Source organism: Entelurus aequoreus, linkage group LG01 (genome assembly GCF_033978785.1).
Source record: "Entelurus aequoreus isolate RoL-2023_Sb linkage group LG01, RoL_Eaeq_v1.1, whole genome shotgun sequence".
NCBI lineage: Eukaryota > Metazoa > Chordata > Actinopteri > Syngnathiformes > Syngnathidae > Entelurus > Entelurus aequoreus.
Window position 1 is genome coordinate 59,215,969 of NC_084731.1, and position 72,089 is coordinate 59,288,057.

At 37.7% G+C, this 72,089-nt stretch overlaps 3 protein-coding genes across 4 annotated transcripts in view; 2 read left to right on the top strand and 1 right to left on the bottom strand.

The window, feature by feature from the left end:
* Positions 1–2,759: 2,759 nt before the first annotated feature.
* Positions 2,760–4,154, top strand: LOC133646406 (ammonium transporter Rh type B-like). The gene has a single exon (XM_062041767.1). The coding sequence runs from the start codon at positions 2,760–2,762 to the stop codon at positions 4,152–4,154; it is 1,395 nt and encodes a 464-aa protein (XP_061897751.1).
* An 18,484-nt stretch (positions 4,155–22,638) lies between these two features.
* On the bottom strand, positions 22,639–38,274 carry LOC133633684 (uncharacterized). 2 transcript variants are annotated; one of them, XM_062026410.1, is made up of 3 exons: positions 38,218–38,274; positions 33,030–33,121; positions 22,639–23,154 (listed from the first exon to the last, which is right to left on the bottom strand). In XM_062026410.1, the coding sequence occupies exons 1-3, from the start codon at positions 38,261–38,263 to the stop codon at positions 22,933–22,935; spliced, it is 360 nt and encodes a 119-aa protein (XP_061882394.1). In that variant the 5' UTR covers positions 38,264–38,274; the 3' UTR covers positions 22,639–22,932. The 2 variants fall into 2 exon arrangements, with proteins under 2 accessions (XP_061882394.1, XP_061882334.1); XM_062026350.1 differs by lacking the exon at positions 38,218–38,274 and adding an exon at positions 36,442–37,135.
* A 29,963-nt stretch (positions 38,275–68,237) lies between these two features.
* LOC133633795 (translocon-associated protein subunit alpha-like) overlaps positions 68,238–72,089 on the top strand; it is a 19,558-nt gene continuing 15,706 nt past the window's right edge. Inside the window, exon 1 of the mRNA XM_062026537.1 lies at positions 68,238–68,394. Within this exon, the coding sequence (XP_061882521.1) occupies positions 68,325–68,394 (70 nt within the window). The 5' untranslated portion in view covers positions 68,238–68,324. The remainder of the gene's footprint in view (positions 68,395–72,089) is intronic.

Below are 72,089 nucleotides of genomic sequence, written 5' to 3' on the forward strand. Positions count from 1 at the left end.
AGCCGCTGTTGCTTAGCAGGTGAAGTGTGTCTCTCTTTACTAGCTTCGTCGAAGCATGTTGCTTTTGTAGCTGTTTCAGCAGATTTGAATTGCTAGGATAGGATCTTTGATCCAAGACACAACTTACATTCAACTAAAATGTTCTTTTCTTTGTGGTCGACAAAAGCAAAGTATTGAGAATACCTCCACCTTAAGAAACTCGGCTTCGGGCTTCGCCATGATGTTAGTAAACACAGACACGCCCCCTCCCACACACACACACACACACACACAGACAGCACACGGCGCGCCTCTTTCTTGTCGCGGCGTCGCCTCTTCCGCAGCGCTGCAATAAAACACACTCAGATCTTCTCAGTTTCTAGCCGATACTACATAAAAAATGACGTAAAATAACGCAGTAACGCATCATGTAGTAACGGTAACTGAGTTATATAAAAATAACGCGTTAGATTACTATTTACCGCCGAAAGTAACGCGTTACTGTAACGCCGCAAGACATTACCTTATCTGAAGGCTGAGTTTCAATTATGTCATTTAAGTTTATGATAGGCTTTGTCTCGATGACTGTTATTGTTTTTGTTTATTAATGGCTGATGGTGGTGGAAATGATAAATCATGATAATAATAATGATACATGTTATTTCTGTATTGTAATTGATTGTTGTTAAACGGCTTTAATCACTATTATTGATTAACATTACTCCGGTTTTAGCCTCACTTCACTGGCTGCCTGTGTCTTTTAGAGTTCATTTTAAAATGATTTTATTTGTTTTTAAATCCTTACCCATTTTTACTCACTGGCTTTTAACCCAGCATGAGACTTTGAACTGTTTAAACCACATGTGTCCAAACTCAAGGCTGTGGCCCGTCACGTCATTTTATTTGGCCCTCAAAACCCTGGAAATAACATGTATCAATAAAGTACTGTCACTTTTCTTACTAAATGTATTCTTTCTTTCTATTTTGGGAGAAAAAAAATATACAAACTCCATGTAATCGCAAATGATGTTAACTTAAATATTGTCTAATTATGCAAAAACATTCAAACCATTAAAAAAAAAATACAAATAAATACTAATAATAATGATTTAAAAGCAAATTATCCATCAAATTGTGCAATGTAAAAGTAGCAATAGATTTCATGGTCAAATGGTGAAATTTACTGTGGTTTTTACAGCATTTTTCTCTAAATGAAAGAAACAGTACTTTTTTTTACTGTAATAAACTGTGGTGCCGTTTTGGCATTTACAGTCATACACCGAAAAATCTACAGTTGTTGATTTGCGGTAAAAAAAAAAAAAAAACTGGCAGCAAATGCGCCAAAATTTTATATTTTTTTTATTTACGGTAAAAAAAAACTAATGTAAATTTTACAGTAACATTCTGGCAACTGAGCTGCCTTTTTTAAACCACAAAAACAGCAATACTGTTTTTCCATTTACAGTAATATACACTACATTTTGAGGTGAAATTATTGCAACTTACCATATTTTTTTTACATTTTAGTTTCCAAAAAAATCTACTAATATAATGCATGAAAAAAATTGTGTAATAATAGTATTCACCGTTAGAAGCGGCCCTCTGGGGCCAAACATAACTGCGAAGTGGCCCTCAGTGAAAACGACTTGGACACCTCTGGTTTAAACTGTTTTTAACTTTTTAACTGCCTTTTATCTAACAAATTGCTCCTAAGATAATTTGTATCTGCTCTTTTTATGTGCATATTTTACCTCTGTTTTAAATTATATATTTGAGTCTGTCCTTTGCCTGTAGTTCTTTTTTGTGTGTTTACTTGTTTGTGGTGTACAGCCCTCTGTTTTTCAACTGTGGTTGTTTTTAAAAGGCTTTATAAATAAGGTTGGTATCCTATTTATAATTTCATTATTACTATTTTTAATTAATCATTTATTTACAGTCTAATAAAAGAAAAAAGACACCAGTTTCACAATACTTAGCTGCCCTTTGGGGCCAAACATAACTGCGATGTTTTCCCTCAGTGAAAACGACTTTGACTGGTTTAAACTGTTTTTAACTTTTTAACTGCCTTTTATCCAACAAATTTCTCTTAAGATAATTTGTATGTGCTCTTTTTATGTGCATATATATGTATTTTACCTCTGTTTTAAACGATATATTTGAGTCTCTCCTTTGCCTGTAGTTCTTTTTTGTGTGTTTACTTGTTTGTGGTGTACAGCCCTTTGTTTTTCAACTGTGGTTGTTTTTAAAGGGCCTTATAAATACATTTGGTATGTTATTATTGTTATTAATAATGTTGATATAATTTTTTCCCCCATTTTTTTGTTTTGTATTGTGCTTTGTACATTTCTATCCTAAGTATTGTGAAACTGGGATTGCGTTGGTGTCTATTTTCTTTTATTAGACTGTAAACAAAATAAATGATTTATTAAAAATAGTAATAATGCAATTATAAATAGGATTTGAGCCATTTAATTTGAAGCCTAATTACACCCAAATAAGCCAACTTCACTTCGACAAATGCTGTATGATATATATATATATATATATATATATATATATCAATTTATTTATCTTCTACTGTTTTATCTGTTCAAACTGTGAGCCTGTGAAGTGTAGGACAGAAGTGTCCTTGAGGACTAAAGTGCAGCCGTCAGGGTTGATGCCTTGTTAAATAATCTGTCACCTGCGTGCTCTTTAATCATTATTAGCCGCTCTTATCAGATAAAAGGGGAATATAAATGCGGGGATCAGTGCAACTGTTGGAGAACCAGCTCGCGACCATGAACGCTGCGACAAGTTTACGAGTGCGTCTGCCGGCGTTGGTGCTGGTGCTGCAGGCAATCATCCTGGCTCTTTACGCCGTCTTTGTCACCTACGATGACAGCACCGACGCCCGGCTGCAAAACAACCAGACCGACCCCATGGACAACGCCCTGTACCGCGACTATCCCTACTTTGCCGACGTCCAGGTGATGATCTTCGTGGGGTTCGGCTGCCTGCTGGCCTTCTGCCGATTCTACGGCTTCAGCGGGATGGTCTTCAACTTTCTCACGGCCACCTTCGCCATCCAGTGGGCCATCGTCATACAAGGGTTCTTCCAGTTCTACCACCACGGACAGATTCACCTGGGCGTCCTCAACCTGCTGTACGCGGAATTTGCCTGCGCCGTGGTGCTCATCTCCTTCGGGGCCGTGCTGGGGAAGACCAGTCCGGTGCAGCTCCTGGTGATGGCCTTGCTGGAGATCCCTGTGTTTTCGGCGGTGGAGTGGGCCGTGTTGAAGTACATCCGGATCAACGACGCAGGCGGCAGCATTCTGATTCACCTGTTTGCCTGCTACTTCGGTCTGGGGGTGACGTTCGTGCTGTACCGGCCGGCCTTGAGGGACGGACACGCCAAAGAAGTCACCAGTTACCATTCCGACATCCTCTCAGTGTTGGGGACCTTGTTCCTGTGGGTGTTCTGGCCCTCGTTCAACTCCGCCCTCACCCTTAAAGGCGACGACCAACACAGAGCCATCCTGCACACCTTTATCGGTCTGAGTTCGTCCACTTTGACTGCTTTCGCTCTCTCCGCCGTCTTTAATAAGCGAGGCAAGCTCACAATGGCCGACATCCAGAACGTGACGCTGGCAGGTGGCGTGACAGTCGGGGCGTCAGTGGACATGATGATTTCTCCGTCGGCCGCCTACGCTTTGGGGATTATGGGCTGCACGGCTTGTTTCTTGGGATACAAGTACCTCAGCCCCTTTCTGGCACGCCACATGAAGATCCAGGACCAATGCGGCATTCACAATCTGCACGGACTCACCGGCCTCATTTCCTCCACGGCGGGGATCTGCGCCATCCTGATGGCCACGGAGGAGAGGTACGGTCCCAGCATGTACCAGATCTTCTCCCACCGGGCTCCACCGGATGGAGATCCAAAGCTCCTGGAGCTGCAGCAGCTGATTCCTGGACTGAAGCCCGGCTTGGGGCGCACGGCGCAGGAGCAGGCTCTGTACCAGGTGGCGGCCATCTTCAGCACCATTGCAGCTTCTACTGTCGGTGGGCTGCTGACCGGTCTGGTCTTGAAGCTGCCATGCTTGGCTTCTCCAGCGGACGAGGACTGTTTCGATGATGAAGTCTTCTTTGATTTGCCTTCAGACGTTAGTCAGGTTAAAATGATAAAGCCATGAAGAACCTGTGATTACGAGAGAGCATGAGTCGCGATCCTCCATGCCTAAAATGGGGGGGGGGTTTACATATTGTAAATGTGAATCATTCCACTTGTAAATGTTGACAATTCTCATATCTGTACATTACATTGTTGTATTTAATAAACTTGGTTTGGAAAAAATATACAGCCAGTCTCTTTTTTTTTTAACATAAATGAACATAGTAGGGTTGTCCCGATACCAATATTTTGGTACCGGTACCAAAATGTATTTCGAATGTATTTTCTAAATAAAGGGGACCACAAAAAATTTCATTATTGGCTTTATTTTAACAAAACCTCTTAGGGTACATTAAACATATGTATATTATTGCAATTTAGTCCTCAAATAAAATAGTGAACATACTAGACAACTTGTCTTTTAGTAGTAAGTAAACAAACAAAGGCCCCTAATTAGTCTGCTGACGTATGCAGTAACATATTGTGTCATTTATATTATATTATTTTGTCATCATTATGAGGGACGAACTGTAAAAAAATATTATTAATCCACTTGTTGATTTACTGTTAATATCTGCTTAGTTTCTCTTTTAACATGTTCTATCTACACTTCTGTTAAAATGTAATAATCACTTATTCTTCTGTTGTTTGATACTTTATATTAGTTTTGGATGATACCACACATTTAGGTATCGATCCGATACCAAGTAGTTACAGGATCATACATTGGTCATATTCAAAGTCATCATGTGTCCAGGGACTTATTTCATGATTTTATAGACATAAGATGAATTTTTTTTAAAAAGAAAAAAGATTTTGTGACGATAAAAAAATATCGATGTAACCATAGTAGTATCGACTAGGTATGCTCTTGTACTTGGTATCATTACAGTGGATTTCAGGTGTAGATCCACCCCATAGCATTTGTTTATATTTGTGAGCTACCGTGTGTAGTGAAGCATGTTTAGCTAATTCCTCGTCCTGCAGTGATAATAATACTTGGAGGCCAGGATTAGTGATTTAGAAGTAGCTGAAACACTGCCGACAGCGGTTGGACATTAGCTGCTCGCTAGCTAGCCATGTCTTAAAGCACCTCTTCCTGAGGGTGTTTCAGTGTTATAACTTCACCTTTATTGTAAGTTTTTAAGCCAAAATGTGTCCGTTCTCCCTTTTCTGTCTACACACTGTGTCTGCTTGTAAGTACTCCGTGACTGTGCGCTGCCGAACATGCTCCTCTGCTCGTAAAACCAGCAATGTCATGATGTGACGACACGCCGTCATGCCAGTTAAAAAAATCTAAATTAAAAAAAAAAAAGGAAAAAAATGGGGAACCGTTACTTTTCAAACAGAGTATAGTACCGCTTTTGATTCATTAGTACCACGATACTATACTAGTGCCGGTATACAGTAGAACCTAATCCATAGTTTGCAATTTTGCACGTGTCTAATATTACAAACAGTCTATTTTTCGTCTTAAAGGGCACCTATTATTACAGTAGGAAGGAGATGCATATGGCCCCATTCCTCACAGTTTACCTGACGTGACAAACTGGGGGAATCTACTTGAGCCGCCGAGTGTTGAATGTCTTCAAATGTGTTTTGGGGTGATTCCAACTTTTACCACAGCGTCATAAAAACATGTGTTTCTCAACGGTGGTCCGTAGTATGGGCCGCAGCAGTGCTCAGTTGTAATACACTTTTCCACCACGTGTGGCAGTAGTGACAACATCTAATAAACAGAAGAAGTCTGGAGCTAAAGTCACAGAGAAGTTTCTTAAGCGCAAAAATTATGAATTAAGTGGCGAAGCTGTATTTTCATTTGGACTTAAATTTTTTCATCATAGGTGCCCTTCCAATTGGTCGTCTATTCTGAGTTTGCGCATTTAGAAATGTAAATGGGGGTTGAATAATTTCGAGTAGAACTGAACTTCATCACATTATGCTACAGTATATGCAGCTGCTCAGCTTGCGTAATGAAATATATGCGTAATTAAACTACGCAGTGTATGATATATATATATATATATATATATATATATATATATATATATATATATATATATATATATATATATATATATATATATATATATATATATATATATATATATATATATATATATATATATATATATATATATATATATATATATATATATATATATATATATATATATATATATATATATATGTACACAAGCAGTGTTCGTAATAATGGCGTTATATAATAACTTTACTAGTAACAAGTAATCAAAATAATTACTTTTAGGTCCGATACAATGCCGTTAGCGATAGCGTGATGTAACGTGGCACGCTACTTCTGATGAGGTTTCATGTCAACAACAAGACAGCGTCATAAGTGCAGCAAGTTCAAAGCAGGAAGTATATTTTTACTGGTGAAAGCAACAAGCAGTATCGTACTAAAATTAACTTGATATCAAACAGGAAGAAGCAACATCGCACTGTGACACAGCAGACAACAACACACGCACACGTACACGATGGGAGTAATGAACAACAAATCAATGATTGGAGTGACAAACTTGCCATCCAAACAATAATGGCAAGTGGCCCTGGAAAGTGTCACGGTTGCGGCGACGTCCGGTGAGCTCTCGCTGGCCCTTGAAAATCCGGGGGAGAAGGTGTAAATCTCGCGCCAGGCCGTACCCATATCCGCAGCAGGTCTCCAAGGTGAACAGCCTCTGGCTGTTCACCTTGGAGACCAACCTTGGAGACCAACTTTTCTTCCATGGTATGACAGCCATGGAAGCACAATCGATCTTTTTATTAAGCAGAGGTAACACAATCCTGTGAAAAGAATATTGAACAACGAATCAATGGTTAAACTGACAAACTTGCCATCCAAACAATACCCCGTTTGTTGACAAGAAGATACGACAGCCATTGAAGCACATTAAATCTCTTTATTAAGCAGAGGTAACACAATCCAGTGTAAAGATTCAAAAGAGCTGGCGTCATAGTGCGCTGCTAACTGCTAAAGCTAACAAACACAGCTCCGTTGAAACCCTTGATGATGTCACACGTCACATGGCAACAGGCCCCGCCTTTTAAAACCACTTTGTTCTCTTATATTAAACATCTCTCAAATGCATATGACAGGTATTTAAAGGTTGTTGTTTTTTAAAGTAAGATATGTATTACTTTCCCTATTAATTAATTACATTTATTAAAAAGTAATTCCGTTAGTAATTCAATAACTTTCTGGTGAAGTACAGAGTAATTACAATTTATGACTTTTTAAAAGTAATCTTCAGAAGATTGCATACAAGTTATCTAAATAGCAGTTTTTACTTCAGTGGCTTGTTTCTTTTTTTTCTTTTCTAAAAAAGTAAAAAGTGGCTGCTTATCATCTGCTCCTGGAAGTGGCTATAACTGTGTGAGAGTATGAGATATAGGCCTCATGACTCCAACCTAGTCATTACGGTTATCTAATCTAATGTAAATAATCAAATGTATATACTTTTTCTTATGCTTTCTGAACTCACTATGTACACTGCTCGCTGTACATATCCTACCAAGTCAGACCTACACTGTTTCAATGTCCATTTCTCAGATAATGCAATTGTTGATGACTGAAGGCGCTGATATCAACCAAACCTAACCCCCGCCTCCACATCCCACCCCCCGGATTGTAAATAATTCAATGTATATACTCTGATGATTAACATGTGTGATGACTGTATTATGCTGATAGTATATATTTGTACCATGAATTGATTAACGTGGACCCCGACTTAAACAAGTTGAAAAACTTATTCGGGTGTTACCATTTAGTGGTCAATTGTACGGAATATGTACTGTACTGTGCAATCTACTAATAAAAGTTTCAATCAATCAATCTCAGCTATGGAAACAGAACCCAAAAACCGCAATCCAAAAGTTTAAAAGTTACAAGACGTACTGCAGCAAGTTTTTAAAATTGAACTACAAATACCAAAAGCAGTGAAGTTGGCACGTTGTGTAAATGGTAAATAAAAGCAGAATACAATGATTTGCAAATCCTTTTCAACTTGTATTCAATTGAATAGACTGCAAAGACAAGATACTTAACTTTCGAACTGGAAAACTGTGTTATTTTTTTTCAAATATTAGCTCATTTGGAATTTGATGCCTGCAACATGTTTCAAAAAAGCTGGCACAAGTGGCAAAAAAGACTGAGAAAGTTGAGGAATGCTCATCAAACACTTATTTGGAACATCCCACAGGTGAACAGGCTAATGGGAACAGGTGGGTGCCATGATTGGGCATAAAAGCAGCTTCCATGAAAGGCTCAGTCATTCACAAATAAGGACGGGGCGAGGGTCACCATTTTGTGAACAAATGCGTGAGCAAATTTTCCAACAGTTTAAGAACAACATTTCTCAATGAGCTATTGCAAGGAACTTAGAAATGTCACTATCTACGGTCCGTAATATCATCAAAAGTTTCAGAGAATCTGGAGAAATCACTGCACGTAACTTTGAATGCCTGTGACCTTGGATCCCTCAGGCGACTTTAGTGTGCAAAGGATATCACCACATGGGCTCAGGAACACTTCAGAAAACCACTGTCAGTAACTACAGTTGGTCGCTACATCTGTAAGTGCAAGTTAAAACTCTACTATGCAAAGCAAAAGCCATTTATCAACAACACCCAGAAACGCCGCCTGCTTCGTTGGGCCAGAGCTCATCTAAGATGGACTGATGCAATGTGTAAAAGTGCTCTGTGGTCTAACGAGTCCACATTTCAAATTGTTTTTGGAAACTGTGGACGTCTTGTCCTCCGGAACAAAGAGGAAAAGAACCATCCGGATTGTTGTAGGCTCAAAGTTGAAAAGCCAGCATCTGTGATGGTATGTTGGTGTGTTATAGCCCAAGGAATGGGTAACTTACACATCTGTGAAGGCACCATTAATGCTGAAAGGTACATACAGGTTTTGGAGCAACATATGTGGCCATCCAAGCAACTTTATCATGGACACCCCTGCTTATTTCAGCAAGACAATGCCAAGCCATATTCTGCATGTGTTACAACAGCGTGGCTTCATAGTAAAAGAGTGCGGGTACTAGACTGGCCTGCTTGTAATCCAGACCTGTCTCCCATTGAAAATGTGTGGCAAATTATGAAGCCTAAAATACCACAACGGAGACCCCGGACTGTTGAACAACTTAAGCTGTACATCAAGCAAGAATGGGAAATAATTCCACCTGAAAAGCTTCAAAAATTGGTCTCCTCAGTTCCCAAACATTTACTGAGTGTTGTTAAAAGGAAAGGCCATGTAACACAGTGGTAAACATGCCCCTGTGACAACTTTTTTGCAATGTGTTGCTGCCATTAAATTCTAAGTTAATGATTATTTGCAAAAAAAAATGGGTTTCTCAGTGTGAACATTAAATATCTTGTCTTTGCAGTCTATTCAATTGACTATAAGTTGAAAATAATTTACAAATCATTGTATTATGTTTTTATTTACCATTTAAACAATGTGCCAACTTCACTGGTTTTGGGTTTTGTAATAATAATAATAATAATATGACTGGTCAAGCACCTTCCATATTATCTTAATAAATGCCTACTTTTCAAAAAGCCGTATGTATTTATCATAAATCCATAATAATATTGACATGTTTTCATTTCAACATTTGAATGAACACATCTAAGCTCTTTTATTGTTCTTGGGAGAGTTCATTGTCATACTTTTGTTCACTTTTAAAACCTCTAACACATAAAGGCTTTTACCTTAGAAACTGCGATTAGTTACAAAGGTTAAAAAGTTTTTTTCCCCCTCTGTATTTGTTTGTGTCTTTATCTAATCATTAGGATGTGTTAGGCTGTTATGATGTGACCCTTAACAAGACAAGCGGTAGAAAATGTGTGCAGTATATCATGCCATGTGGTAGCAGGCTGTGAGTGCACTTAAGGCACCTCTTAAAGGGGAACTGCCCTTTTTGGGGAATGTTGCCTATCATTCACAATCCCTATGTGAGACAAGAACACAAATGTATTTCTCTTTTTTATGCATTCGAAATGGCTCGCACACAATTCCGCCTAAAATTCCCTCTAAAAAACCTCCAGAAACCTCTAACGTTACACATGCTGTAAGTACCGTATTTTTTAAACTATGAGCCTCTACTTCTTTCCTACGTTTTGAACCCTGCGGCTTAAAAAACGGTGCGTCTAATTTATGGATTTTTATTTGGTAATGGCCTTAAAGGTGCCGTGTGTATGACAATCATTGGTACTTTAACTTTAACTTTAATATGTAATAATGTGGCCAGAAATGGTACAGCAATCACGGTCAAAATTCTGTAGTCCCCTCCCCCACTCCCTGACTGAGGTTGCCAGATACGCAGCCGAATCCAGCTGGATGGACTGGGCTACTCCAAGGAACTTCAAACTTCCACTGCCTCTTACTAGGGGTTGAGGTGCTGGGACCATAATAGCTGAATAAACACGCGTTTTGTCAATAACAAATCTCTAACCAACACATTTTACACAGCAATGAGGCTATTTTCAGGAAGAAGTAGGTCATGCCTGCGTACAATATCACAACAAATGGCAATCATATGGTTATTGTCAGAAAACAAAGACTAAAACCAACTACAACCAACGTTAGCAATGGTTATGCTGGTGAAAATAAATAGAGCATGCTTAGCAGCCTACTGTATGCCCAAAGTAAAGAGGAGACGTTTTACCAAGGTATGCCTATAGGCTACTGTTTCAAACCTTTCAGATTGCCATATAACTTGGTGCATGTAGTCCACAATATGCAAACACCAATGAGGAATTCTTTCATCATGTGATTTGGCTGTCTCCTGGCTTTTTAATTGGTCAAACGGTGGAGGGCAGGACATCGAAATGAAAACAATAACAAGATTTTGGGGCTGTAAATCTAATTTTGAAATGAGCATATCCCGGCTGAACTACTGTTATCAGTTATAGAGGTATTGGAAGAGAACATGATTTATTAATGCCTTTTGACATATCAGAGTCATTTAATGATGACTTGACATGAAATCACATATGGCTCCTTTAATGTTTTGTATTCAACAAAAAAGGTTCAAAACCCGACAGAAACACTGAAAAATATGTTTTATTGTTTGCGCTATGGCGCCATCTTTTAGACGAGTTGCAGTTTGAAATTGTACTTCCTGTTTTGTGCCTGGAAACCGGAAGTATATCCCGTTCCGTCTTTTAATCGTCCATAGCGTTTCTTCTCGTATGGATTCTTCATTCATCACTCCAAGCAACGTTTGTAAGTTTTACAATATAACTAAAACAATTCTTACTTACTAAACCGTCCCATGTGTGATGTCTGTTGGAGTGTTTTCATCCTTATTTGTATGTGCAATCATAATGTAATCAAGCTAGCGTCGTTAGGAGTAGCTAATAGCTGTATCACATTTACGAGTGTCTGTGTTAGTATTATTAACTTGATTAATGTGATTTCAGGACCCCCAAAAGAATCATTGTTGGCATACCTGACGCGCCTGCGAAATGTGGTGAGTTATCATACACGTTAAGGGCCTCAAAAAGGCTTCAAAACCCACGCAATAATAATTATTATTATTATAATGATAATACAAAACACAACAATTTCAATAAGGCCATAATAAGGAGGATATTTACAAACAAACAGAGCCTTCTAGACAAGAATAGGACAAATGGTTTTCAGTTTTAATAAAAACAATGTTTTAAAAGAAATAAGCAGTTTTGAAAACATTAAGTTTACCTGAAATTAATGTTGTTGTTGTTGTTGTTATCCTCATAATGACACCCTGCATTGACATTGTTAGAGCAGAGGTTCTTAACCTTTTCCACTACAGAGGGGCCCAGGGCCCACTCAAATATTAACACCAAATTAGTAATCTTACTCTTGATTTTAATCGTATTCAATAATTATATTTTAACAGGATAAACCTTGTAAAATGATATGAAAGCGTGTTAATCACAAAGATTATTTATTGAACACGTAAATGTTAGGCTTAGGTCAGGCTGATTGGAAAAATAAGTAATCATCAAAAATACTTCAGAAGAAGGGACTCATAAATAACTGATAAAAAAATGTTTTGCATCCAATTATGTAGTGCTAAAATAAATAAACTAAATTAATAATAATATAGTATGTTTTTAAACAAAACTGTCAATAAAATTAAAGTGCAAATGAAAACCACTTTGGTCACAATTTTTGCGCTGAAGAAACTGTTCGCTATGACTTTATGTCCAGACTTCTTCTGTTTGTTTGAGATTGTCATTACTGCCACAAGTGGTGTAAAAGTGTGTTGCAACCCATTACTGCTGCGACACATACGAACCACAGCTGAGAAACAGATATTTTTTGGCAGACCTCCAGGGGGAGCTTGTGGCCCCAAAATGGGCCCTGGCCCTATGGTTAAGAAACACTCGGAGCACATGAGTTAAAGTTGAAAAAACTGTCAGTGGCCCACAAAGTATGGACCTCACTGCACATCACTGATATGACAGTGAGCTAAGCTGTACACAAGAACTTATTTGAATTTAAAATTAAACTTTGCATGGCAAAAGAATACAACAATAAGATCCATGAATGTAAAAATTAATACAAATTCATGCAATTGTGAGAGTCTTTGCTCATAATTCCTTCCCGTTCTAAGTTGAAAATGTGTCAGTTTTATGGAAAATACAAAGTACAGAAGAATATAGGCTATGTAGGTGTTTACAACATGTGTTATCTATGGACAAGGTTAAACGTAATCATATAGTGTGAGTACATAATACTACACACAAAGGAAGATGATGACACTCACATTTGTCACACAAAGATTTTTGCTTGCACTCTCTGCACACTTATCCGTGTTGGGTGTATTTTAGCTGCCTGATATTTCTGATTGATTACAAAACTTTAAGGAGGTCGTCATTGAGTAAATAAGGTAGGAGTTAAACTTTAACATATTATACTATTATACTACTATGATTACATAAATATTTTTTGTCGTCACAAAATATTTTTTCCTTTTTTTAAAATTCATATTATGTTTATAAACCCAGGAAATACGTCCCTGGACACATGAGGACTTTGAATATGACCAATGTATGATCTTGTAACTACTTGGTATCGAATCGATACCAAAATGTGTGGTATCATCCAAAACTAATGTAAAGTATTAAACAACAGAAGAATAAGTGATTATTACATTTTAACAGAAGTATAGATGTAGATAGAATATGTTAAAACAGAAAATAAGCAGATATTAACAGTAAATGAATGGACAAGTGGATTGATAATACATTTTTACAGTTTGTCCCTCATAATGTTGACAAAATAATAGAATATAAATGAAACAATATGTTACTGCATACACCAGCAGACTAATTAGGAGCCTTTGTTTGTTTACTTACTACGAAAAGACAAGCTGTCTGGTATGTTCACTACTTTATAAAAGGACTAAATTAAGTTAAAAAAAAAAAAGTTAGAGATGCTACCTCAGTAGAAGCATTTAAGTCTCATCTTAAAACTCATTTGTATACTCTAGCCTTTAAATAGACTCCCTTTTTAGACCAGTTGATCTGCCGTTTCTTTTCTTTTCTTTTCTACTCTGCTCCGGGGTGGACCGCTAGCCTGTTCATCGGATGGGGACATCTCTACGCTGCTGACCCGTCTCCGCTCGGGATGGTTCCTGCTGGCCCCACCATGGACTGGACTCTCGCTGATGTGTTGGACTTTCACAATATTATGTCAGACCCACTCGACATCCATTGCTTTCGGTCTCCCCTAGAGGGGGGGGGGGGGTTACCCACATATGCGGTCCTCTCCAAGGTTTCTCATAGTCATTCACATTGACGTCCCACTGGGGTGAGTTTTCCTTGCCCGTATGTGGGCTCTGTACCGAGGATGTCGTTGTGGCTTGTACAGCCCTTTGAGACACTTGTGATTTAGGGCTATATAAATAAACATTGATTGATTGATTGATTGATAAATTGTTCTTCGATTGCAATAAGAAACATTTGTTTAAAGGCCTACGGAAACCCACTACTACCGACCATGCAGTCTGACAGTTTATATATCAATGATGAAATCTTAAAGGCCTACTGAAATGAATTTTTTTTATTTAAACAGGGATAGCAGATCCATTCTATGTGTCATACTTGATCATTTCGCGATATTGCCATATTTTTGCTGAAAGGATTTAGTAGAGAACATCGACGATAAAGTTCGCAACTTTTGGTCGCTGATAAAAAAAGCCTTGCCTGTACCGGAAGTAGCATGACGTCGCAGGTTGAAGGGCTCCTCACATTTCCCCATTGTTTACACCAGCAGCTAGAGCGATTCGGACCGAGAAAGCGATGATTACCCCATTAATTTGAGCCAGGATGAAAGATTCGTGGATGAGGAACGTGAGAGTGAAGGACTAGAGTGCAGTGCAGGACGTATCTTTTTTCGCTCCGACCGTAACTTAGGTAAAAGGGCTCATTGGATTCCACACTTTCTCCTTTTTCTATTGTGGATCACGGATTTGTATTTTAAACCACCTCGGATACTATATCCTCTTGAAAATGAGAGTCGAGAACGCGAAATGGACATTCACAGTGACTTTTATCTCCACGACAATACATCGGTGAAGCTCTTTAGCTACGGAGCTAACGTGATAGCATCGTGCTTAAATGCAGATAGAAACAAAAGAAATAAGCCCCTGACTGGAAGGATAGACAGAAGATCAACAATACTACTATCAGGAGACACCGAACCAAACACTGGACCTGTAACTACACGGTTAATGCTGTGCCGCCTGTCGAAGCCTAGCAATGCTGTTGCTAACGACGCCATTGAAGCTAACTTAGCTACGGGACCTCGTCAGAGCTATGATAAAAACATTAGCGCTCCACCTACGCCAGCCCTCATCTGCTCATCAACACCCGTGCTCACCTGCGTTCCAGCGATCGACGGCGCGACGAAGGACTTCACCCGATCATCGATGCGGTCGGCGGCTAGCGTTGGATAGCGCATCTGCTATCCAACTAAGTCCTCCTGGTTGTGTTGCTGCAGCCAGCCGCTAATACACCGATCCCAACTACAGCTTTCTTCTTTGCAGTCTCCATTGTTCATTAAACAAATTGCAAAGGATTCACCAACACAGATGTCCAGAATACTGTGGAATTTTGCGATGAAAACAGAGCTGTTTGTATTGTGATACAATGTGTCCGAATACTTCCGTTTCAACCATTGACGTCACGCGCAAACGTCATCATACATAGACATTTTCAACCGGAAGTTCCCCGGGAAATTTAAAATTGCACTTTATAAGTTAACCCGACCATATTGGCATGTGTTGCAATGTTAAGATTTCATCATTGATATATAAACTATCAGACTGCGTGGTCAATAGTAGTGGGTTTCAGTAGGCCTTTAACATTGCAACACATGCCAATACGGCCGGGTTAACTTATAAAGTGCAATTTTAAATTTCCCGGGAAACTGCCGGCTGAAAACTTCTCGGTATGATGACGTTTGCGCGTGACGTCACGGGTTGAAGCAGACATTTTGGAATAGCACGGTGGCCAGCTTAAGTCGTCTGTTTTCACCACATAATTCCACAGTATTCTGGACATCTGTGTTGGTGAATCTTTTGCAATTTGTTCAATTAACAATGGAGACTACAAAGAAGAAAGCTGTAGGTGGGAGCGGTGTATTAGCGGCTGGCTGCAGCAACACAACCAGGAGGACTTTGAGTTGGATAGCAGACGCGCTACCGTGAGTACAGCTTTGGCTTCCAAACATTTGATCGCTTGCCCGTACGTGCGTGGCGCTATGTGCATGTCACGTACGTAACTTTGGGGAAATATATGTTTCTTGCCGACTCTGATGGCGGCCGGGGTGTCGTCGAAAGCTACAACGCCGTCCGCTGCCGCGCCGCTGTCCTCACCTGTCTGGGTTGACTTCCTCCGTCTCCGGGCCGCCGACCGCACCGATCATCGTGGTGAAGTCCTTCGTCGCGCCGTCGATCGCTGGAACGCAGGTGAGCACGGGTGTTGATGAGCAGATGAGGGCTGGCGTAGGTGGAGAGCTAATGTTTTTAGCATAGCTCTGTCGAGGTCCCGTAGCTAAGTTAGCTTCAATGGCGTCGTTAGCAACAGCATTGCTAGGCTTCGCCAGGCGGCACAGCATTAACCGTGTGGCTACAGGTCCAGGGTTTGGTAGTATTGTTGATCTTCTGTCTATCCTTCCAGTCAGGGGCTTATTTCTTCTGTTTCTATCTGCAGTTAAGCCCGATGCTATCACGTTAGTTCCGTAGCTAAAGTGCTTCGCCGATGTATTGTCGTGGAGATAAAAGTCACTGTGAATGTCCATTTCGCGTTCTCGACTCTCATTTTCAAGAGGATATAGTATCCGAGGGGGTTTAAAATACAAATCCGTGATCCACAATAGAAAAAGGAGAAAGTGTGGAATCCAATGAGCCCTTGTACCTAAGTTACGGTCAGAGCGAAAAAAGATACGTCCTGCACTGCACTCTAATCCTTCACTCTCACGTCCCTCATCCACGAATCTTTCATCCTCGCTCAAATTCATGGGGTAATCGTCGCTTTCTCGGTCCGAATCGCTCTCGCTGCTGGTGTAAACAATGTGCAAATGTGAGGAGACCTTCAACCTGTGACGTCACGCTACTTCCGGTACAGGCAAGGCTTTTTTATCAGCGACCAAAAGTTGCAAACTTTATCGTTGATGTTCTCTACTAAATCCTTTCAGCAAAAATATGGCAATATCGCGAAATGATCATCCATCCATTTTCTACCGCTTATTCCCTTCGGAGTCGCGGGGGGCGCTGGAGCCTATCTCAGCTACAATCGGGCGGAAGGCGGGGTACACCCTGAACAAGTCGCCACCTCATCGCAGGGCCAACACAGATAGACAGACAACATTCACACTCACATTCACACACTAGGGCCAATTTAGTGTTGCCAATCAACCTATCCCCAGGTGCATGTCTTTGGAGGTGGGAGGAAGCCGGAGTACCCGGAGGGAACCCACGCAGTCACGGGGAGAACATGCAAACTCCACACAGAAAGATCCCAAGCCCGGGATTGAACCCAAGACTACTCAGGACCTTCGTATTGTGAGGCAGATGCACTAACCCCTCTCTCACCGTGCTGCCCTTTCTACTGATCAAGTATGACAAATATAATGGATCTGCTATACCCGTTTAAATAAGAAAATTTCATTTCAGTACGCCTTTAATATACCGTAAGATTTTTTTTGTGGTCGCCTTTATTTAGAAAAGTATTGAAAAATATCGCAATACATTTTGGTACCGGTACCAGGACCAAAATATTGATTACGAGACAACCCTAATACATATACATACAAAAATATTGTTACTTTACATGCAGTCGGCTTTCAGCCCCGGGCCGAAATTTTTTAGCCCAACGCGGCCCCCAAGTCAAAAAGTTCGGACACCCCTGTTCTAGATTATGTTAATGCAATCTTTAAAAAGTCAAACAAGTTTTTACATGTGTTTTAAAGACCGGGTTCCAACCAAAACCATGCAATTATATGTTTTTAGTGCACGTAGCAATACCAAGAGTGTGTGTATTGTGGTTGGGTTTAGGGTGGGATGTGGGGACCTTTAGGAGTGTTGTGCATGGGGGGCCCAGGAATGTGGTGCTACAGCCCCCAAAATTCAAGAGTCCATTAGGTTGTTTTTTTTTTTAACTTACACACTTTCCCTACAGTGGTGAAGTGGTTTTCACTTTTAAGCAACTGTTTGAAGAAAACATATAATGTGTCATATATTAAGTGCAAGCATGTTGGAAATAAACCATAAAGTGTGGTGAATACAAAAGAAGCAATGCAGAGAGGCATGTGTTGGTCAATTAAATGAGGTGTTAGTAATGACATCATCAGATACGAGAAGATAAAAGGTCTATAAAAGGGTCTATAAAGATTCTTCCTTGTTAGTTTCGGGAAGAGAAAAAATGTGTTGATCCCTGCCTTAATGGCATTTGTAAGCAAGATCAACTCATTTCTTGTTATATTGCTGATTACTTAACTCCATTAATAATTTGCTTAGATGCAACAAACATCTGATGATGATTTGATATCTGACTGACTCAAAGGCAAGTGGGACCAATAAAGAGAAATTGTTGAGCTGTGCGATCGATGAGGCCGGAGTCGAAGATAAAGTGCATCAATAATTTATGTAATAAAGACACAAATTAACCTCCATACTTTACACTTTGACATTTACAACATCTTTGTTGTCAAACTCTAACCCAAGGCCTGAAACCCTTCTCTGTGAATATCTCTTTATAAACAGACTTCTTATTATTTCAGCAATCATTGTATGACCACAAGTCCAAGACTATAAGCTGTTACTTCTTTCTAACGCTTTGAACCCTGCGGCTTACAAAATGGTGCAGTTAATTTATGGATTTTGTAAATAGTTTTCATTTAACACAAGTAGAAACATTGAAATGGTGTTATTGTTTGTGTTATGGCGACAAAGTAGCGTATAGTTCAAACTTATATCCATCCGTAGGCTCGCTATAGAAGTGCTAAAAACTGCAACATGGCTGATGGGGAGAAGACGCTGTCAAACTGGGGGCAGGTAAATAAGAGCGCCCGCAAAACAGCGCATCCCGAAGAGACGAGTCAGAATCATCTGACATCATCTATGCAACATTTTGACCAAAGAATCACCATTACATGTTGTGTAGACCAGAAGGAAGTGTTTGAAATTGAGAAAAAATTGGTTGATGGGTTGATTAAAAGTAATTCAACTGATGCGTTTTAGTAGTTTTTTTTTAATGCTGTTAGTTTTTTCACATAGAATATATATTTAAAAAATGTATATATAAAAAAACCTTGTTGAAGTATGATTTTCTTTCGTCTTGAGCACGTATGTGCAGCCTCTCTCTAGTGCACCTACAGCGGTTAAAAAAAAAAAAAACAGGGGTTTCGATGTAGATGCACTGGACCAGCAACCTTTTTGTATCTGCGGACCGGTCAACGCTTGAAAATGTGTCCCACGGACCGGGGGAGGAGGGGTGTTTGATTTTGATTTTTTTTTGTCATAAAAAAATAAGATCATGTGTGCTTACGTACTGTATCCCTGCAGACTGCATTGATCTATATTGATATATAATGTAGGAACCAGAAATATTAATAACAGAAAGAAACAACCCTTTTGTGCGAATGAGTGTGAATGAGTATAAATGGGGGAGGGAGGTTTTTTAGGTTTGTGCACTAATTGTAAGTGTATCTTGTGTTTTTTATGTTGATTTAACAAAAATAAGAAATACAAATATATATATATATATTTTTAAATTTCTTGTGCGGCCCGGTACCAATCGATCCACGGACCGGTACCCGGCCGCGGCCCGGTGGTTGGGGACCACTGCACTAGACCACTGCTTCGAATGCCCATAAAAAGTGGTACATATGTCTGCTGCATGTTTGAAAACATAGCAAAACGCCACAGGTAGGAGCATAAAGGGGTCTATAAAAATTATTCCTAGTTAGTTTTGGTAAGAGAAAAAAACAGAAAGAAGTCTTTTAAATTTAGAAAAAAAAGTCATGACATGACCCCTTTAATGGGTTGAATAGAACAATTTCAACTGATGCGTTTTAGTAGTTTTTTTAAATGGCATTCGTTTTTTCACATAGTATATATATTATTAACATTTTATATATATGAACAAAACCTTGTTGAAGTATGAATTTTTTGCATCTTGACCACGTATGTGCAGCCTCTCTCCAGTGCACCTACAGCGGTAAAAAAGAAAAAGAAAAGTGGTTTTGATGTAGATGCACTACACCATTGCTTCGAATGCCCATAAAAAGTGGTACATATATCTGCTGCATGTTTGAAAACATAGCAAAACGTTGGAGCATGATAACATGAATGTGTAGTAAATGTTTAGGGGACGTACTTATCAAGCATCTTAGAATTACTCCTAAGAAGTCTGCTAAGAGTTGACTTAAGAGTAAATAAATTCTTCGCTGAAAGCTGCACTTAAAAGTTAGTTATCAAGCGTCTTACTCACACTTTCAGCGAAGTGTAGGACTGAATCTTAAGTGTCACACTCAGAGCTGAATTACGACATTACTATGTGCCGTAAACGGAATTTTAGGTGACGTCATTTCTGTGTCCATAGAAATGACCAATCACGGAAGGGAATCCGTTGTCCAAGAATAAAGAAATATCTTGGAAATATTTAAGTGGACAATGGGAGTGTATATTTTGACAATAAACTACAAAATAATACAAAACAAACTAGTCCCCGCCGGCACTCACGCTACCGCTCCCTCTCTTCTATCGCCCACACACTCACTGACGTCACTCACCTCACGGCCACACACATACGCTACTGTCATAACATTTTCTTTCCAATTCATTAATTAGGCAACTAATTTGAAACTGGTGTGGGTGGCTCTATATATACTAGCCCACTGCAGCCACATGCAGAAATCAACAAAGAATCGAAAAGTATTAAATCTGTGACAAAAATAATATCCGCTCTGTCAAAACGATACCGTTTGATCAGCTGCTCGTCATAAAAAAAAAACAAAAACATTGTTCCGTTCCCTGAACGTTCGCGCACGTCTCTCTCGCCTCAGTGCCATCCCCTGCTGGCAACTCCTAACCACTTAAGACACTGTAGTGGATTGTCCGAAGCTTAAACAGGCAACAAAAGTAGTTTAGTACAACAAATTTATTTACCCATTATCAGAAGTGCAGGTTGAATTGAGTTGGCCGTGCAGACAGACCACATGATACTCCGGAGCAAACAAGACACACACAAGCCAAAATCACTGTCGAGTTCCGGTCTTCTGCCATTTTTTATATGTCTTTTGTGCGTCATCGTTCCTTATCGACTGCGTCAATGTCTTTTATCTTTTCCCTATCTGTTCCATAACAACTCGAATCCTTTAGACAGTCAACACATTCTGTAGACAGGTTGGCACGACTTAACATTCACTTTTGTCCCACTGGCACAGAATAGGAAAGAAATCAAATGAGCGTACATTCCCATTAGACATGCAATGTAGGTCAAAGGTCAGAAATTCTACTACAACACCTCTGAAGGTTAAATATCGTGGAGAGTAGGAGTGATTCTTAGACTTAAGAACGTTGATAAAAAGCTTTTATTCTTAAGTTTGAGAGTAGGACTAAATTTCGCAAATTCTCAGGACTTAAGTGTAAAATGGCACTCTAAGAAGCTTGATAAGTACGGCCCCAGGTGTCTTCGTGGTGAAAGCCACATAGTACACACAAATTACTAATTTAATTAAATAAGGCGGGTCTGCACCACTTTTTAATTGTACACGCAGTCTTAGTAGATCACACACACACCTTTAAATGTCAACATTGTTTACGTGCTGAAAGATTAATTTTTGATTGTTTATCAAAATATAACTCTAGATGTCAACATTGTGTACGTGCTGAAATATTCATTTATGATTGTTTATCAAAATATAACTATAAATGTCAACATTGTGAATGTGCTGAAAGATTAATTTATCATTGTTTATCAAAATATAACTAGAGATGTCAACATTGTGTACATGCTGAAAAATTCATTTATGATTGTTTATCAAAATATAACTATAGATGTCAACATTGTGTACGTGCTGAAAGATTAATTTATCATTGTTTATCAAAATATAACTATAGATGTCAACATTGTGTATGTGCTGAAAAATTCATTTATGATTGTTTATCAAAATATAACTATAGATGTCAACATTATGTATGTGCCGAAAGATTCATTTATGATTGTTTATCAAAATATAACTATAGATGTCAACATTGTGTACATGCTAAAAAATGTATTTATGATTGTTTATCAAAATATAACTATACATGTCAACATTGTGTATGTGCTGAAATATTATTTTTGAGAGCGGGTTATAACGCTTAAACTACATCGGAAAGTATGGTGGTGGCATAGAAATGTTTGTCAACATTGTTATGCTCCAGGCAAAATAAATGTTGTTTTATGAAAGTGAAACCTACATTTTATAATTGGCTCAATAATTTAAAATGATCAATTAAATCTTGGAAAATGATTAAAAATACCAAAGCCCTTAAATTGATTTCATTATTGCAGAAATTATTTAAATTTGCCTGTTTGAATTTTGTATCTTATCCTATTTTTTTTGTTATTATTTATTGTTATTATTTTTATATTCTATTTGTATTTGCTTTAGTTTTATTTCCTTTACATGTTTTGAGAAAGACAGTGTTTGTTCAACATGATGGATGTTTGAAATTGTTGAGATTTGTTGACAGTGCCTTGGTTTTTATGTATAGAATAGAATAGAATAGAATAGAATAGAAAGTACTTTATTGATCCCTGGCGGAAATTCAGCACCACAGTTTGCTCACAATAGGTACATTGAGAATATTTAGTATCTTGTCGATATAAAAGCGCTATATAAATCTAATCCATTATTATTATTAATATTATGTACATTGTTAAAAAAAAAAAAAAAAATTTATAAAAAAAAAACATTGGAAAGTTATCGTCCTCTCGGCATCTATGTAAATGTTACCTAGCAACGACAGAGATGCTAAATATCATCAACAGTTATTCTGAAGCTGTTATTATTGCTCTTGATATTACATTGGAATTGTAGGGATAGAGATCACTTAAATGTAAACATGTGATTGAATATGATCCAATCAAGAACTGTACATATTTAGGACCACAAAGCCGTGTCAGATCTTAATTAAACAACTGCAACAAAATGCCGATCAACAGTGTCATCTAGTGGTCTGGGCCATCAGTGGGACAGCACAACATCAGGCGGCAGGGCTCCTTCTTCAAATGTGGTTGGCGTATTCATCGCCGCCGCGTTTGGTTGGCACACAAGCGTAGACGTCTGACACTGCATCCGCTTTGTCCTCCTTCCTCAACTCCTCCGGCCGAAACACCAGCGAGTATTCCACCAGCGAGTATTCCACCTGAGAGGCGCCGCGAGCAGACGTTCCTGTCTTTGGGGTCTTGAGGTTGAGGTTGGCGTAACAGTCTGATGAAGGTTTGCACTGAGAAGACAAGAGAAATGTTAGTTAGTGAGGGCCAGGGGTCGGCAACCCAAAACGTTGAAAGAGCCATATTGGACCAATAATACAAAAAAACTCATCTGTCTGGAGCTGCAAAAAATGAAAAGCCGTATATAAGTGTTATAATGAAGGCAACACATGATGTAAGTGTCTATATACTGTATCTATATTAGCCTACTATCAAAATTACTTTAAAAGTCTTATATAAGTGTTATAATGAAGGCAACACATGATGTAAGTGTCTATATATATATATTAGCCTACTATCAAAATGACTTTAAAAATCTTATATAAGTGTTATAATGAAGGAAACACATGATGTAAGTTTCTATATTAGTTATAATAGCCTACTATCAAAATGACTATGTGTCGCAGGCTGAAGCAAATCTTCATTGACAGAAATGTTGAAGTGTAACAATTCTACACATTTTTACAACATTGGAAAATACGGTAACACTTTAGTATGGGGAACATATTCACCGTTAATTAGTTGCTTGTTAATATGCAAATTAGTAACATATTGGCTCTTAATAAGTCATTATTAAGTACTTAATGCCTTATTCTGCATGGCTGTATTATATAACGAGTAAGCCATTAACTAAGAGTCTTCCCTCAATAACCTCAGAATTATTCCTTATTAGTAACCCTAACCCTAACTAACCCGTATATGTTCCCCTAGTGTCCAAATAACTCTAAATTAAGTCTTTGTTACTTAGAATATGTTCCCCATACTAAAGTGTTACCGAAACCATTAGTAAATCAGAGGCTACTCGGAAGGTGAGATAACTCCTGAAAATGACTGGCTTTTAATGGCCAAAGGTATAGATTTGTGTGTCCAAGTTAAAGGAAACGTCAGGCTGTCTTCTTCTAATGGATTTATTATAATCTTTGGCAAGCTAGGTAATGTTTGCTGTGGTCTGGAACAACATGGCACACAAACAACTATTAGAAATGCAGCCAATATTACATACAGATAATGTGTCATGAGACATGCAAATATAAATTATATACAAAGATGATAAAAGTAAAGGATATTAAATGAGCTCAAATATACCTACATGTGAGGCATAATGATGCAATATGTACATACAGCTAGCCTAAATAGCATGTTGCAGTCATGCACTGACCAAATATGCCTGATTAGCACTCCAACAAGTCAATAACAGCAACAAAGCTCACGTTTGTGCATTTACACACAGCATAAAATGTTTGGTTGACAAAATGAGACAAAGGAGTGGAAGATTTTACATGTAAACAAACTGTTGCGTCACAGTCCACACTATAGTGAGTTCAAGAACCGCCGAAATTAGTAGGACAAAACAATGTTCACCAAATACTCTCATCAGTGAAGCATACACACAAACATATTCAACAGTAGTAGTTCTAACAATTGGGAAGGTTTGTGTCATATTTGTCCTCAAACACCTTTTTTAAAAATTCTCCAGGGAGCCACTACGGCGGCACTAAAGAGCCGCGGGTTGCTGACCCCCGGTGAGGGCGGAATAATATATCCTATCATCTTTATGCAGATGACATGCAAATCTATGGCCCTCTAAAAAGGAAACATGTTTTAATTCACTTTTAAATCGTCTTGAGGACATCAAAGCATGGTTGGCGGTAAACTTCTTAAATTTCAATGAGAACAAGATGGAAGTAATTGTGTTTGACTCCAAAGTAAAACCCCCAAAATATCTTGGTTTTAGGTTCGACTATGATTTTAAATTGGAACAGCATGCAGATTAACTCTGTTGTTCGATCCAGTTTTTATCATCTAAGACAGACCTGGGCAAATTAAGGCCCGGGGGCCACATGCGGCCCGTTAAGCTTTTCAATCTGGCCCGCCAGACATTCCCAAATAATTTTTTTAGATATTTAAGATGGAAACTGTAGCTGCCATTATGATGTGCAGTGATGTTTTTAAATGTCCGCAAGTCTTGAACTATACAAAGTATTTTAATGGTTGGAATCTGCGCTTTTGCATGATATAAGAGTTACTATGGTAATCCAATTTGTTATTATGGTAATCTAATTAGTTACTATGGTCATCTAAGTAACAGCAGCTCAGACGAGGCACCAAGCAGTGTGGGCGGGGAGCGTTTCCACGGAGTGTTTGCTGAAATGTGGGTGTCAGGGACAGACGTGGAAGGAGATTTTCACAACAAAGTTCTAAAGCTTAGTGATATATCAAATATATCAGATTGTGAGTGGGTTTTTTTTTTTTTTACCCTTGGCGTTCATATTTCGCTGTGTTTATTGCATTTTTGTTGCATTTCGCTTGATTGTAAAATATGTGGATGGAAAGGGGGTGTGATGTTGTCAATATTCAGTGTTTTATTCTTCATAGTTAATATTGTAAATCCCACATTCTGGGTGTGTCATTTTGGGTGTCTCATTCAGTAAAATTTTTTTTAATTCCATACTGTTTTTTCAGGCGTTTTTAGCATTCAATCAGACATTATTGTGAGGTTTTGTATTAGTGGTCCTAAAAATAGATATACCGGATTGGGGGTTAAATCACCAAAATGATTCCCGGGCGCGGCCACCGCTGCTGCCCACCGCTGCTGCCCACCGCTGCTGCCCACCGCTGCTGCCCACCGCTGCTGCCCACCGCTGCTGCCCACTGCTCCCCTCACCTCCCAGGGGGTGATCAAGGGTGATGGCTCAAATGCAGAGAATAATTTCGCCACACCTAGAGTGTGTGTGACAATCATTGGCACTTTAACTTTAACAGTGAATAATGTTTGAATTTGCCTCTAGATTTCATTATTAATTATATAAATTGCTTTAAGTAGACTGTCTACCGATTTTACAGTAAAAACTTTACATTTACAAAATGTTACTATAAAATAGTGTTTTGAAATTTTTTTTTACAACATTTTACGGTAAATGGAAAAACAGTACCACTGTTTTTTGGGGGTGTTTTACGGAAAAAGCTGGCAGCTTTGTTGACAGAATTTTTGTGTTAAATTGACGTTGTTTTTTACAACATTATGTAATTATGTTCATGGAAAAACAGTACAAGTTTTTTTTTTTTTATTCTGATAATTTAGCTGCCAGTTTTTCTACCGTAAAAACAAATGTACCGTCTTTCCATTTAAAGTAATACGCCGTTAAAAAAAACAACCGTACATTTTTACAGTCAAAAATCACGTTTTAAAACATTTTTTACTCCTTGGTTTTTAAACCAGCATGAGAGTTGTGATTTTAGTCTATTTTATTTCCTTTTATGTATTTTATCCATTTATTGTCTTTTAATTTTATGTATGTTTTGTTTTACAATTGTCTGTCCTTAGTTTTTTTCTGCTTCTAAATGTGTTTTGTGGCAATTCTAACTTTAACCACAATGGCAGTAGCCATGTAGAGTGGTGCTTTCCATCATTTTCAGTAGACTGCATTGCAAAATGATTAAACCCCCGCCTCTTTTCCTCTTACACGAGATCCACCCAGGAATGGGGCCATACGGTGTACCTCAGTGTTCCATGTTCGGTCCTCTTTTTGTCATCATTTGAGCTATAAACTGGTGGCCCCCGAGTTCAGTTCAAAAAAACTTGTGAGACTCACATTTTTGCAGAAGGTCCTCAAAAATAGCAGAACTAAATAAATTGACCCAAAATCAAATGTCTACTGTAGAGGACGCCAGTTCTCCGAAATATACAAAAACAGACTAATAGTGAAGTGTCAGTCAGTCGGTCCTTAGCTTTCTGGAAAGGTGGCCCCCAAAACAATTTAGTTGAATATCCCTACTATACTTTATACAATACAGCACCAATACATTAACATTACTGTACTAACAGTAACATTATTTATGTTGTAATAAAACGATTCTAATGGCACCTTCAGTCAGGTTACGCACTGTTCTTTACTCTTCATAGTCTTCGTACAATAAAGTTAGAGCAGGTCTCCGCTGCTACCTCTGACTGTCTATTATGTTTTAAACCGGGGGTGTCCAAATTGCAGCCCGGGGGCCATTTGTGGCCCACATCTCGAGTTCTGTTGGCCCCGCAAGATGTTACCAGAAAAGAAAAAGCAACAGTGAAAATGTACGAAAAAAATAACATAAAGACGTGGTGTATTGAGAAAAAAGCTGAAAATACAGTATGTTAGGGATATTTATTTTATTTTATTATTATTCTATTTGACAGGGACAGTACAATTAAACATTACTACCCATAGGTAACTAATGTCAAAAGTACATAAGATTTCTAGCCACAGGCTAATTAGCAACCCTTGTCCTTGGTTAGGCGTTTAAAGAAAAGTTGAGAAAAGTGAAAAAACATTAAAACAATTACAAAATAAAAAATACATTAAAAATAATTGGCCCCATTCGTCCATTACTACACTCAGTTCTAGTGCTCACACTTCTGATTTTCCTTAAGCCACTTTTTCCAGTTTTGTGGAGAAAAGTTTAATGTCCGACTGTGACTTTTAAGTTTTTTTTTTGTTTTTAAATACAAAATTCTACCAACAGACATTATATATCATAACTTAGTGTCAGCTTTGTGTTATAAGTGACAAATTGCATTATTAGTAGTATAACAATTGCAGCTTTTTCTCATTAAATTGTATTTTTGTTATTTTTTTCTTAAACTTTTACAGTTGTTTTTCCTGACATAATGTTGCGGGCCAACAAAACTCAAGCTTTGGTCCGTAAATGGCCACCGGGCCGCACTTTGGACACCACCGTAACAACAAACGATAGTACACCATGCCACCTATAAAATGTAACCTGTAATTATGTAACCTGTCTTAACGTAACCAATGTGTTTGAATTTCACCAATAATTTGTTTTTGTTCCACATATGTATATTTATATTCCTATATGTACCGTTTTATGAGCAGTCCTTATTTTATTTTATTTTCCATTTCATTTTTATAACGTGAACTTTGACACTGTGATATAATTTCCTGTTCCGGTTGCCTTCGCGCACTTTTCTACAGTCGTTTCCGGACTGTCGAAGAGATAGGCTACTCGCCTGTTTGTTCCTGAATATGTATAAATAACATGTATTGTGCACTTTATTTTATACACAGAACTTTAGTACAGCCCATGAAAGTTTTGTTTGTCGAAATAATTAATCTTTTGGACATCGCTTTTTCCATGTAGTTTGTTTTCTCTTTGAAGGTGAGTGTGACAAACATTTCTGAATTGCTGTATATTGTGCACAGAAAATAAACTCATCTTCATTCAGTCCAAAGGACCAGCAAGACACAATGCAGAGGTAATTTTTACCCAGTGGTCAGCCCAGACCGGCTACATATATATAATATGTTATTATTGTGTAAATGCCCCAGAGCATTCACACATATGGTTTTCTACACCAAAATTCATCTATTTATTTCTCCTTCTTCTCCAGATTTTGGCGCGCTCCACCTTCCACATTTTTCATCCGATTCAAACCGTTCCAACTTCAAACTCTTCAGCCTATTCGGGAATTGCGGGCTTTCCCTTGACAAATTCCCGGATTTCCCAGAATTCCCGATTTGTCGGGACATTTTTCCCATTTAAAATGAATTGGCCATTTTTCAATCTTTCACCATTTCCACATTTTTCAACCTATTCATACCATTCCACCTTCAACACATTCCACCATCCTGGAAATTCAAACTATAACTTTTCCAAGTTCAAAAAAATTCCAGGATTTCCAAGATTCCTGGTTTTCCAAAGCCCTATTTCCACCCTTTTTTCTGTCGACTACTCCTTCCACATTTTTCAACGCATTTCAACCGTTCCAATGTCAAAACATTCCTTTTAATTAGGACCAAAAATAAAGCTGTTTTTGAACTCGAAAAATTCCTGGTTTTCCAGGAATTCCGTAATACCATTTCTGAATTCAACAGAGGGCTGGGCGATATATCGATATACTCGATATACTCGATATATTGCGGGTTTGTGTCTGTGCGATATAGAAAATGACTATATCGTGATATTCGAGTATATGTTCTCACGCAGTTGCTTTTAGCTGCGGGGCACTAAACTGCATGCGTTTCTCACTCTTTCCTGTCTCTCCTTCTCACAGAGACTTTAAAACAAGCACACCTTCTTACATACGTCACATACTGTCACGTGAGCAACGTCACACGCTCCCGCGGAGCGAAAGGTAGCGACATGGTAACGTTAGCTGTGATGCTAACAGCTAACGGTGTGGTTTGAGTGGTAATACGAGAGAAAGAAGTTGCGAATCTGGTAACAAATGGAGGAATAATTAATTCCCAAGAAAAACAGCACGGGGTCCATCGTCTGACGGTGGTTTGGCTTCAAGCGGGAATATGTCTTTACATCATGTCAACATCTCCGTTCGGTGCCACACCAACTAAATGCCGAAGCAACTATTTCCACATCAACACCGTATGACATATACTATTTGATATGCAGCTCATTTTTATGTGACACTTATTGAAATATCTTGCGTGTCATCATGCACAAAAGTGCACTTATAGCTTGTTTTAAAATGTCTCTGACAATCTTGCACTTTCTGTTTTGGAAATGACATGAATGTTTGTGCCACTGCTTAATAACTATTTAATAAATACAGTTTTGCTAAATTGACTTAGTTGTGATTTCCCTCTCTGCATGAAAGTTTAAAATGAGCATATATGAATGCAGTATGAAGAAGAATGTTTTAATCAGTGGCTTGCGGTCACTAGAGGCAGGGGAGGCGGGGCCTCACCTGCCATCATGGAAAGAAAAAAAAAAGTAAAAAGAAAAAATGTTTATTAAATTGTTATATGTATCCAGTGATTATACTAAAGTTATTTTCCATTTAACTTCACCAGTTTTAGATTTTTTTTATTTTTATTTTCACATTTGCTGTTCAAATACTGAGAAGAGACGGTGCGGTGATCAGCAGCCAGTTGAGGCACGTCACTGATTTGTGCCTCAACATGGATTGTGCGCAATGACTCGGCTAACTGCTGGCCTGCTGTGCAGTGAGACCGTATTGCTATATGAATTATATTATACATTTCCATAGTTTAGTTAGCTGAGGTATATAATGTACAGTGTATTTTGTCAACAACTGCATGTGTGTAACGTATTTCTTGTGCTGAGCGATCATAAAACTGGAGGCTCGTCTCATAACCCCGCCTCCTGGTGCTAAGCACCTCCGCCGCAGAATACACCGCCCGACGGGAGCGCCGCGGCCACACCAACCAAAGCCCACACCCAAACCCTCCACGTGCAAGACCGAATCCACCCAAAAAAAGTCACTTAACAAGAAGCCAAAAAGTGCAAAAACAACAATGCTCGCGCGGCGCGCCGGAGGAGCCGTGAACAGGGACACAACATTAGGTACACCTGCAGACAGCAGCGCGGATTTCATATTTCATTCATTCACAACTCTTCCAACAGGAACACCACTGTTCCCGCACTTATAAGTAAAGGTAAGACCATAATAAAGTTTTTTTTTATTAAATGTGCTTTTTTGTGTGCTACAATTTGTAAGTGTAAAGTTAAAGTTAAGTATACCAATGATCAGGGGCGCCGCTAGGGATTTTGGGCCCCATGAAAATAATCTTTACAGGACACCCATTATTTTTTCTGTATTATAATTTCATCATCATTAGGGGCCTCTCTGGGCCCCCCTCCATCATGGGCCCCTAGAATCCGTCTCCTTTACCCCCCCTTTTCGGCGCCCCTGCCAATGATTGTCACACACACACTAGGTGTGGTGAAATTTGTCCTCTGCATTTGACCCATCCCCTTGCTCACCCCCTGGGAGGTGAGGGGAGCAGTGGGGAGCAGCGGCGCCGTGCCTGGGAATCATTTTTGGTGATTTAACCCCCAATTCCAACCCTTGATGCTGAGTGCCAAGCAGGGAAGAATGCTGGTATGAGCTTTTAAACATAACCCGGTAACTGCTGCCAATCACATGGTGAATAAGATACTCTTTAGGATTCATATGTTTGTAAATCTGACTGTGATGAAGTCAGTGCCTCACCTGACATGAACCTCACCGCACGCCACTGGTAGACACATAGAATCATCATACTGCTGTGATTATATGTATCAAGTCTTCATTCAAGGCTAAGGCAAAATATTGAGATATACAGTATATCGTGTATCGCGATATGGCCTAAAAATATCGAGATATTAAAAAAAGGCCATATCACCCAGCCCTAATTCAACATGTTACTACTTCAACATTACTCGACCGATTTTGAAAAATTTCAACACCAACCATTTCAACTCATTCAGACCATCCGTTTTTTTTTTTTAACATTTTCCAAAAAATTCCTGCTTTTCCCGAAATTCCCAATTTTTGGGGAAATTCCCGTTTAAATCAATGGGACATTCTTCAAACTTCCACAATTCCCACATTCTTTAACCGATTCCAACCATTCCACCTTCAACACATTCAACTCATCCTGGACATTCACACTAACACTTTCCAAAGTTCCAAACCAAATTCCGGTTTTCCTGGAAATTCAAACTCTTCAACATTCATACTAAGGCTGGGCGATATATCGAATATACTCAATATATCGCGAGTTTGTCTCTGTGCGATATAGAAAATGACTATATCGTGATATTCTAGTATACCTTCTCACGCAGTTGCTTTTAGCTGCGGGCATTATAATACAGGCTTTTCTCACTCTTTCTTGTCTCTTTTCACAGAGACATAAAACAAGCGCACCTTCTTACATACGTCACATACTGCCGCGCGTGCAATGGCATACGCTCTCTTGGAGCAGAGAGGTAGCAGCATGGGTAACGTTAACTGTAGCAGGTGCTAGCGGAGTGGTGCGAGTGGTAATACGAGAGAAAGAAGATGCGAATCTGGTGACAAATGAAGGAATAATTAATTCCCAAGAAAAACAGCAGGGGTCCATCGTCTGGCAGTGGTTTGGCTTCAAGCGGAAAGATGTTGAACAGACAACCGTAATATGTCAAGTATGCGGCAAAAGCGTTGCTACAAAAAGTAGCAGCACCGCTAATTTGTAGCATCATTTGAAAATTCACCTGCTAGAGAATGAAGAGTGCTTGAAACTCTGCATGTCAACATCTCCGGCCGGTGCCACACCCACAAAATGCCGAAGCAACCATTTCCAGATCAACACCGTATGAAAAAAATAGTCAACAACAGAAGGAGATAACATCCGCAGTAACCTACCGCATAGCGAAGGACATGCACTATTTGATTTCCTAATTTTTATTTGACAGTTATTAAAATATCTTGTGTGACATCATGCACAAAAGTGCACTTTATTTGTTTTAAACTATTGTAGTGGTGTTCTGTATAAAAAGTGCACTTTAATTTAGTGTTGTTTTGATATGTCATCTTAGTGACATCATGCACACAGGTGCACTAATAGCTTGTTTTAAAATGTCTCTGACAATCTTGCACTTTCTGTTTTGAAATGACATGAATGTTTGTGCCACTGTTTAATAACTGTTTAGTAAATACAGTTTTGGTAAATTGACTTAGTTGTGATTTCCCTTTCTGCATGAATGTTTAAAATTAGCATATATGTATTAATGCAGTATGAACAAGAATGTTTTAATGTAGACACATAGAATCATCATACTGCTGTGATTATATGTATCAAGTGTTCATTCAAGGCAAAGGCAAAATATCGAGATATATATCGTGTATCGTGACATGGCCTAAAAATATCAAGATATTAATAAAAGGCCATATAGCCCAGCCCTGATTCATACTATTCTTACATTCATACTACATTCTATCAGCATTTCAGTTCAACTTCAGCATTGTCGCATTCACACGCAATTCCTTCAGTAATTGCCTCATGTAATGATTATTATTATTAAACAGAGGGCTGCTGCAACAGTGATAATACAATTTCGTACTGTATTCTGTAACACAACATGTCTCCTTATTGTTGTAAAGATGGAACACCTGTGAGTCAAAGTTTGAGTTCAGTTGATCTTGCAGAGATGAAGGGCTGAGTGTCGACTTGGGAGGATGGATTTCAGTCAAAGCAGTGGTGCCTGTCAACACAGACGGTAAAATATGAGTCAGGATTGATTGCATTTATTTGGCAAGTGTGCAGCCATTATTAACGTGCATGTGTAACCACAGCTGCCTTGTGTACTGACAACAACACACAAAAAGCATGATTATGGAGATACTGTTTTTTTTTAGATGTGTATGTTTTTTAGAATTCATTTGTATCCATGTAAACCGAGAGGCAAGGCTGCTTGCTGGCATAAACACTGTTGTTGTTTAGGGCCACAATCAATAGGGGAGGCCATGTGATCTGATTATGTATAAGTCAGTTAAGATCAGGGGTGTTGAACTTGTTTTCCTCGAGGGCCACGTCGCAGTCATGGCTGCCCTCAGAGGGCCGCTTGTAACAGTGAATGTAAGAATATAAAAGTATAATCGCCTCATTATATTATTGCCTATGCACTTGTTTATTTGATTTTTGTACATACAAATTGATGGATAACTTGCTTTGAAAGTCAAGGTGACAAGCAGATATTGAAGTATTTATTGTTATTTTTACAAACTATCATACGGTATATAATAATTAGGGGTGCTAAAAATGTTTATCACATTTGAATCCTGATTTTTTTTTTGTAATTTTCAAAAATCAAATTTATTTTATTTTTGTATCGAATTAATTAAGAAAATAAAACATTTTCTAGGCCATCTCTGTGCTTACTTGGTGCATGTTTGTGTCATACGTCAGCAACCAAAAGGAGGTTTTGTAAGCTGTTTTGTTAAGGTGTTATTATTATACCAAATAATGCATTGCAAAAATCAGTTTGAATCGGGAATCGTGTTGAATTGAGTATCGATTATGAATCAATCCCTCACCCCAAGAATCAGAATCGAATGGCGAGGTGCCCAAAGATTCAAACCAATAACAATTTAATATATCAACGTTTAAAATGTGAAATTTCATATATTACATAATTTTTTTTCTGTCAAAATGGAAACAATGACGACATTTAGTAAGAAAGCTGAAGCATCCACATTATTCCCAGGCTTTCGCGGGCCACATTAAATGACGTGTCGGGCCAGATCTGGCTCCCGGGCCTTGAGTTTGACACGTGTGGTTTAGATGCAAACTCTTTCTTTTTTCATTTGTAGCCAGTTTCATATTCAACTGATAAAATCAAACCTGGGTAATGTTAAAAACCTAAATGGGGCCACAACAAAATCTTGTTTAGGGCCACTATGATGAGCCTACAGCCGCTGTTTGGGGGAAAATTTGCTACATTTAAAAAATGGGCTGCCCAACACTACTGAGCATGCATCAACGCTAACGGTTTCCTCGAGCAAAAAATCATAGAAATCAAGGTGAAAACATATTGTGGTTATTTTTAGCATTTTTTACATAACAGGAAACGGTATAAACCTAAAATGCAATGCTAGTTGTTTGGTGACAGAATGAATGTCAACAATAAATATTTGGGCAAGTTTCAGGACCTGTTTCAGACATTTTATTTATATGTGTATATATATATATATATATATATATATATATATATATATATATATATATATATATATATATATATATAGATGTTATTTTGTTATTTCTGTTTTATATGATTGTGTTTGCTTGTTTCATTCTGCCTTGATGCTGAATTACAAATGTCTGCACAACTATTTTACCTCCATTAAAGAAACCTTGAACTTTCTAAACATTTAATCCAAATCCGTCCTTTACTTACGTTTCAAACTATTGGATTATGAAGCAGCACATTTTTTCAAAACGTTGGCACTGACTTGAACACAGGCGTGTCAAACTCGTTTTCATTGAGGGCCATATCGCAGTTATGTTTGCCCTCAGAGGGCCGCTTTTAACAGTGAATAATATACAGTATGAATATAAATGTGTATGATTTTTTACGTACGCTGTACAAAACCAAATCTTTATATTGTATTGTATAAAACTGGCAGCTCAGTCGCCACAATTTTACAGTAATATTTGCATTTTTTTTTTTTTTTTAAATACATGGAATTAAATCAAATGGAATGGAAAATCGGTACCACTGTTTTCTTAACGTAAACATTCATGAAAGCTTTTTATACTATGAAATATACGGTTGTTGTTTTATAGTGTATTATTACTCTATATTGAAAGTGGATTTTATTGTAAAAAAAATGTTATTGTAAATTTTTACATGAACAGTTTGTTGGATTACTTGATTTGAAATCATAAGCCAAGCAGATATTTAAGTATTTATCTTTATTTGAACAATAACATTGTTTTGAAATGTATGATGATGTAATATTTTGTTTTATTATTAGAGATGATTAAAGTGTAAATATATGTAATTGTATATTTATTTTTGTAATACATTTATTAAGAAAAGATAAGGCACTTTATTTACACATATTATTTCCACGCTTTCGGGGGCCCCACAAATTGATGTGGCGGGCCAGGTCTGGCCCCCCGGGCCATGATTTTGACACCTGTGGGCTAGAAGGTCACTCAATACCGAGTGCAGAGCTCCACAAAAGGCCCTATTCGAAGGAAATTTAATTTGTAAAAATGTTTGTGTCATAACTGACTAAATATAATGATTGTGTGAATACTGGAAATCATTCACACATGTAGTAATCTAATTATTATACCGCCCTAGGGTATTTTTCATCAACCGTTCTCGAATCAAAACATTCCACTTTAAGAATGTTTGGCTCATTCATGACACGCATGCTACCATTTTTTTCCACGTTTCCAGGAATTACTAATTTTTTGGAAAAATGTTTTCCATTTGAAGAAATGTTAAAACTTCCCACATTTCTCAACCGATTCAAACCATTCAAAAGTCAAAATGTTAATGCTGATGTTAGCATGCTAATTATATTTTTGAGATAATTTATTTTGCTACTAGACGCATGCTTACTGTTAGCTTTCTAACGTTGGTTAGTGTAGTAACCTACGAAGTCTGATTTCACATTTAAGGAGTTTCATTTTGATCTGTCAATACTGTTTCTGGGTTGTCTATATGTTGCTCAACCCTAACAACAGAACATTGTTGCCACCTAGTGGACCAACAGATGGACTTGTTTAAACTACCATTTGCCCAGTTATTACAGTTAAGCATTTTAGGTTTATTTAAAGCTATTTTTGCAGTTATAAACCTCAGAGTTGTATATTTTGGTACTTGAAACATGCCAACTGTTGACACGCTAACATTACCATGTTAGCTTTATTTAGCTATTTTTTACAGGTATACACCTCAATCAATGTTTATTTATATAGCCCTAAATCACAAGTGTCTCAAAGGGCTGTACAAGCCACAACGACATCCTCGGTACAGAGCCCACATACGGGCAAGGAAAAACTCACCCCAGTGGGACGTCGGTGAATGACTATGAGAAACCTTGGAGAGGACCGCATATGTGGGTAACCCCCCCCCTCTAGGGGAGACCGAAAGCAACGGATGTCGAGTGGGTCTGACATAACATTGTGAAAGTCCAGTCCATAGTGGATCCAACACATCAGCGGGAGTCCAGTCCACAGCGGGGCCAACAGGAAACCATCCCGAGCGGAGACGGGTCAGCAGCGCAGAGATGTCCCCAACCGATGCACAGGCTAGTGGTCCACCCGGGGTCCCGGCTCTGGACAGCCAGCACTTCATCCATGGCCACCGGACCTATGCAACTCCCCCTCGCAAGGGACAGGGGAGAAGAGGAGAGAAGAAAAGAAACGGCAGATCAACTGGTCTAAAAAAGGGGGGGTCTATTTAAAGGCTAGATTATACAAATGAGTTTTAAGATGGGACTTAAATGCTTCTACTGAGGTAGCACCTCAGTCATACATTTTGGTTTTTGATGCATGCTATCATTTCATTGTAGCTTTTATAGCTCATTTTGTAGGTATACACACCTCAGAGTCATATATGTTGGTACTTGAAACATGCCAACTGTTAACATGCTAACATTAGCATATTATCTATGTTTAGCTATTTTTTTGTACAGGTACACACCTCAGAGTCATACATTTTGGTTGTTGGTGCATGCTAACTGTTGACACACTAACATTAGCATGTTAGCTTTGATTAGCTATTTTTTTTTACAGGTATACACCTCAGAGTCATACATTTTGGGTTTGATGCATGCTAACTGTTGGCATGCCAAAGTTAGCATGTTAGCTTTGTTTAGCTATTTTTTACAGCTATACACCTCAGAGTCATACATTTTGGTTTGTGATGCATGCAAACTGTTGGCATGCCAATGTTAGCATGATTGCATGCTAACATATCATGCTAGCTTTTATAGCTCATTTTGCAGGTTCCCCCTTAGAGTCGTATATTTTGGTACTTGAAACATAACTGTTGACATGCTAACATTAGCATGTTAGCTTTGCTAAGCTATTTTTTTTACAGGTATACTACTCAAGAGTCATACATTTTGGTTTTTGATGCATGCTGGCTGTTGGCACGCTAACATTAGCATGTTCGTATGCTCACATTTCATGCTAGCTTTTATAGCTCATTTTGCGGGTATACACTTATTTTGGTACTTGACACATGCCAACTGTTGGTACGCCAACATTAGAATGTTAGCATTCTAACGTTTCATGCTATCTTTTCGAGCTCATTTTGCAGGTATAACTGTTACCTATCTGGCTGGCGTGCTACCTGTTAGCATTTTCGTTCGGCTTGCCTTTTCAGCATTCACACGCAATTTATACTGAAATGTATTTTTCTAGTATTTATTTATTTATTTTTCTAGTAGGTATTAGCATTCAATATTTCAGGTTTTTCTAACAATACAACTTTTTTCTTTAACTCTTTTAATTTTGCTTGACAGTGTCACCCGCTGTCACCCTAACCCTGCTTCATGATGTTTTACGTGGCCTTGTTTACTTTGATGTTTCGCATATGCCAGTAAAACTGAGATGGGGGGCCTCAAATGACCTCACGCAGGGCTAGACTTTGGACACCCCTGGTCTTTAGGTCAGTCTTGCTTTGTATGGTGGTTCCTTGTTTTGGTTTTTGCGTTGTTCTGAAAGTGAACAACCACCTAAGTTGTCCGACTCGTCCTTTCACAGTTTTCTGCGATTGAGTCTACTTGTCTATACCAACACTTAGATGTAACAGACTGCTCTTAAGTCACCTACTCGTTTGCACGAAGCTCAAGTTTCCATAGATAGGATTATCTTGCATCTGTTGTGAACTCCGGCTGGAAAACAGATCATAACATGGTTTAACACTTAAAAACAGATCATAACATGGTTTAACACTTAAAAACAGATCATAACAAGGTTTAATACTTAAAAATAGATCATAATGATCTATTTAGGTTTAATACTTACAAATAAATCATAACAAGGTTTAATACTTAAAAATAGATCATAACGAGGTTTAATACTTAAAAATAGAACATAACAATGTTAAATACTTAAACAGAACATAAAGAGGTTTAATACTTAAAGATAGAACGTAACAAGGTTTAATACTTAAAAATAGATAATAAAGAGGTACAATACTTAAAAATAGACCATAACGAGGTTTAATACTTAACAACAGAACATAATAAGGTTTAATACTTAAAAACAGAACATAACAAGGTTTAATACTTAAAAATAGAACATAACGAGGTTTAATACTTACAAATAAAACGTAAAGTTTAATACTGAAAAATAGATCATAACGAGGTTTAATACATAAAAACAGAACATCACGAGGTTTAATACTTAGAAATAGAACATAACAAGGTTTAATACTTAAAAATAAAACATAACAAGGTTTAATACTGAAAAATAGATCATAACGAGGTTTAATACTTAAAAACAACATGACGAGGTTAGGGATGATGTTTGAGAAGAAATTATCGAGTTCAAGCCTATTATTGAATCCTCTTATCGAACCGATTCCTTATTGATTCTCTAATTGAGTCCAGATAGGTTGTTGTATATGGAAAAAAAAATACACAATATTTGGTTTAACAAATCACTTCACATTCTCTACTGCTCGCTACTATAGTATTACCATATCGAGTTATTGTGCAAAAATGTGGGGAAATAACTACAAATGTGCGCTACATTCGTTAACCGTGTTACAAAAAAAAATTAATTAGACTGATACATAATGTTGGATATAGAGAACATACAAACACTTTATTTATTGAGTCAAAAATATTAAAGTTCGATGATTTGGTAAAATTGCAAACAGCTAAAATGATGTGGAATTAAATGATGGAATGGATTAAGTAAAGAAGTTAAACATTGTACTGATATGATCCAGTTTAAGAGGTTGTTCAAATGAATAGTGCTTACAAAGTACAAAGAAGAAGAATTATGAGAAATACTTTCAACCTTATTGAAAATAAGATATTATTCATCTCAGTATATTAATGACTGAATTAATTAATTACATATTACAAAACTGTTGTATATACTAATTCACAGATATTTTATTATAAAAAGGTCAGTAAATGATGTATATATTTGTAAACGCTATGAAGTGGGAAAGGGGTAGGATTAAATAAGCTTTACTTCTTCCTACTCCTGTAAAGTGAAATGATATGAAACTGTGATGTATTATACTGTAAGTGTGTTCATGTTCCAAATAAACTAAAGAAATAAAGAAAGCACTAGTTTATTAGACAGACTTGCAAACTCTGTCGTGGTGTAGATTACAAGATAACGTTAACGTTATCAGACACATACAAAAAGGCTCACGTTAACGTTACCGTTAGCCGCTAACTATGCTTAGGTAACGTTAGTCTAGCTAACATTACTGCAGTCCTGGTTGACATAAGAGGTAACGTTACTACAAGTGAGCAGATATGGAAATTAACCGGCAACAGTTAACGTTAGTTACTAACCGGCGTCACCGCCACTGTAGCTGGGACTTGGGCAGCTGGCAGAAGAAGACGGGCGTTCTTCGTCGTCTCTGCCGCTGCTTCGAAGACACGGCACGCTTGTTGTACTCCCCCCCTTACACGAGAGCGAAGCCTGGCATTAATTGCATATTGCCGCTTCTTCTTTTTTTTGGTGAAATTAAGCCATGCCTTGGAGCACTTTTTCCGGTCCATTTTTGTCTTGCTTTTCCTATCTGCGCCTAATGACTGAGCTACGTGACGTCATTTCGTGTGATGTCACACGGGGCATTTATTGTCGGGACGAGATTCGTTCCCAGGGATACAACTAAAGAACCAACTCTTTTTCTTTACTATAGTGGTCTCGATAACGGGTACCCGTTCTCAAAAAGGGATTCGAGTCCAAGGACTCGGTTCTTTTCTTATCGAACAACCGGGAAAACCAGTTTCGAGTATCATCCCTAGACGAGGATTAATACTTAAAATAGAACATATCAAGGTTTAATACTTAAAAATAGAACATAACGAGGTTCAATACTTAAAATAGAACATAACGAGATTTAATACTTAACAGAACATAACAAGGTTTGATACTTAAAAATAAAACATACAGAGGTTTAATACTTAAAAATAGAACTTAACGAGATTGAATACTTAAAAACAGAACAAGGTTTAATACTTAAAAACAGATCATAACTATGTTTAATACTTAAAAATACAACTTAACAATGTTTAATACTTAAACATAGAACATAACAAGGTTTAATACTTAAAAATAGAACATAACGAGGTTTGATACTTAAAAACAACATAACATGGTTTAATACTTAAAAATAAAATATAACAAGGTTTAATACTGAAAAATAGATCATAACGAGGTTTAATACTTAAAAACAGAACATGACGAGGTTTAATACTTAAAATACAACATAACGAGGTTCAATACTTAAAAATAGAACATAACAAGGTTTAATACTTAAAATAGAACATAACGAGATGTAATACTTAATAACAGAAAATAACAAGGTTTAATACTTAAAAATAAAACATACAGAGGTATAATACTTAAAAATAGAACTTAACGAGACTTAATAATTAAAAACAGAACAAGGTTTAATACTTAAAAACAGATCATAACTATGTTTAATACTTAAAAATAGAACTTAACGAGATTTAATAATTAAAAACAGAACAAGGTTTAATACTTAAAAATAGATCATAACTATGTTAAATACTTAAAAATAGAACTTAACGATGTTTAATACTTAAAAATAGAACATAAGGTTTAATACTTAAAAATAGAACATAACGAGGTTTGATACTTAAAAACAACATAACATAGTTTAATACTTAAAAATAGAACATAACGAGGTTTAATACTTAAAAATAGAACATAACGAGGTTTAATACTTAAAAATAGAACATAACAAGGTTTAATACTTAATGAGTTTGGTATGAGGTAGTAGAATCAAATACCTTTGTCTTATCTTGGAGCCACATGTTCTATTTCCTAGAGAAGCAAAAAGCCTGTGTAAGATAGAGACAACTCATTGTCTTCACATGATTTAAAGAGAAAAAAATTGATTACCTAAACATTTACAAACACAACATATAAGATTGAGGGTCAATGAGAGGACCAGTACTGCACCCATCACCCATAAATATGTTCCACACAGACATGGCCAAATACCTGAGGAAAGAGAGGAAAATGAAACATTTCTGTCGTTAAATAATGACAAGAAAATAAGTCACAGTTTTAATATTGGAAGTGTAGTATATATAGTATACAGTTTTATTTCAAGACTCACCAGGTGGTCTGCCTGTTGGTGACTCAGGGGTCATTTTGGTAAAGCCGTGGCCCCAAACACAATTCTCTTCTCTTACTGAGACTAACGAGCATCTGAAATAGCATCAGGTCTGAAAAAAGACTGTTACAGGATGTGTGCTTTTTTTGCACCAAACCACAAGGAGAGAACAACATCATGTCAGTATAACGAGTGCATGTAAAAGATTTACAGAGTTCAGGTATGAAGGAACATGAAAAGCCTAAAGATAGTAAATTTTACAATCAGAATCTCGAAATATGGCTGTTTTAAGAGATGGTCCAGATACATTTCCAAAAGCGGGTTTCGCCACTGTTAAACCTTTAGACAAATATATTTTGTTTTTCAAAGAGATTCGCCGGCACCCCAACAGTACTAGCAACTTTGAAAAAAACAAAAACCATCAGTACAAGAAGAACATGCACGCAAAGACTTGAACCCAGAACCTGAGATTGCATCAGAGTTGAGGGTTATATGAGGCAGACAAAACATAATGGCACTGGTGATCGTGTTTATTTGACAGCCTGGTGAGGGGTAGTGTAATTGTTCACGTAGCTGGAGTCTGTGTGGGAACAGATCAGTATCAGAATCAGAATCAGAAATACTTTAATAATCCCCGAGGGGAAATTAAGATTTTCCGCATAATCCCATTCAAATTCAGACAAACATAACAGGGCGACAGAACAGGATCACTGACGGGTCTACCAACTTCTGGTGCCCCTTCCAAAAAAGGTGAGAAACAGGTAAACGCTGGGGAGTGGTGGTGGTGGGGGGTGAGAAAAAAAAATTAGTCTAAGCATGGGCCCAGACTGAGGCCAAGGAAGAAAAAAACCTCATAGCCATAGCACACATTAACTTTTGTGAGAGGGAAACATCAAAGGACATTAAAGACATTAAAAGAGCAGAGCTGATGCAACCAGCCACTTCTACACACAGCCACAAAAGTAAAACAACGGAAAAAAAATATACATTGGTGGCCTCTGCGGTGTTCCACGCCATCGTCTGCTGGGGTGGGGGGAGCATGGCCAGAGACAGGAGCAGACCCAACAAAGCAACCAAGAGAGCCGACTCCTCCCTCTACCGCCCACCAACTCTCGGCCAGTGTCCAGTCCACATGGATGAGCGAGGGTGCGTCATAGGAGACCGAGGTGTCCGAAACCTGCTCATTCAGCCAAGACACTGTGAAGCTTGTCCGTCCCGGCGCTCAGCACCAGCTCTGCAGCCATGTCTCTTCATCCGCATCTCCTCCAGTCTCTCCAAGCGGACTCTGGTGTGGCAGAGACCCAGCAGCTGGTCTCCATGGCCAAAAGGCTCCCGGGAGGCAGATCCTGAAGTTCACAAAAAAGCACAGCAGAAGTCACAAAAGTGCCACCCCTTGTCACACAGTCCCAAAGGGTCCCAAACCAAAAGGCAAAAAACCCCACATGAAGACAAGAGGGAAACATCAGGAACACAAAAGGATGACACAAGAGCACATAGCTCCTGCCGCCAGCAGCCACTAAAGCGGCGCCATTTTGGAAAAAAAAACCTACACACCAACATGTCCTGAAAAGGAATAATGCGATTACAAGCATAGCAGTGCAGTTAATGTGTTTTCTCTGCTTGAAGTTGTGAAGGCAGAATGGTCACTTGAACAGAAGGTGGTTTGATGGCGCTCTCTGCTGGGGGGAAAGGGTACTGCATCCGTGACTCCAGTAGAGGGCACTGTCTCACGCGTCAATTCACTCAACTTTTTCTAGCTGGAAAATACTTTGACAAGATGGGATGTTGTCTAACATGCAGGATCAAGTGGGACAACATTAAGTAAATAAATACAGTACAGGCCAAAAGTTTGGACACCCCTTCTCATTCAATGTGTTTTCTTTATTTTCATGACTATTGTAGATTTGCACACTCTTGGCATTCTCTCGATGAGCTTCAAGCACACCTGTGAAGTGAAAACCATTTCAGGTGACGACCTCTTGAAGCTCATGGAGAGAATGCCAAGAGTGTGCAAAGCAGTAATCAGAGCAAAGGGTGGCTTTGTTTGAAGAAACCAGAATATAAAACATGTTTTCAGTTATTTCACTTTTTTTTTGTTATGTACATAACTCCACATGTGTTCATTCATATTTTTGATGCCTTCAGTGACAATCTACAATGTAAATAGTCATGAAAATAAAGAAAACCCATTGAATGAGAAAGTGTGTCCAAACTGTACATATTTAAATAATTATGTACATGTGTCATTAATGTATTTAATGTACATTTAATAATTTAATTTAGTATCAATTTTATGATTTATTTCACGATTCAATGACTTATTTCATGATCTATTTAATTTGCCCGTAGCCTGCTAGGGCAGCGGACTGAGAGCGGGGGACGCAAACAGGCTGGTGGTGTCAGAGAGAAGAAGTCTAGCAAAGCTCCTGGCCATTATGGACAACACCTCCCACCCACTACACTCGGACCTGGCGGAGAGAATGAGCACGTTCAGTGGAAGGCTCAGACTCCCAAAATGCAACACGGAACGACACAGGAAGTCCTTCATACTGACAGCCATCAGACTGTATAATGCATATGAGAGAATTAAGTCTCTGGCTTGTGTCAAAATTAATTGATTTATGACCCGTGACGGTTTTGAGTGATTTATGACCCTTGACTAATTGATTTATGACCCGTGACTAATTGATTTATGACCCGTGACTAATTGATTTATGACCCGTGAAGGTCAAAGGTCAATGTCAAAGGTCAAGGTCAAGGTCAAATTTCACGGTGTTAAATGATTTATGACCCTAGGGGTCAAGTTCAAGGTCAAATTTCACCCGGAAGCGGTTAAGACCGGAACCTGAAGCTAAAACCGGAACCGGAAGCGGCTAAGACCGGAACCGGAAGTAGATAAACAGGAAGTAGCTAAAATCTGAAGTGGCTAAAACCGGAAGTAGCTAAAACAGGAAGTAGCTAATACAGGAAGTAGCTAAAACAGGAAGTAGCTAAAACCGGAAGTGGCTAAAACCGGATGTTGTTAAGACAGGAATTTTGAACATGAATGGGTGTATTGTTGACATGTGAGAAGCATGTGGTTGGGGGTAACAAAGGAGGAGGGGTGCACACGGATGCAATTGACGAGTAAAGACTTTGTGAGTACGCTACGGAAACTCGATTTAGCCATGATTAACGAAACTCCGGTGACCATCTATAAAAATAGCGAGTCGAAAACTTACCTCGACGCCCCGCAGAAAAGCAGGATTTTTTTGAATCGTACGTCTTTTCCCTGGAGACTTTCAACTCTGAATGCGGGGTGTTTACACCGGTTGTGGTCGTCCCCATCGTGGCATGGCGCGAGCGTATGGGGGAAATGAAGGACGAGATAGACAACTTGTTTCGAAGCGGCCGGAATTGGAAAAGCATGCTGACGTTGAAAAGAAAATTGTCCTTTGAGGACACACCCCCGGAGGAGGACGAAAGGACCACCCCATGCTTCAGTTTCGAACAATCCCCTTTGATTTTAACACAGAGACCAATCCATAACAGATCTCCCGCTTTTTTGGATCGGTAAAGAAAATGCCAAACAATTAGACGCGTAAAGACCTGCCTTATAGCACAGACGGACAAACTCGAACCATCCATGAACATGACTAATGAACCATCCACTTCCATCACGAACCAATAAATTTAGATTGGGGTATGTTGTTTCTTTATGGGCAAAAATGTTAATGTCTCTTGTTTTTACGTTAGCATTTCAGCTTGCATGCTGGAACCAGTCATTCCGGGCAGTTATCAATAATTTTCATTTAAAATGGTAATACTAACCGTTTTAATATGGTTATCAATTATACCCTTTATTGTTACATCCCTAGCGCCAACTAACAATAAAGATGGCAACTTTGTTTAGAAATATTTATTTATACCGTAAATGTGCTGTTCGTTACGTTGTTACATGAATACTAATTACTCTCAAAGTTTTGTCCATTTTATAGCAATGAAAAGTGCTGATAAAAAAAACTGGTAATCAATGTTTTGAGGACGGTCAAAATAGCGGCAATAAATACAAACAACACCAAAGCTTTCTTGATGTGTTAAGAAATGTATACAAAATTAGCCGGCAGACTTTGACTAAAAGTTTTTTTTTTTGTTTTTTTTTTGACTCAACAGTACATGTACATAGCTTCAGGAATCCATCAGTAATACAAAACACATTAACGTCTTACAAACAACACGCATTTTGCCTCTAACAATAAACACTCTTAAACATTTACAAATTAAAACATATAAAGAAAAACATATTTTAAAACTCATATAATAGTAGAAAAATATTTATAATGTTTGTTCTGCTAAAGAAAGTATATTATATAGGCGTGTTGCTAATGTTTTATACATGTGTTTATTTATTTTAAATAACACTTTGTTAAAATATTTTAAGGTATTAGTTATTTTCGAGCACATTTGACAATTGATGATAACCGTGATATTTTGGTCACAATAACTGTGATGTCATTTTATTTTTTAACATTTCTAATTCACATAAATTTGTTGCAATGCCTCCATATTTGTTTTGTGTTTTAACATTAGGGAAAGTCTGTATTGTTTATTATTGTTGTTTGGCACAGTTTATTCCCAACACGCTAAGCGTTATATTGAAGTACATCACAGATTAACACTCGGACACGTCCGAGAAGGAGTATGAAGAAGCGGAGCTAATTTACTGTTTTTGACCAAATTGCAAGATTTTGTGCCATTCCTTCCAGACAGACCCGTGATGAGCTGACATGGGCTACATTCCATATGTTAATGTGCATGGTGTGGTCCATCATCCTGTGTAGTAATCTGGTCCATAATATTTCGGGGTAGATGTAAAAATGACAGAAAATAACACCGCACTACAATAGGAAAATTCAATAAGACATAAAGGAATGCTGAATAAATTTAGAATTTATTTTAATTCATATATCGAGAGAGTAAATGGAGTACGGGGGTTGGGGGAATCCAACAGTTATGATTATTGTGCAGAATTTTTTTTTTTTTTTAAGGAGTAGCTGATGCCCCATCTGTATTATGTTCTCTGAAGAGGCTTACTGCGACAACCCTTGATCTATACTCTTTTGAACTCCCCTGGAAGTTGAGACATTTTAGTCCTCGACTTCTTCTAAATTCTTAACTCTGAAGGCCCTGATTCAATGAGTTTAAATACACTAACACCTTGCTCTCCGTCGCTAACACATAACGATGGCATATTTTTCTCATGTTTAATTTCTCATTTAAAACCGCTAAATATGTTTGGACCGTGGACCAACCTAAATCAGGACGACTAATGGGCTAATGTGCTCCCCCATAGCTGCTCCACAGACAACAGAGGTGCCCCTCCCCAGAAGCACACCGCTATCATGGGACGGACAATGAAGTTTCTGTTTAAGTTTTTTGGACTTCTGTGACCCATGATGTCTTTAACAGAATCTGTGAACAAATGTAACCCCTTTTTTCCCCCCCGGTAACACATTAATGACATCCTACGGTATTTACACATTAAAACCGGATTTTTAGATAGCAGGTCGGGAGGGGAGTTTTTTTTATTGATCTGTCTATTAATTAATAGAAAAAACACACCGTCTAGCCTCAATGTAACTTTTAGGGAAAATTGTTGACGTAAACAAAGATATTTTTATTATTATTATTTTTTTAATGACCGTCATTATGGTCATTCTCCCCGGGGATACTTTCCACAGGGGAGCTTCACTATATATTACTTACATTAAAAAGAAAAAAGTTTAAAAAAAAAAAAAACCCGGTGGAACCAGATGCACATGAATCAGGTAATAGATACGTTGAAGAAAGAACCAAACCAAACAAAAAGACAAAGTATGATGAATTGAGTTACATGTACACACATTTTAAAAATGTATTAATTGGAGGAATGTTGTTGGATTTTATTTTATTTTTAAATCGAATGAATCAATTTAATCGACGAATCGTTGCAGCCCTTGAGTTTTTAATTATTTTTGTGTACACTCTAGTAATCGTGTTAGAACAATACACAAGACTGCGGCTATGTGGTAACAACGGTCAATATAATCAACAGTCTGCCTGTTCTACCCGGTAGAAGTAGTAAGTACACAGGAGCTAACATAGGCAAAAAGATGAAAAAGCAAAAGAAAAAAGGAGTTGTCGTCAGCAGAAAACAAAACAATTGACGATAACCAGAATGAAAAGACCCGGAAGTACGACAAAGCATACATAGCCTTTTGGATTGACCATAAATACGGTAGGAAATGAGGAAAGGCGGGTGTGTGTTTTATACCATCTACTACACTTTGTATCATCCTATCTCTTTGAGATGCCTTTTTCTTCCGTTGCTGCAATAAAAACAGTACAGATCTAATCTTAATACAGCGTTTGGTTCAGGAGAGAACACACAGAAGCTAATACAAAAATTAAGAGAAGAAATACCGCTAGTTTGACAAAAAACAGACTATCCTTAATCCTCGGTAAAACTAAAATAATCTTATTTGGTAACAGTATAAGGAAAGTAAAACACAAATACAAATAGACGGAATAGACGTTGAAAGAGGAAATTAAATAACATTGTAGGCGTAATGATTGATGATAAAATGAACCGGAAATCTCATATACAAATATACAACATAAGGTGGCGAGACATACATCCGTAATGAATAAAGCAAAATATGTATTTGACCAGAAATTACTTTATATTCTTTACTGCTCCCTAGTCTTACCATATCTGAGTTGTTGGGCAGAAATATGGGGAAATAACTATAAAAGTATGCTTTAGTTATTAACCGTGTTACAAAAAAGATTAATTACAATAACACATAATGTTGGATTTAGAGAAAACTCAAACCCATTATTTACTGAATCAAAAATATTGATATTTTTTGACATATTAAATTTGTAAACAGCTAAAAGTATGCACAAAGCAAACTATAATTTGCTACCCAAGATCGTACAACAATTATTCTCAACAAAAAAGGAGAAATAAAACTTCTAAGAAAAATGTAACTTTAAACCTTTGTATGCACATACAACACTTAAAACTTTTAGCATATCGGTATGTGAAATTTAATTATGGAATGGATTAAGCAAATAATTTAAACAATGTACTAATATGATCCAATTTTTTTTAATAAATTAAAAAAATACAAATAAAAATTTAAAACTTTTTAAACTCTGTGTTTACAAAGTACATAGAAGAATAACCATGATAAACATTCTGAATTTATTGATAATCTTATTTATCTCACCATATGAAATGTAACTTATAGAGTATATTGTGAATACATTGAGAACAGGAAGTGAACAAAAATGTTAGCAATTGCTATGTAATGGAAAAGGGGTAGGGTTATATAAGCTTTGCTTCTTTCTACTCCTTTTGGAGCATGGTGTAAAGGGAAACTAAAAATTGTGAAGTATCATGTTGTAATTGTATGCATGTTCAAAATAAACTCTAACCATAAACATAGCAAGAGTTAGGAGTTTCAATATCACGTTTGAAGCCCAGATTCAAAAGCATGTGCAGTGCAAAAAAAAGGTTTACTGCAGACTGAACTAAATACAAGCAAAATCATTATTTTGATGGCAAATTGCATTCATAATGAATGTGTTTATACAAATAAATATGTTCCTATAAATTAAACACTGTTAAAAAAGTTTGAAATAATTAAATTGTAATTTGGGTTTTATTAAAAAATGCTCAAACTAATGCAGTGTCTGATTGAAATGTTCATGGGTCAAGCTTTTTAAAATTGTATTTTGGAAAAATTAAATGTTCAGGGAAAGTAAATGCAAAGATGCACATTTATTATGCAGGCTAAGCTACGATATAGGCTATATTAGTGCAAATTTTGCATTAAACAAAATAAAAAATAAAAATTACAACTCTTCTGATAGTCTGATTGGTCGAGACTTTTTATAGGACTCCTCCCCCTTTGAAAACAACCCGCAATTTTTTGACCAATCCACATCGGTTTTCCTTTTTTTTTGTTTTCTTTAAAGGCCTACTGAAATGAATTTTTTTTATTTAAACGGGGATAGCAGATCTATTCTATGTGTCATACTTGATCATTTCGCGATATTGCCATATTTTTGCTGAAAGGATTTAGTATAGAACAACGACGATAAAGATTGCAACTTTTGGTATCTGATAAAAAAAAGGCTTGCACCTACCGGAAGTAGCGTGACGTAGTCAGTTGAACATATACGCAAAGTTCCCTATTGTTTACAATGATGGCCGCATGAAGTGAGAGAGATTCGGACCGAGAAAGCGACAATTTCCCCATTAATTTGAGCGAGGATGAAAGATTTGTGGATGAGTAAAGTGCAAGTGAAGGACTAGTGGGGAGTTGAAGCTATTCAGATAGGGAAGATGCTGTGAGAGCCGGGGGTGACCTGATATTCAGCTGGGAATGACTACAACAGTAAATAAACACAAGACATATATATACTCTATTAGCCACAACACAACCAGGCTTATATTTAATATGCCACAAATTAATCCTGCATAAAAACACCTGCGTGTTTGTTATGCTAGCTCCTAGCTCCTCTGCTAGCTCCTAGCTCCATAGAACACGCCAATACAATTCAAACACCTGATCAACACACACAATCACTCAGCCCAAAAGACCGTTTACCTAACCCAAGGTTCATAAAGCTTATATATTTTTAAAAAGTTACGTACGTGACGCGCACATACGGTCAAGTTATCGAATGTTTAGCAGCCAAGGCTGCATACTCACGGTACCTGATATTCAGCTGGGAATGACTACAACAGTAAATAAACACAAGACATATATATACTCTATTAGCCACAACACAACCAGGCTTATATTTAATATGCCACAAATTAATCCTGCATAATAACACCTGCGTGTTTGTTATGCTAGCTCCTAGCTCCTCTGCTAGCTCCTAGCTCCATAGAACACGCCAATACAATTCAAACACCTAATCAACACACACAATCACTCAGCCCAAAAGACAGTTCACCTAACCCAAGGTTCATAAAGCTTATATATTTTTAAAAAGTTACGTACGTGACGCGCACGTACGGTACGGTACGTGTTATGCTAGCTCCTAGCTCCTCTGCTAGCTCCTAGCTCCATAGAACACGCCAATACAATTCAAACACCTGATCAACACACACAATCACTCAGCCCAAAAGACCGTTCACCTAACCCAAGGTTCATAAAGCTTATATATTTTAAAAAAGTTACGTACATACGCAAAAAAAAGCCAAAGCTGCATACTCACAGTAGCACGTCTGCGTCTTTGTCATCCAAATCAAAGTAATCCTGGTAAGAGTCTGTGTTGTCCCAGTTCTCTACAGGCGTCTGTGTATCCAAATCAAAAGTCCTCCTGGTTAGAGTCTCTGTTATCCGAGTTCTTCCATTTTGACTGCATCTTTCGGGAATGTAAACAAAGAAGCGCCGGCTGTGTACTGTTGTGGCTGACTACGTTCGAAAAATACGTCCATTTCGCGCCGACAACTTTCTTCTTTGCTTGCTCGGCTTCCTTCTCCATAATGCAATGAACATGATTGAAACAGATTCACGAACACAGATGTCCAGAATACTGTGGAATTATGAAATGAAAACAGAGCTTTTTCGTATCGGCTTCAATGTGGAAGGCATACCCGTGTTCGCCGGGCTACGTCACACGCATACGTCATCCTCAGAGGCGTTTCGAACCGGAAGTTTAGCGGCAAATTTAAAATGTCACTTTATAAGTTAACCCGGCCGTATTGGCATGTGTTATAATGTTAAGATTTCATCATTGATATATAAACTATCAGACTGCGTGGTCGGTAGTAGTGGGTTTCAGTAGGCCTTTAAAAACAAACCGACCCTGCAATTTTTGACTAAGCCACATCGTTTCCCTTTTTGAACGCACGGATCTCTCAAACAAAAAAATGCCAAACAAGACCATTAGACGCGTAAAGACCTCTTTTATACCGCAGGACAAATTTAAACCATCCGTAAACACGGCTGATGAACTATCCGTGAACATGACTGATGAAGCAATCTTAAGAGAGATTTTTAACCCTCCTGAGATGACGGAGGATGTGAACGACGAAAAAACGCCTTCAATCCCGCCGTGTCGCTTCAGCAGATGCTTCGGCAGACGAGGGATGAAAACCAACGACGTTACACAGTCTCTGCCAGACAACGATACGGTGGAGGAAAAGGAGAATTGTCTCGTAAACATAACTACCCCATCATCCCAGCCACCATCCCCGTTACTCTTGGACCCCACATTGTACATTAACGATGAAACCGATGGGGGTCTGTGGTTGTTTTTTGCCAGCACGGTGAAAACGGCCGTGTTTCATCTCCTCAGCCAGGCCATCTACAAGTTCATGCAGAGCGAATGCTACGGTTGTCGGGTAGACAATCCGAGCCAGAGACAACACCCATGTCTGGAACCCTATGAACAGGACTTTCTGCTGTACAACTAAGCCGAAATCATCAAGAGTCTGCGCACGCCTAAATTCATTCAGGCCATTCAACGCTTGCTGATGCTTCGTTGCATCAAGGCTGAAAATTCAAAGGTCGAAACCTATGCAGACTCTTTGTTGTCTCAACTGGAATCTGAAAACGATATCTGGGGGGCCATAGACGACGTGTACAACGAGATGGTAGGAAATGATAAAACGATTTTGAGACATCTTGATATGGTGACAGAGTGTTGGAAGAAATAAAAAAAAGATGGGTAATTATTGGAGAAAACTTGTAAACTTTGTCGAGAACCACGCTGTTATTTACCCGTTGATTGACGCGTTAGAAGCGTTCATTTTAAAACGAGACAAACCTCAAAAACTACAAATCATTCTTGATTATGCCCGCTCTAAGCCTACCTGGGAAACCATTGTCTCTCATGCTTTTGATTTTGACATTTTTTAAAACATATTGTCGGAATGGTCTAAAAAAAAGTATTTTCAACCTTCACCTTATCACGTGTTTATTTTATATGCTCTGTTTTTTGATATGACGATGTATCGCTTACGATGCGACATACCCGTAAACGTTTTGTTTGAACTACAAAAACTACACGATGCGATTAGATTTACCTACGGTATACCTGTTTTACATTAAACCTTGATTATAGTTTATAGTTTATAGAAAACATTGTTTTAGATACATGTGTTGTTTTTTTTATAAATAAAAACAAAATGTTTTAAATACACCGTGTTGTTTTTCATAAATAAAAACAAAATGTTTCAGATACACCGTGTTGTTTTTCATAAATAAAAACAAAATGTTTTAGATATACGGTGGGTTTTTTTTATAAATAAAAACAAATTGTTTTAGATATACTGTGTTGTTTTTCATAAATAAAAACAAATTGTTTTAGATATACTGTGTTGTTTTTCATAAATAAAAACAAAATGTTTTATATGTACTGTGTTGTTTTTCATAAATAAAAACAAAAGGTAATGTATAGTATGTAATGCATGATTGTTTAGTTTTACCTAAAAGAGAGCAAAAAAAAAAAAAAAAAGGTAATTTATTTAAACCCACCCCCAGTTCTCCATTTAGTGATTATTTATATGAGTTTTGCACTTACTTTGTTTAAGGATTATAATACAAATGTTGTATCATAGTGGCATTACTACAGGTGACAATAATTATTACACTCTAACAATAATTTATATCAACAATGTAGGAATAATAAATATTTTAACAATGATAATAGACAGCATAGCAACAATGGTAATAGACAACATAGCAATAATAGTAATAGACAACATAGCAACAATGGTAATAGACAACATAGCAATAATGGTAATAGAAAACATAGCAAAAATGGTAATAGACAACATAGCAATAATGGTAATAGACAACATAGCAATAATGGTAATAGACAACATAGCAATAATGGTAAGGAAACATGGAGCACATGTTAACACTTTGAGACAGAGTACAACACCAGGTTAAATTAAAGACCCTCATCTCTATATTTAAACCAGACCCCGTGTCTGTGATTTTCAATACACAAAAAAAAAGTGTAAATGATTTAGTAAGTTGTGCACTTCTTTAAACATAACACAGTAGCATTAAAATTGTTGTTTTTTTTAAAAAGAGCTATGTTTTTATTTTTTATTTTGTTTACTGCAAAATTTGCACTAATATAGCCTATATCGTAGCTTAGCCTGCATAATAAATGTGCATCTTTGCATTTACTTTCCCTGAACATTTAATTTTTCCAAAATACAATTTTAAAAAGCTTGACCCATGAACATTTCAATCAGACACTGCATTAGTTTGAGCATTTTTTAATAAAACCCAAATTAAAATTTAATTATTTCAAACTTTTTTAACAGTGTTTAATTTATAGGAACATATTTATTTGTATAAACACATTCATTATGAATGCAATTTGCCATCAAAATAATGATTTTGCTTGTATTTAGTTCAGTCTGCAGTAAACCTTTTTTTTTGCACTGCACATGCTTTTAAATCTGGGCTTCAAACTTGATATTGAAACTCCTAACTCTTGCTATGTTTATGGTTAGAGTTTATTTTGAACATGCATACAATTACAACATGACACTTCACAATTTTTAGTTTCCCTTTACACCATGCTCCAAAAGGAGTAGAAAGAAGCAGAGCTTATATAACCCTACCCCTTTTCCATTACATAGCAATTGCTAACATTTTTGTTCACTTCCTGTTCTCAATGTATTCACAATATACTCTATAAGTTACATTTCATATGGTGAGATAAATAAGATTATCAATAAATTCAGAATGTTTATCATGGTTATTCTTCTATGTACTTTGTAAAAACAGAGTTTAAAAAGTTTTAAATCTTTATTTGTATTTTTTTAATTTATTAAAAAAAATTGGATCATATTAGTACATTGTTTAAATTATTTGCTTAATCCATTCCATAATTAAATTTCACATACCGATATGCTAAAAGTTTTAAGTGTTGTATGTGCATACAAAGGTTTAAAGTTACATTTTTCTTAGAAGTTTTATTTCTCCTTTTTTGTTGAGAATAATTGTTGTACAATCTTGGGTAACAAATTATAGTTTGCTTTGTGCATACTTTTAGCTGTTTACAAATTTAATATGTCAAAAAATATCAATATTTTTGATTCAGTAAATAATGGGTTTGAGTTTTCTCTAAATCCAACATTATGTGTTATTGTAATTAATCTTTTTTGTAACACGGTTAATAACTAAAGCATACTTTTATAGTTATTTCCCCATATTTCTGCCCAACAACTCAGATATGGTAAGACTAGGGAGCAGTAAAGAATATAAAGTAATTTCTGGTCCAATACATATTTTGCTTTATTCATTACGGATGTATGTCTCGCCACCTTATGTTGTATATTTGTATATGAGATTTCCGGTTCATTTTATTATCAATCATTACGCCTACAATTTTATTTAATTTCCTCTTTCAACGTCTATTCCGTCTATTTGTATTTGTGTTTTACTTTCCTTATACTGTTACCAAATAACATTATTTTAGTTTTACCGAGGATTAAGGATAGTCTGTTTTTTGTCAAACTAGCGGTATTTCTTCTCTTAATTTTTGCATTAGCTTCTGTGTGTTCTCTCCTGAACCAAACGCTGTATTAAGATTAGATCTGTACTGTTTTTATTGCAGCAACGGAAGAAAAAGGCATCTCAAAGAGATAGGATGATACAAAGTGTAGCAGATGGTATAAAACACACACCCGCCTTTCCTCATTTCCTACCGTATTTATGGTCAATCCAAAAGGCTATGTATGCTTTGTCGTACTTCCGGGTCTTTTCATTCTGGTTATCGTCAATTGTTTTGTTTTCTGCTGACGACAACTCCTTTTTTCTTTTGCTTTTTCATCTTTTTGCCTATGTTAGCTCCTGTGTACTTACTACTTCTACCGGGTAGAACAGGCAGACTGTTGATTATATTGACCGTTGTTACCACATAGCCGCAGTCTTGTGTATTGTTCTAACACGATTACTAGAGTGTACACAAAAATAATTAAAAACTCAAGGGCTGCAACGATTCGTCGATTAAATTGATTCATTCGATTTAAAAATAAAATAAAATCCAACACCATTCCTCCAATTAATACATTTTTAAAATGTGTGTACATGTAACTCAATTCATCATACTTTGTCTTTTTGTTTGGTTTGGTTCTTTCTTCAACGTATCTATTACCTGATTCATGTGCATCTGGTTCCACCGGTTTTTTGTTTTTTTTTAAACTTTTTTCTTTTTAATGTAAGTAATATATAGTGAAGCTCCCCTGTGGAAAGTATCCCCGGGGAGAATGACCATAATGACGGTCATTAAAAAAATTAAAAAATAAAAAAAATCTTTGTTTACGTCAACAATTTTCCCTAAAAGTTACATTGAGGCTAGACGGTGTGTTTTTTCTATTAATTAATAGACAGATCAATAAAAAAAACTCCCCTCCCGACCTGCTATCTAAAAATCTAGTTTTAATGTGTAAATACCGTAGGATGTCATTAATGTGTTACCGGGGGAAAAAAAGGGGTTACATTTGTTCACAGATTCTGTTAAAGACATCATGGGTCACAGAAGTCCAAAAAACTTAAACAGAAACTTCATTGTCCGTCCCATGATAGCGGTGTGCTTCTGGGGAGGGGCACCTCTGTTGTCTGTGGAGCAGCTATGGGGGAGCACATTAGCCCATTAGTCGTCCTGATTTAGGTTGGTCCACGGTCCAAACATATTTAGCGGTTTTAAATGAGAAATTAAACATGAGAAAAATATGCCATTGTTAAGTGTTAGCGATGGAGAGCAAGGTGTTAGTGTATTTAAACTCATTGAATCAGGGCCTTCAGAGTTAAGAATTTAGAAGAAGTCGAGGACTAAAATGTCTCAACTTCCAGGGGAGTTCAAAAGAGTATAGATCAAGGGTTGTCGCAGTAAGCCTCTTCAGAGAACATAATACAGATGGGGCATCAGCTACTCCTTAAAAAAAAAAAAAAATTCTGCACAATAAACATAACTGTTGGATTCCCCCAACCCCCGTACTCCATTTACTCTCTCGATAAAAGAATTAAAATAAATTCTAAATTTATTCAGCATTCCTTTATGTCTTATTGAATTTTCCTATTGTAGTGCGGTGTTATTTTCCGTCATTTTTACATCTACCCCGAAATATTATGGACCAGATTACTACACAGGATGATGGACCACACCATGCACATTAACATATGGAATGTAGCCCATGTCAGCTCATCACGGGTCTGTCTGGAAGGAATGGCACAAAATCTTGCAATTTGGTCAAAAACAGTAAATTAGCTCCGCTTCTTCATACTCCTTCTCGGACGTGTCCGAGTGTTAATCTGTGATGTACTTCAATATAACGCTTAGCGTGTTGGGAATAAACTGTGCCAAACAACAATAATAAACAATACAGACTTTCCCTAATGTTAAAACACAAAACAAATATGGAGGCATTGCAACAAATTTATGTGAATTAGAAATGTTAAAAAATAAAATGACATCACAGTTATTGTGACCAAAATATCACGGTTATCATCAATTGTCAAATGTGCTCGAAAATAACTAATACCTTAAAATATTTTAACAAAGTGTTATTTAAAATAAATAAACACATGTATAAAACATTAGCAACACGCCTATATAATATACTTTCTTTAGCAGAACAAACATTATAAATATTTTTCTACTATTATATGAGTTTTAAAATATGTTTTTCTTTATATGTTTTAATTTGTAAATGTTTTAGAGCGTTTATTGTTAGAGGCAAAATGCGTGTTGTTTGTAAGACGTTAATGTGTTTTGTATTACTGATGGATTCCTGAAGCTATGTACATGTACTGTTGAGTCAAAAAAAAAAAAAAAAAAAAACTTTTAGTCAAAGTCTGCCGGCTAATTTTGTCTACATTTCTTAACACATCAAGAAAGCTTTGGTGTTGTTTGTATTTATTGCCGCTATTTTGACCGTCCTCAAAACATTGATTACTAGTTTTTTTTATCAGCACTTTTCATTGCTATAAAATGGACAAAACTTTGAGAGTAATTAGTATTCATGTAACAACGTAACGAACAGCACATTTACGGTATAAATAAATATTTCTAAACAAAGTTGCCATCTTTATTGTTAGTTGGCGCTAGGGATGTAACAATAAAGGGTATAATTGATAACCATATTAAAACGGTTAGTATTACCATTTTAAATGAAAATTATTGATAACTGCCCGGAATGACTGGTTCCAGCATGCAAGCTGAAATGCTAACGTAAAAACAAGAGACATTAACATTTTTGCCCATAAAGAAACAACATACCCCAATCTAAATTTATTGGTTCGTGATGGAAGTGGATGGTTCATTAGTCATGTTCATGGATGGTTCGAGTTTGTCCGTCTGTGCTATAAGGCAGGTCTTTACGCGTCTAATTGTTTGGCATTTTCTTTACCGATCCAAAAAAGCGGGAGATCTGTTATGGATTGGTCTCTGTGTTAAAATCAAAGGGGATTGTTCGAAACTGAAGCATGGGGTGGTCCTTTCGTCCTCCTCCGGGGGTGTGTCCTCAAAGGACAATTTTCTTTTCAACGTCAGCATGCTTTTCCAATTCCGGCCGCTTCGAAACAAGTTGTCTATCTCGTCCTTCATTTCCCCCATACGCTCGCGCCATGCCACGATGGGGACGACCACAACCGGTGTAAACACCCCGCATTCAGAGTTGAAAGTCTCCAGGGAAAAGACGTACGATTCAAAAAAATCCTGCTTTTCTGCGGGGCGTCAAGGTAAGTTTTCGACTCGCTATTTTTATAGATGGTCACCGGAGTTTCGTTAATCATGGCTAAATCGAGTTTCCGTAGCGTACTCACAAAGTCTTTACTCGTCAATTGCATCCGCGTGCACCCCTCCTCCTTTGTTACCCCCAACCACATGCTTCTCACATGTCAACAATACACCCATTCATGTTCAAAATTCCTGTCTTAACAACATCCGGTTTTAGCCACTTCCGGTTTTAGCTACTTCCTGTTTTAGCTACTTCCTGTATTAGCTACTTCCTGTTTTAGCTACTTCCGGTTTTAGCCACTTCAGGTTTTAGCTACTTCCTGTTTTATCTACTTCCGGTTCCGGTTCCGGTCTTAGCCGCTTCCGGTTCCGGTTTTAGCTTCCGGTTCCGGTCTTAACCGCTTCCAGGTGAAATTTGACCTTGAACTTGACCCCTAGGGTCATAAATCATTTAACACCGTGAAATTTGGCCTTGACCTTGACCTTGACCTTTGACCTTCACAGGTCATAAATCAATTAGTCACGGGTCATAAATCAATTAGTCACGGGTCATAAATCAATTAGTCAAGGGTCATAAATCACTCAAAAACGTCACCGGGTCATACATCAATTAATTTTAACACAAGCCAGAGACTTAATTCTCTCATATGTTCCTTTTTGACTTTACTTAAATGTATAATAGACTCTATTTATATTATTCACATGTGAATATTGCTGTATAATAGACTGTATTTATTATATTATTCACATGTGAATAATGCTGTATAATAGACTGTAGTTATATTATTCACATGTGAATAATGCTGTACAATAGACTATTTATATTATTCACATGTTAAAAATACCCAAGTGTTTATTGTTTATTGTGAGCGAACTGTGGTGCTGAATTTCCCCCAGGGATCAATAAAGTACTTTCTATTCTATTCTATTATTTCATGAACCTGTGTGTCTGCACTTCATGATCTGTCAAACTTTGCCATCATGTCAGTAGGCGGATCTTATTCATAATTGGCTAAGATTATGTAATAATACAAATTGTAACGTTTACAAATATGCCACTTTGTCCAAATACATTTGAGTCCCCGTGACACTGTGCAGCATTGGGTTTTTCCGTCCACAGTCAAAAATCCGTCTTTTATTATCTCTGTAAAAATATAAAAAAATAATTTCAGTTTTTCTTCGTTTTTTTCCGACCTACAATGTGTGTTAAAATCTTGATCCGTCTCTTTGCCATACCTGCCAACGACTACGGTTTTCCCGTAATGAGTACGGTTTTTGATCATCCATTCCGGTTTACGGCTGCAGTGGTAAAAACGAAGGTTTTCCATTAAGAATTATCAACTTAAAAATCGAATCTATGTAACTTGGCTACATTTCTCAGTAGCTTGGCAGTAGCTTCGCTACGTTTTAAACAAGTAGAGATTTCCATAGCGTAGCTATTTTTAGTCCCATGAAGCGGCTAGCTTTTTTAATTTTCCTGAGGGAACTCTCTTGAAGGAATCAATAAAGTACTATCTATCTAGCTGAGCTACATGCTACAAAACAAGAGAAAGAGAAATGGACTAGTGCAACTCCACGGGCAGGACAAAATACACGGGAAACATCAATGATGATTGGTTGGTTTACGTATAAGAACATCCATGATTGGTTGGTTGGTTTACTATGATGAGTCATGATTGGTTAAGGTTAGGGCAAAACGTTAGGGACAGGCCAATCAGAGGCAAGATAGAGCGGGTCATGGAACCAGGAAGGGAAATCACAATTTGGACAAATGTATGCGTCTGGATAAAACAACACATTCATTTGAGTTGTTTACCATGTAAGCCCAAATCCAAACTGCTCTCCACATGGAAGAGGTGGAATACACATTTAAGAACACACATGATTGTGGCAGACATGTGATGATGACTTTTGCAACATTATAGCCTTTCTAAATCAATCAATCAATCAATGTTTACTTATATAGCCCTACATCACGAGTGTCTCAAAGGGCTGCACAAGCCACAACGACATCCTCAGCTCAGATCCCACATCAGGGCAAGAAAAAACTCAACCCAATGGGATGACAATGAGAAACCTTGGAGTGGACCGCAGATGTCTACTATACAGTACTGTGCTTGCAAATGAGACACACAATATAACAACTCGACATCACAGCTTAGTGTTAAATGTTGAATATTTTTTGTTTTTTTTGTTTTTTAAACAGTTAACATTATTTTTGAACATACCAACAATTGATTGTCAGGTATTGGGATTGGTACCACACCGCACCAATTACTAATTAGAATTTGGGGATTTCCTTTCAGGCTTTAAAAGCAAGGGATTTTCAAACCTGTGTGACGTTGGTCCCTAAAACGTGTCCCAATACTTGTTAGGTCTAAATATTTTAGTTTTTAAGTCATTGCTATTTTTTGGAACTGGTTGTGAATCATAAAACGTAATAACTTAAAAACTGTTACATTTAGAATATGAAAAGTTTGCAGCACAAACGATTGAGACAAGTTTGGGGAGATTTTGACATGGTTGGAGGGCTGGTTATGAATAATAACACGTTAATTACCCTTTAATAACATACAAACCTTAAAATATTAACGTAAAAAAAAAAAATGGTTGCATTACAAACTAAAGTTTTTGCAGTACAAACGATTAGGACTACTAGGGGGTGATTTGGACATAGTTGGGGGCGGGGGGTATAGTTATGATTAATAACATGTTAATTACACATTAATAACATAACACCATAAGACGTTAATAAGTTAAAAACTTTTATATTTAAAATATGAAAAGATTGCAGCACAAACGATTGGGACAAATTTGGGGAGATTTTGACATGGTGATGAATAATAACACGTTAATTACCCTTTAATAACACAGAAACCTTAAAATGTTTGTAGTGGATTGTCCGAAGCTTAAGCAGGCAACAAAAGTAGTTTAGTACAACAAATTTATTTACCCATTATCAGAAGTGCAGGTTGAATTGAGTTGTCCGTGCAAGCAGACACAAGCCAAAATCACTCTCGAGTCCCGGTCTTCTGCCATTTTTTATATGTCTCTTGTGCGTCACTGTTTTTATCTCGTGCGTCATGATTGTTTTTGCAACGTCCTTGGACTCTCCAATCATACCCAAACAACCAAAACATTCTTTAGACAGGTTGGCACGACTTAATATTCACTTTTGTCCCACACCCGGGGACACAGAATAGAAGAGAAATCAAATGAGCATACATTCTTGACAGACATGAAATATAGGTCAAAGGTCAGAAATTCTACTACATACCCTCCTTCCAGGGTTCTAAAACCCTGGACCATACCAATTTCTGACGTAGACCACTAACTTAAATCTCTTCCACAGATAGAGGCAAAAACCTCAATGTTTTTATACGAGGCAAAAATTCCGTCTATGACCCTCCTACAGAGCGATCGCTGTTACCAGCCTGCAGTAAAACCATCTCACAGAATACAATTAGTGGCCTACCCTTTGATTTAGTAAAGGAATAACAAATACTTTGATCATGAACATAATTAGATGAATGTATATAGACTTATGACTGTAAGACATTTGCAAAAATATTTTTCCCGGCATTTGCAATGAATGTAGTTACCAATATTGTTAATTACCAATTGATTTTGAACACACAACTGAATTTCGTATGAGTCCATGTTTGATTAGAGCTCGTATAGATGGCTCGGTGGTGCCTCAGGCTGGTGGCCTGCCGACACCTCGTTGGGCTTTAGGCTGCCTTGGTGAAGAAAGAGATCCACTCAAACAGTCTGTCTCTGTCTCTTCTTGGGGTGTGGTTCAGTCCATTGGGCTGACTGTTTAATGGCATGTGCGCGCTGGCCGCTTTGGGGAAAATTGAGGTCGAGTTGGGGCTGTGGGGGCTTTGGTGAAGGCTTGGGCAGAGTATGGGGCGTGGGGCTTTGGTCCAGGCCCTCGGCTTGCTTCCAGGCCTCCTCGCTGTTTCGGCACTCCCGACACCTCCTTCCACAGCTGCTGGAGTCCCGACGGACACATTGGCTGGCAACCTTAGTCGTTCTCGTCATCGCTGGCAAGGTGTTGTCTCTCCTCTCGGTTCCTTCCAGTCAGGTATCGGGTGTTGGTCCTGGATTGGCTTTGACCGTGCCCCTCTCAGCGAGTGCAAGGGAATCTGGAGTGGCTGCTTTCATCCTCGCATCTGCACAGAGGAACTGGCACACAAATTCTACATTTTGCAAACATACCATTTTGGTCTCATGGTCTTTCCGCCTTCCTAGGAAGCTGCTGGTCCTGAGAAGTGCTGATCTGTATGCAGTTCATTGGGTGAAAAATTCAAAGGCCGTAAAAACAGTTTTATTCAGGGACATTCGAATGATCATTAACGCTAATGGCAATCATGTCAATCAAATTCATTTTGGTCTGTGCACAGATTTTAGCCAATTTGTTTTGATTTTCTGGTTCCTCCTTTCAACCTTACCTTGTGACTGAAGATGATAACCTGTTTTCTTAAAATGGGTGCCGTTGTTTGACCTAATCTTTTTGGGGAAAACCTTTATTAGATTGATCATATCGATTAAATAAAACCTCAACACGCTCAAACTTGACCCTATCCAAACTCACCTCCCCCCTCTGTCCCTGAAACAGGGACAGTGTTAGTCGTAGTAATAGTAATAGTAGTAGTAGTAGTGGTAGTAGTTTCAGAAACATCCAAAAAAAAGAAAAGGCAGCTGATAGTCAAGTGCAGCAAGAACAGAAGCGGAGGACAAGTCATGTTTGAGGTCACTGTTCGCTTTTGCAATAGTACTTTGATATTTTACAACACCTAGTGAATTATTGTAGCCTCAATAATTCACTAAATAGTTGTATTTAATTTAGTCTGTCTATGATGGGACAATGCACAGAAACATTAAGTTCAGAAACAGATATGTTCTGTACCAGATTATATCTAAATAGCTACTTTCCATCTGCAGTCCCTGGCTACCTAAATTAAAGGGATCCAAAAATCAAGCAATAAAATTATGATACTAATTAATCATAATAAATATATACATTCATAATAATCAATAATTAATCATACTATAGCATGTAATCAATTTTAAGACAAGTCACCAAATGCCCCTTCATCGACACATACTTACCATACAATACAACCACACCTTATTTACATCATCACACAAAGACCATACATGCTCTTGTTCACATCTGTCATCACTCGTAAAAACAACTAAGATTTTAACAGCCATACCTCACAATTTACAACAAAAATGCTCTCATGGATAAATATACTACACATTAAGTTGAGGTGTCAACATAATGCCCCTTTTAGTGACCGTGTGAGCAGTTTTGATTGCTCCAAAGCCACTTTTTAACTTCAAATTTTCTATTCCTTTTGTTATAACGGGGAGAAGGCTAATTGGTCTGTACTTGTTCTGGTCTTCTTTATTTCCTGCTTTATGGATTTAATTATAGTAGCAGTTTCTCGACGTGGTAGGGAAAGTGTTTTCCGTTATTGATTTATTTATCAATTGTTGTTATACGAGCAATAATACAATCCTTATACGTTTTTAGGAAGATAGTGTCCAACCCGTATATATATCTCTAGATCGTGAGTCTGATAATGCAGCGAAGATTTTGTTTAACTTTGTTTCATTTGTTAATTCTAAAATTAGTCCATCCTGAATAAATGACAATTATTTGCACTGATTTTGAGGGACTTTTTATTCAGGGTTTGTACAGACTGGATGAAATGTTCATTAAAATTATTACTTATGTCCAGACTGTCTGCGATAGTAGCACCATTGATATTTTATGTTATAGTATTGTTTCTTGTTTGCTCTCTCCCCGTAAGTTTGTACATGGTTTTCCATAACTGTCTAATGTTCCCTTTTGCAGCTTTGATTAATTCTAAGTGAAAGTCAGCCTTAGACTTCCGCATAAACATTGTAACTTTGTTCCTCAAAACTTTTTAAAATTATACGATCTGTATTTAGACCTGTTATAATTGCTCTTATGAGAGCTGAGTCCCGATGTCTTTATTAGAATCCAAATTGTTTTATTAATCCAAGGTACTTTTATTTTAGCACTCTTCTTTCTGGTTTTGTATTAGTGTATTTACAGATGTTCTCTTTGATTTTTGTCATCCAATTGTAATTCTAGTAGGGCTGCTTAACATTTGTGTCATGTAGAACAGTGTTTTTCAACCTTTTTTTGAGCCAAGGCACATTTTCTCCGTTGAAATTATTTAAAACCGAAACTCAGTTGACAGTAAAAAATCGTTGTCGCAATTATTGGATATGACTTTAAAGCATAACCAAGCATGCATCACTATAGCTCTTGTCTCAAAGTAGGTGTACTGTCACCACCTGTCACATCGCACCCTGACTTATTTTGAGTTTATTGCTGTTTTCCTGTGTGTAGTGTTTTACTTCTTGTCTTGCACTCCTATTTTGGTGGCTTTTTCTCTTTTCTTTTGGTATTTTCATGTAGCAGTTTCATGTCTTCCTTTAAGCGATATTTCCCGCATCTACTTTGTTTTAGCAATCAAGAATATTTCAGTTGTTTTTATCCTTCTTTGTGGGGACACACACCTCAGTCAGCCAGTGCTAGGACAGTTGGAGCAGTCCCCGTCCTCCATTCGTTCCTGGGAGGCGTCCCCAGTAGTTGTCAGCTGATGTCGTGCTGTCAGGCAACATCAGGAAGTTCCTTCTGTGCGGTATTGAATTGTCAGGGCACAGTTCGTAAGCAGGTCATTACAAGGTGTGTGCAGGTTGACCACAAAGGAATGCTTCAAAGATTGTGTTGAACATTGTCCGTTGACACTTATGTCCAGCAGGGGTCTGTTTGTATCCTGCTGTTCGTCCTGCTGTGGGCGTCCTCTGTCACACCTGTATTTTTTGTGAGCATGTTCTGGCTACAACTTTGGAGCTTGTCTTGTTCAGAGAAGTTGGCAGTCCCCCGGCTGCATAACAGTTTCCACCCTAGCTTGACCTAGGACAGGGGTCGGCAACCCGCGGCTCCGGAGCCGCATGCGGCTCCTTGACCACTCTGATGCGGCTCAGCTGCATACTTGCCGACCCCCCCGATTTTCCCAGGAGACTTATGGATCTCAGTGCCTCTCCTAGATAACTCCCAGAGCAAATATAATCCTATTTTCACTCTAATTACTAAATTAAGGGCGTGCCCTAATTGCACTGCAGTAATTGTTCTCTATAGCATTTACAATCAGCATGCCAGCCCAGCCACATGTTGTGTGTAGCTTTTACTTGCACACGTAGGAGACAGCAAAGCATACTTAGTCATCAGCCACACAGCTTACACTGACGGTAGCCGTATAAAACAACTTTAACACTGTTACGTTACAAATATGTGCCACACTGTGAACCCACATCAAAAAAGAATGAAAAACACATTTCTGGAGAACATCCCACCGTAACACAACATAAACACAACACAACCAATACCCAGAATCCCATGCAGCCGTAAGTCTTCCGGTCTAGATTATACACCCCCGCTACCACCAAACCCCCCCACACAGGCTGTATTTTTGTTCTTTTTTAAGTTTGGGGTGTATGACAATATGTATCAATTTAACAATGTTTGCAGTAAAATATTTTAACCTAAGAACCCATTTCATATATGGGAGACCTTAGAGATGAGGAAAAACATTGTTAGATCTTGTTCTACCTCCGGTAGGGGTATCTCAAAAACTAAAGCCCTTTTTGACAGTTAGTCACTAGCCTAATATGTTGCACCTTCATAGACGTCATCAATTTATATGGGCCAAATGTCACACCAGTTAGCAAATCTTGCCTATAATTTAGCTGTATCCAACTCTGACTAATCTGATGCACTTGCAGAAAGAAGCCTCCTTTTCCGACAACGAAAAAGGAGGAAGAGGTTAAAAATGTATTCGTCTCACATCGTCTATGCTCAAACACTCCAAACCACCAAAATTCTATTAACAATCCCCTTATAGCTAAAAACAAGAAATCACAAGTTTTCAACAAACACACAGACAAATGATCACATATAAAACAACTCAATCCAACCATAATTTACCCCATTCCAGGTTGTTTTTGGAGAACCTGACTAAACCTATCTTTGATCAAAAACAGGTTCAGCTTTAGTCTTATCGATCCGGCTCTCTCCAGGCAGAAAATGTTTACACTTTAAAGCAAACTGCTTACCTTGTGATGCACGCGTGCAACACATTGTCTGCATGACAGAGAGAGCGGGAGCGGCTGTCGACCTGTAGCTTCTGGGCCATCCTGTTCGTGACGCCAATTTGTGTAGTGGATTGTCCGAAGCTTAAGCAGGCAACAAAAGTAGTTTAGTACAACAAATTTATTTACCCATTATCAGAAGTGCAGGTTGAATTGAGTTGTCCGTGCAAGCAGACACAATGTACTACGGAGCACACAAGACACACACAAGCCAAAATCACTCTCGAGTCCCGGTCTTCTGCCATTTTTTATATGTCTCTTGTGCGTCACTGTTTTTATCTCGTGCGTCATGATTGTTTTTGCAACATCCTTGGACTCTCCAATCATACCCAAACAACCAAAACATTCTGTAGACAGGTTGGCACGACTTAACATTCACTTTTGTCCCACACCCGGGGACACAGAATAGAAGAGAAATCAAATGAGCATACATTCTTGACAGACATGAAATATAGGTCAAAGGTCAGAAATTCTACTACATGTTAACGTTAAATAAAAAACAAAAAACGTTGCATCCAAATGAATTTTTTTGTAGCACAAACGAGGGACTAGCTCGGGGTGATTTGGAAATAGTTATGAATAATAACATGTTAATAACATATTAATAACATAACACCATAAAACGTTAATAACGTAATCAGTTGGACCAAAATAGTTTGCAGTACAAACGATTGGGACTAGTGTGGGGTAATTTGGACATAGTTGGGGGGGGTCTGGTTATGATTAATAACATTAATAACATGTTAATTACACATTAATAACATAACACCATAAAACGGTAATAACTTAAAAAAAATCAATTACACCAAAAATAGTTTGCAGTACAAACAATTGGGACTAGTTTGCGGTGATGTGGACACAGTTGGGGGGGGGGGGTCGAGTAATGATTAATAATAGGGTTAATAACGTAAAACGTTAATAACGTTAAAGCAATTAGACCACAAATTGTTTGCAGCATAAACGAGTGGGACTAGTGTGGGGTAATTTGGACATAGTTGGGGGCCGGGGGGGAGGGCGGGAGGGGGTCTAGTTAAGATTAATAACATGTTATTTACACATTAATAACACAACACCATAAAACGTTAATAACTTCAAATCAATTACACAAAAAATAGTTTGCAGCACAAACGATTGGGACTAGTTTGCGGTGGTGTAGACATAGTTGGGGGGGCGGGGGGGGGGGTCAAGTAATGATTAATAACATGTTAATTACACGTTAATAACATAAAACGTTAATAACTTAAAAATTACACCATAAATAGTTTGCAGCACAAAAGATGTGGACAAAGTGATTTATCATCAAGTTTTAAAAACCATGACTAATGATGTCCAAATACTTTTAAGCCCTTAAAATAAAAATGCTATATTATTTTATATATGTTGTATAATTTTGAATAGTTAAAGCAAAGCTAAGAAACTGATAGTTTCATTTCAAAATGTTAAAAAAATAAAAATAAAAATAAAAATAAAACTGTCCCAATACTTGTGCAGATGAGAATATTCTCTGGCCCCTCCCTCATTGGTTGTGTCCCCAAAGGAGGCGGGACTAAGATGGGGTAACCCCGCCCCCTCGCGGATTGCTTCCTCTTTCCGCCAGAACGCTGATGTGTTACTAACTTTGTCACTAACTTCACTCTCCAACGCGGCTAAAATGTGGCATTTCGGTTCCAAAGTGGCGCTGCTTCTCCTCTTGGCTTTCCCATGCGGGCTGCTATCCATCAGTAAGTTGTGTCTTTTATCTTGTGGTGTGGTTCAAAAAGCTAATAAGACAGCCAAACATATCGACGTGGCATATTTTTACTACATAGACTCAATCGGACTTTTCCAATCTTCTGACGTTTTTTCGCTCGAAGCTGGAAACTCCACAAACTTTTTTTTTAATCTTGCGCGGCTCGTGTAGATTTTATCACGCCGAAATGAATGAAAGTAACGTTTGCCATCTGCGAGCGTTAAACGTGACGACTTGTGCTCAGACTTGCCGTGCAAAGACAAAAGTTATTTAAGAAAAAACTTGCAGATGTTTTATAATGTTCTGTTTGGACTTGAAGTGTGGTTATATTGATATTCTGCTCGTGCCTGCAGGGACACGTCACCATAGGTATCTGCTACAACTTGTGTTATGACGTCATACTCCAGCGCACACACACACACTGATGCTTTTCAGCTATACACAGTAACATAAAAACATATTTATGCACTGCATTGCATTATTTTCTATGTTTAAATTGTAATGCAGATCACCAGAAGTTATGGAAAAGTCAAATAACATTTTCATGACATATCCATGTTTATTAACACAAAAATAAATTATGCTCAGGGAAAGAAAAAAATCAACCTTTACAGAGTTATTAACGCTTTGCTAATAACGCTTTGTTATTACAACCAGGGAAGCATTAATAATATTAATTTTTAACATTAAAATACAGTAGCGTAGTAGGCCCATGTATTCATTAAAAACGAGGCAGAGGTTTTTATTTAACAAGTACAGTGCAGGCCAAAACTTTGGACACGCCTTCTCCTCATTCAACGTGTTTTCTTTATTTTCATGACTTTTTACATTGTAGATTGTCACTGAAGGCATCAAAACTATGAATGTGGAGTTATGTACTCGACAAAAAAAGGTAAAATAACTGAAAACATGTTTTTTTTATTCGAGTTTCTTCAAAATAGCCACCCTTTGCTCTGATTACTTTTTCGCACACTCTTGGCATTCTCTCCATGAGCTTCAAGAGGTAGTCACCTGAAATGTTTTTCACTCCACAGGTGTGCTTGAAGCTCATGGAGAGAATGCCAAGAGTGTGCAAAGCAGTAATCAGAGCAAAAGGGTGGCTATTTTGAAGAAACTAGAATATAAAACATGTTTCCAGTTATTTCACCTTTTTTTTTGGTTAAGTACATAACTCCACATGTGTTCCTTCATAGTTTTGATGCCTTCAGTGACAATCTACAATGTAAATAGTCATGAAAATAAAGAGAAACACATTGAATGAGGAGAAGGTGCGTCCAAACGTTTGGCCTGTACTGTATATTAAATATTTTTGGCCACGACACAGTTTGAACGGTAACACTATCCATCCATCCATCCATTTTCTACCGCTTGTCCCTTTTGGGGTCGTGGGGGGTGCTGGAGCCTATCTCAGCTGCATTCGGGCGGAAGGCGGGGTACACCCTGGACAAGTCGCCACATCATCGCAGGGCCCGGTAACACTATGTTTGGTATATTTAAGTGATTCTTTGGTGTACCACTAGATGGTGCCTGTACCACAGTTTGGGAATCACTGTCTCGAAAAGAATAAGAATGAACTCAACGTGAGGCAGGCCATCTGCATACCAAATTGAAATAGGAGTGTGACTATTAATTGGCCACCGATTAGTACTGGCCGGTTTTCGTGAAAAGTTTGTGACTGCCATTGATACTGTTTTAGTCCTTCGACCTGATAGCAGCTAATCATGTGTCTCCATACACAGTGTGGAGCCGCTTCCCCAAGTTAATGATAATCGCCTGCTTTACGTCAAGTAAACTGCATTTTTCAGTATCTTAAGTAGAGTTATCACTGGAGGACTAGGCAAAACACAAAGAGCATTCCAGGAGCAGGCATGCTATTAGCTAAGATAACCGCTAGTCTAGCTTGAAAGAACACCAAGAAGTAAGAGCTTAGTGAAGTTTAAGTAGCGTAACAGCAGAAAGTAAGCAGTTATTAACAGGAAATGAACAAGCATAACAAAGACTATAAAAATGGGAGCCATTACCTCCCTGCTTGGCACTCGGCATCACGGGTTGGAATTGGGGGTTAAATCACCAAAAATGATTCCCGGGCGCGGCCACCGCTGCTGCCCACTGCTCCCCTCACCTCCCAGGGGGTGATCAAGGGTGATGGGTCATATGCAGAGAATAATTTTGCCACACCTAGTGTGTGTGTGACAATCATGGGTACTTTAACTTTAAGAAGATTAATAAGAGTCTAGACCGGGGGTCCTAAACGTACGGACCAACAGGTTTTATTGGGCCCGCGGGATGAGTTTGCTAAGTATAAAAATGAGCTCGAAATTTTTGAATGGACGAAACTGCTGTTCTAAATGTGTCCACTGGATGTTGCAATAGCAATTCTTTCAGAGGGGGCGGAGCTACGTGCCGTGTTAAGATAGAGACAACACTTGCGTGTTTGGACACTACGTACTTAGCTGCTTATTAGTGCTAGTATACAACATGTGGATCGTTACTTTCATGCCTTGATTGTCTAATGTAACCTGTGACATTCCCCTTAACCCCCCCAAAAAATGCTTTTGATAATCTGTACATTTCCTGTTGTACTTATGAGTGGGGACACATTTTCTGGGCGCACATAAATATGCCGAAATAATATGTATCCGCTTTTAACTTCATGTGAGATTCATGAAATAAGTCCAAATTGACACGTTTTGTTGTAGATGATGTTACATATGTACAGAATAAACCAAGTGATGTTAGTACATCAGTTGAGGAAAAAAAGTAAATTACCTTTATAACATCCTGTCATTTAATTTTGATATTATTATTCATTTAATCTTCTGATAGATTAAAAAATAACACCAGTGGGAGCATTTTAAAACTCTGCCAGACTCAACTCCACCTATTTGACTGATGAACATTATCACATAATTTATTCAGAAAGTATGAATAACCACAAATGAAGATAGAATCCTATCAACTGCAACATGTAAAAAAAAATATGATTTGCACATTTTCACAATGTGTGTCTTTATTTTTAAGCTTTCATGCCGTGATCTTACCATCGTGTGTTATTGTGTACTTTTTGACTTTGTTTCGCCCAAACAATTGTATGTCATAAAAGAGTATCCGTAACTAGTTTAAATACTATATTGATGTTGTTAACTGTCAATAGCACTCAACATAAATAAAAATAAAAAATCTTATTAAGTTAAATTAAATTTCCAATGATTGTCACACACACACGAGGTGTGGTGAAATGTATCCTCTGCATTTGACCCATCCCCTTGTTCACCCCCTGGGAGGTGAGGGGAGTAGTGAGCAGCAGCGTGCGCCATGCTCGGGAATCATTTGGTGATTTAACCCCCCAATTCCAACCCTTGATGCTGAGTGCCAAGCAGGGAGGTAACGGGTCCCATTTTTTGTAGTCTTTGGTATGACTCAGCCGGGGTTTGAACTCACAACCTACCGATCTCAGGGCAGACACTCTAACCCAGACCTGGGCATTCTGCGGCCCGCGGGCCGCATCCGGCCCTTTGTGCGTCCCTGTCCGGCCCGCGTGAGGCCAATTATAAATTACAAAATAAATTTTAAAAAGTATCTATGTCGAGTGTGCAATACAACGGTGCTGCTTTTGTTTTGAAAATCGTTATTTGTATTACTTCCGTGTGGACGTATGCGTGATTGTGAGTGAATGTGAACAACTGC

What these genes read in the sequence shown, in the direction of transcription:
- LOC133646406 (XM_062041767.1), top strand. Translation starts at nt 2,760, where the DNA reads ATGAACGCTGCGACAAGTTTACGAGTGCGTCTGCCGGCGTTGGTGCTG.
- LOC133633684 (XM_062026350.1), bottom strand. Translation starts at nt 36,733, where the DNA reads ATGAAGTGCTGGCTGTCCAGAGCCGGGACCCCGGGTGGACCACTAGCC. An exon ending in TTCACCGACGTCCCACTGGG is followed by an intron (nt 33,122 to 36,441) that starts GTGAGTTTTTCC and finishes CTGTGTTGACAG; the next exon opens with GCACCACTGCTTTGACTGAA. An exon ending in ACTCAAACTTTGACTCACAG is followed by an intron (nt 23,155 to 33,029) that starts GTGTTCCATCTT and finishes TTGTCTTCTCAG; the next exon opens with TGCAAACCTTCATCAGACTG.